This window comes from Ochotona curzoniae, unplaced genomic scaffold (assembly GCF_017591425.1).
Source record: "Ochotona curzoniae isolate NIBS_2020 unplaced genomic scaffold, NIBS_Ocur_1.0 contig_3176, whole genome shotgun sequence".
NCBI classification, from domain to species: Eukaryota; Metazoa; Chordata; class Mammalia; order Lagomorpha; family Ochotonidae; genus Ochotona; species Ochotona curzoniae.
In genome coordinates, this window is record NW_024465746.1 from 1,041,663 (window position 1) to 1,113,204 (window position 71,542).

General features: G+C 49.2%; 1 protein-coding gene across 1 annotated transcript; it reads right to left on the bottom strand.

Annotated features, from left to right (window-relative positions):
• Positions 1–6,671: 6,671 nt before the first annotated feature.
• On the bottom strand, positions 6,672–40,095 carry APCDD1 (APC down-regulated 1). Its single transcript, XM_040979225.1, has 5 exons — positions 39,949–40,095; positions 25,193–25,376; positions 22,642–23,173; positions 9,235–9,556; positions 6,672–7,120 (listed from the first exon to the last, which is right to left on the bottom strand). The coding sequence occupies exons 1-5, from the start codon at positions 40,004–40,006 to the stop codon at positions 6,672–6,674; spliced, it is 1,545 nt and encodes a 514-aa protein (XP_040835159.1). The 5' UTR covers positions 40,007–40,095.
• Between the last annotated feature and the right edge of the window lie 31,447 nt (positions 40,096–71,542).

Genomic DNA, 71,542 nt, shown 5'->3' on the forward strand with positions numbered 1-71,542 from the left:
CACGCATGGGGATCCAATATGGGCATCTGTTCTAATTCTGGCAGCCTCGCTTCCTATCCAACGCACTGCTTGTGATCTGGGAAAGCAGCCGAGGACAGCCCGAAGCCTTGGGACCCTGCACCTGTGTAGGAGACTCAGAAGAGCTCCTGGCTTCGGATCAGCTCAGCTCCGGCTGTTGCGGCTTCTTGGGGAGTGAATCATCAGATGGAAAATCTTTCTCTCCATCTCTCTTCCTCTCTATGTATCTGATTTCACAATAAAATTAAATAAATCTTAAAAGATTTGTGAGCTCCACTTGCTAACCTGGCTTGAGCAAACATGTTAACAATAGGTGAGATTTCATGGGCAATGTGATCTGGAACATGTAGTAGAAAAGAACTGCTTTATGTGTTGGGGGGATAAATGCTGACTGTAACTGACAAACAGCCTCATACGCAAAGTGAATAAAGGCCTAACCTGCAGGCGAGTACCTGCTGCTTCTCTCCCTCCATAAACGGCAGAGAATTCCATAAAAATAGCACTGCTTTGCAGGCGGCGCTCTTGATCTGCTCTGTTCTCATTCGATGTTAAGAAAACAAAGCATCCCATAACCGTCTCTCAAGCCGCACACAGACACTGAAGGCAAACCAAGGCTGTGTTTTACTGTGGCGCTTTTACTGCCACATCCTGCAAGGTAAGAATATTGGAGGGCTGTCCTGGAGCAGTTCTGTCTGACAGATGGCTTACCTGATCTTACCCCCAGTAAGTTGTGTGCTACTAATACCAGTGATCTTCGACAAGTCACTGGAACGGATGTTACGAAAAATGACACGGGGTTTGCAATTTTTTTTGGCACCAAAATAAATGTATCTTTTCATTCTATTCTCCCATAAACTTTCTGAAAATTGCTCCCACATAATGTGATGTATTCTTTTCTTAGAAGCCACAGGGAAGTTTTCAGAGTCTTCAGGACTTTTAATAGTGCCTCACTGGGGCAGGTGTTTGGTCTGGCAACTGGGACACTGCCTGGATTCCGAGTCCCTATTCTTCTAAGCCAGCTGCCTGCTGCTGTGCACCTCAGGAAGCAGCAGTGATAGCTCAAGTGCTTGGTTCTCTATCACCCTTGTGGTCCCTACCCAGACCCAATGGACGTAGGCCTCTGGAAACATAGCAGCAGGTGGAAGAGTGATATCTTTCTCTGCCTTTCAAATAATCATAGTCATAACCTTTAAAAATAAGTGTTCTACTTGGCACCTGTGAATCCAAGCTATTATGACACTAATTGGCTATTTGCCTATAAGTGTTGTGGAATCCACATATAACACAGTTTCATTTCCCAAATCAGTTTATGGCTGAACTTGAAGACACAACAGACAGCCATTTTCTGACTGTGGAGATGGATGCCAGGACAGATGTATCTCCCTGGCCCTAGCCAGTGAGAGCCTCAGCCACTGTCGTCAAGAGACAGCAAGCCAACCTGTGTGTCGGCTCTCTTCTTGCTTGGCCTCAGAAGCCTGAAGTCCTTGAAAACAGCAAGCCTGACTTCCCAGAGGTGCCTCTTGGGCCTTCAGTTCCACTGGAGAGAAATGAAGAGGCTGGAGCAAGTCCTCCGAGGTTGGCCGAGGTGACAGAGCGGTTGCCTGGATGCTGGCTCACCCCTTCGAGGACACACCGCCCACTCTGTCTCCTGGCCAGGCTGGACCTGGGTCAGTGTGAGCCCTGGGGATGAGCCCTGAGGTCATCATTCCCGGGTTCCGTTTTCTCTCTCTCTTTCTTCTTTTAAAGATGTATTTATTTTTATTGAAAAGTCAGATTTACAGAAAGAAGAAGAGACAAAGATCTTCCATCCACTGGTTCATTCCTCAAGTGGCCACAACGGCCAGAGCTGAGCCTGTTCAAAGCCAGGAGCCACGAACTTCTTCTGGGTCTCCCACGCAGGTGCAGGGTCCCAAGGCCCTGGGCCGTCCTCTGGTCCACTTCCCAGACCACAGCTGGATAGGAAGTGGAGCAGTTGGGACATGAACCAGCATCCACGTGGGATCCCAGCGCGTGCAAGGAAAGGACTTTAGCTTCTAGGTTACTGCACTGGGCCCCCTGATTCTGTTTCTAAGGATGGCATTGCTCCTGCCTGTTGAAACAGCAGGGACAGGAGACTGCAAGCTAGCAGGGGTCCATTTGTTTATTCACAGAGGATCTGGCAAGTCAGCAACATTCTTGGGTCCTGGGAGGGATTTGGAGCACTCAGTTTTCAGGATACATGATTCTCTGATGCGCTTTCTCATAGCATGAGCAACACTTAGCCAAATGGCCCCGACTTGTTCCTGATGCAGACCCAACCTCAGGATTCAGACTGCCGGAGCTTGAACCCCCAAGAAGTCCATAGAGGCTGGAGCAGGCTGGGGATGGTCTTGCGACAGAGTGAACCCTTTCTCTCTCCCTACACCCTCCCTGCTTTTCTTTCCTTAGGGGGCAGTATCCTGCAATGTTTATTAGCTGCCATGTTGGTTTCTATACCCCATTGCCATGTAGCCGCATAATGAACCACTTGAACCACTTTCCCAGGGAGGGGCATGTCCCATGGCTGCAATGCCATCTTCCAGAGAATTCACCATGTCTGTCATAATGGCTCCACCAAGACTGCCAAGGGCTGCCAGCCCTCCTCTAACAGGAGGACCTCAGGGCCAGCCAGATCTCCAGCCTCCCTAAGGTCAGGCAAGGGCAGAATGGCATCCAGCCACTACCTAAGGCTCCAAAACATGGTGGGCAGCAACCGGGAAAAGCCAATGGGAGACCTGACTGCTCAGTGCCCCCCTCAAATCTCCTGGGCTGCACAGCTCTCACTTGCAGACCCTGGCAGATGTGTGGGGTGTGGGGGTCCTCAGACCCTGCAGGGTTCTTGGGTGACCAAGTAGAGGGCAGTGAAGTGCCATGGTCTCTTGTGCCTGCAGACAGGGTGTCCCGTGGAGTACTGGTGGGTAGTTTTTGTCTGTTGGCATGCCAGTGAGGTGCCTAGGGTTCACAGGCAGCACCCAGAGACACACCACTGTAACCCCAGCAGGTGTCGGCTGAAAATTCTTCAGCCAAGAGCCTTGCCATAACCATGTCAGATTAAAAGATTAACTTGCAAGTTTTTAATGCCATTTTCCATGCTTCTTCCTGAGTAGTGGTCATTGCGTGCAGTTGGGGATGCTTCAGCTGCCGGGCTGGGTGCTGGCACTCTTCAGAGCCCATGGCTGCCAGCTCTCTTTCCCTTGCTTCTGGGTCATGCGGGCCTGGCTGAGTGGTGGCAACCTCTTAACAGAGGGGCTGTCATTGCACCACGCTGCTGGGTAAAACATTTACTGCCACATACCCCACACAGCCACCTGGCAGTGTGCACACACCCAGCACCATGTCCACACACATGGGAAAACAGGATACACACCTGTGGGGCTCTGGCTTCTCCTTGCACCCCACTTCCGGAGTCTCCCATGGTTTTGGCTCTCCTCCACCCTAACTCTGGAGTCATGTACCCATCCGCTCTCTCCTCCACTCCAGTTTTGTGTAGCTCTCTTGAAATGTAACACTTCCATCTGCCCGCCTCTTAACACTTTGTGTTCAATTACTCAAACTCTTTCTGATGGGTTAGGGAGCACCCACCAAAGATACCACAGGCATGCAATGAAATGGCCCAGTAATAGGAAAGCAAACAAACTGGGTGGACCAGTGCAGGATCAGTGCAGGACCAGTGCAGCACACACCATCTGTTCCCAGCAGAGCTGGCAGATTACGGAGTGCCACTTTGGTTATCACGAAAGTTTTCACTGATGACAAGTCTTACATTCCAAATGTCAAATGGAACATACTCTGGCCTGGCAGCCTCTGCACCAGGTGCCCTTCCTGTTACCCCAGTGGGCTGCTGCAAGCGTGGCTGTGAGAGGGTTGCCAAGAGGTCACAGGCCCTGGGTACAATGTGGTCACGATCCCCTTTCCCTGTTGTTTGAATACACCCAGGAGGAGAGCTGGCTTGTCAGGTTGGATCCCCTGGCCATCGGTTCTGTGCTGGGTACAGCTGGGATTCCAAGAATTTCCTTTGTTCAAAGTCCAGCTTGTACTCCTATTTTACCAATGCCCGAAGAACTTGCTGTTGCCGGAGATCAAGTTCCACAGTGTGGCAGTGTTGGGGCGTGAGGTCAGGTGGGAAGTGTTTGGGGTCTGGGGGGGAAATAAGGCCTTCCCCAGAGAAGTGACTTCTGGCTGCCCTGGATTAACTACCACTCCCGGAACAGGCTGTTACAAAGCAAGGTCACCCGTGATGACTTTCCCCCCTCCTCACCTGCCCACTTCCTGCCCTTGGCTCTCGGCAGGCGTGGACACAGCACGTGGCCCTCACCAGCCGCAGCCGTTGGATCCTGGGCTTCCCTGCCTCCACTGCCACGAGCCTGAAGCAGCCTCTGTTCTTTCTGTTGACAGAGTCTTCGGTATTCTGGCAGAGCAAGAGCACAGACTCTTACCTCCCCACAGCAGCTCAGAGTGGGACTGCCTGCCAGGCACTCCGGGCAGTTTGGGCAGCTGTGGAGTGCACCCGATGCCTATGCTGAGCTTGCTCAATGCCTGTGCTTGTTAATACCTTCTTGAGGTGGTAGCTCGGTCTTGAGTTAGTTTCTGAACCTCAAACCTGCATTTGAGTCTTAGGGAATGTTTGCTGTTTCTTAATGATGACAGGAAGTCACACAGCAGAGGCTCAACAGGGGACTCATTTCAATCTATCTTTAGAAATTGTGATATAGTTATATCATCATAGGCATCAATCTAAGCATATCAATGATGTACGAATAAATCTTGCGTCAAATTATCTTGTGTCAAAATGGTATAATCATGAGCTTCATGTCAGCATGAGGACATATCTCCATACACACACACACACACAGTGAAATGTGAATAGCTATGTGTTTGGATATGTGTGTGTACAGAGGAAGGCATCTGACCCAGGGTTCAAATGTGACCCACACTGGAATATGCGGATCTGACACTCGGCTCCAGCTTTGGCCCCAGCCCGGTCTCAGACGCTGTGAGCTCACGTGTATGTGTGTGTTTGTGCGCCTCAAATAAATGAAAAAGATGTTAGAAACATTTCTTTAAAGTCCAAACACTTATCAGGGTAAGCGGCAGTGGACGGAGTGCTTCATTCTATCATGAGTTTTCTGCTCACTCACTGGGAGGTGTATTTAGCAGGGAACAATTTTCTACATGAAGTTGGTATAACTTTCCAAGACAATTTCCGTGTTCTTTAGTCCCTCAGATAAGACATATTTTGTGACATATTTCAAAACACCTTCTTTATTAAACTGGGCAGACATTAAGTTAGCATTTTCATTTGGAATAAATCCCTCAGTATGCACCACCACTTAAAAGACAATCTAAAGTTAGAGCCCTTTGGTACTCCATGCCCCGTTGTAACTCACAGCACTGAAGGCCACAGTGTTCTGTCACATGGGTTCTGAAGTGCAAGGGCACTCTGAGCCCGGGGGCCGGTCTCCAAGTTTGCTTTCATTTTCTCCAAGGCTTTCATGTACTCACCACTTCCTGCCCTGATTCTGTTAGCAATGACCTTGGGTATTTAGACAGCACCATTCAAAATAATCCAAAGGAAGGGACAGCCAGAACTGCTGCCCCTCTGAGGCCTTCTAAGAGAGGCACGCTTTGTACAAGAGGCAAGCCTACCATTCACTGTAAGAGCAGGGTCAAGTCCACAACCAGAGGGAGACCAAGTTAGGCTGGCCTGCCCAGCGATGCGGTGACTCGGTCCAAGGCCTCATCTGTGGGTGCCGCTGGTATCCTCTGGAATGAGCCCACCGTACCCTCCATGGCAGGCAGCTACAGAGACACTCGGGCTCCGTCTCCATGCGCTCATTTTTGAAGGTGGCAGAGGTGCTGGGATATGAGGCAGATATAGGGCCTTCCAGGAGGACCACTCTTGTCTGTGCGGCCACGGAACTGCTTCTGTTTTGTTTCCCACTGAGGGGGGAAGCCAGCAGCACGCATTCTTCTGCAACACCAGAAGCCAGCACGCGAGTAAGGCGTCTCCCCTCAGCAAGTGAAAGCTACTGATGTAAAGACAGTGTAAATTACCTTGAAGCGCCCGTCAGGGACACTCAGCCAGAGAGCTCAGAGGGCCTCCTGCCTTGCATGAAGGCTGCGGGAACCCTTGCTTTGTCTTTGCCTATGTACATATCTACACACGCGCCTCTGTGGGTTCAAGGTGTGCTGCTTAGAGCCGGCCCTGCCTCGCATTTCAGTACGTACAACTCAGCATGCCAGTCTCAAGGCAGGACAGGAAGCGGCCACCGAACAACGGCAGAAGAAGTTATAGCTGGAGATGTGTTTCTTCTAAGTTCAACTCAGAAAAATAATAATAATTAAGAGGGAGGGAAAAAAAAAAACAATAGGGCCCGGCGCTCACCTTTCTGCTCCCTCCACCAATCGCTAGCCTGGGACTCCCTGCAGTCTTAAAGTGCAATTACTGTGGTGAAGTCGCTCAGGCTGGATGGGGTTCAAAGCAGAAACTTCAAACGCGCAGGGAGGGAGGGCGAGGAATGACAGCTCTCCAGTACTCAAGTGCATCAAAAATAATCAAGGTCCTTTGTGTTTATAAGAAAACTGGTGACTTGTAAGGAATCCGGCTTTGCAAAAACAGAACTCTCTAAACACTTCTATCGGAGGATGTCGCAATGTAACAGAGTCAGGAGGCAGGCAAGGGCAGCGAGCAGCAGGGGCCTGGCTTTCCTCCCGGGCGCCTGGCCATACTGGTGGCCTCGACCATCCTCTGTCAGGTCTTCAGCTCTGGGCAAGGATGAGGCACACTGGACCAGGGGCATCTGGTAGGATGTGGCCCTCTTCTCTGGCCGGTCCGGACTGGACCCATCGCTGGGTCTCTGGCCGTTGAACAACAGATAGCGGCCTCTGGCGTCCTGCTCCATTTTGAAGATCTCATACTCTGTGTGAGGTAGCTTGATGCCCAGGGCCACACAACCGTTGGTATGCGTCACGTCCTGCTGGATGCCCACCTGCCAGGAGCCCTCGGCCCCACACTCATTCCCATTGAAGACATTGAGGAGTGAGGCTGTGGCTGCGTCCATGGGGGTGACCTTCATGTGATTCACTGCAGGGGAGAGAGGAGAATCCTGTGACTTCCTGGAGGAGGCAGGCACAAGGCCCACACCACCGGCAGCAAACGCTACACACATCCTCCCTCGACATCAGGCTCTCTTCTCAAAACACAAGCGGACCCACCCCACCCCGACTGCAGGAAGCCAAAAAGCATTCACAGCTGGGAAGCGTTCAACACACTGATGTTAACAGCAATCACACCAAATGCAGTCTGGCCCCCATGTGGGTGAGGTCCCCTTCTGAGGATTCAACCGACAAGTCAGAAAAAGAGAAGAAAAAAAGTCAACATATAAACATCGGGTTTGTCCTGAACACAGGCTTGACTGAGTAAAGGATGCAGTGAGCCCTGATCTACACAGCCTTTCCCTTGAATTGGGTGTTGCAAGCCATCCAGGGGCCATGTGAACCATAAACATGGGGCAGGCATTTGGCCCAGCAGTGCTGGGATGCCTAATGGGTCTGCATCCCAGAGCTACTCTGCATCCCAGCATCCTGCTAACGCATACCTTGGGATGCTACAGGGGTAGCTCAAGCAGTAAGGGCCTGTTATTTAAGAGGGCAACGCAGACGGAGTTACCAAGTCCCAGAGTCAGCCTTGCCCTGCCCTAGCCCCAGCCCCAGCCCCAGCTACCGTGATCATCTAGGGAATCATTCAACAGATGTGAGATCTGTCTCTGTCTCTACCTCTCTGTCCTTTTGCATTTCAAATAAATAAGAGCTTTTCAAAAAGTCTACCGGATGCATGCAAACACAACGCCATGTTATGAAGGGACTTAGATTTGGATTTGCTAAAGGGATCCTGGAAAATCAATTCCCTACAGATGGAGAGACAACACTACCTGCAGCTTCTACATTTGGGCCAGTAAAATCCTCTAAACATCACTATCTTAAAATTCTCCTTGGAGATGTCTCCTGGCTTGAGAAGAATATGACAGAGCCACTGTGGAATAGTGAATTATCTGGCACCCTGACGGTGTATCCACAGGCCACATGTGGGAATCCAAGCTGAGTCAGGCTGCAGCTGCTGGTGCCTGTGGGTGGACCTGAGATGAAGCGCTCCCTCCATACGGGCTGTCTTGGGTGACACTGGTTCTTGTGCAGAGAGAACGGTGTAACCAGAGCCAGACATATGCTTTCATGATGAGCTTTCCAAAGCTTTGGTGCTACATGCATGCCCACAGCAGTGGGCGTTCTCACAAGCTTGACACAGGCCCATAAATCAGGCAGCCGATGTATGTTAGCGCTGCAAATAGGAAAAATGTGAGCCGGCAATGGAAACCCCACAGCCCTGGCTTTGGAGGGGACTCCCAGGAGGCAACATTCCATCACTAACACACTGAGCTTGGGCTGGAGTCAGGTCACAACTGTTCTCCCTTAGTCAAGGTCACTGGAGGCCGGGTGCTCTGAGCAAGCCATCCTGCCTAAAAGTGGGGGACGGGGAGGGTGAGGGGCTGGAGAACTCATCTGTTATAGAAATGCCTCCCATTCACTGGGCTGAACCACAAAATGCTATCCCAGCATCCCGTCATGCCAGGGGCTGATAGCACTTTACAAAGATGAAAATAAGACGAACACCTCACTGCTATAAACAGTGACCTCAAGACCTGCATGGGGGAACCTGGTACAATGGTTCTTCCCTCGCTGCCTGAGTGGGGGGATCAACACTCAACTGGCACCTTTCTCAAGGCAATTCCATCTGTAGACTTGCAACAGCCTGTCACTGCAGGGCAAGTTCAGGGCAGCACACCGCAGCTCTGAGCATCCAAAGGACAAGCCGGGGGCAGGCAGGCAAGTGTGACGGCATCAGACGGCATGTCAGGATCTGCCACACATGGAAGCACGCAGACACGGGATTTTATGCACAGAAACATCCTCCTTGGACCCTGGTCAACCCAGGCATGAGTGTGCAACTGTGTGGACCCCGCTGCAGCCAGGCTTGTGGGCGGAGGTCAAGCTCAAGCACGGGGTCCTGTTCTGAGCAGGCAGTGATGATCCTCCTCCCTCCTCTCCAGCAGCCCAAGCAGATCAGAGGTCCCACATCCCTTGAGCTCTGCCTCAACCATCACGTTGCAGAACTGCTCCTGAGCTATTATGCTAGACTCCTACCTTTGAACACAAACTCGGTGCCTCCCATGACCCTGGAGGAGAGTACTCCACGGCTGTAGCGGCCCCGGGCGTAGATGGTGAAGGTGGGGTGCTTGCAGACGGGGTCTGAGTAGTGGTAGTAGTGGCCCTCCCAGGTGTTGTTGTTGTCGTGGAAGATGAAGTGGCGGGTGAGGAAGAGGACCTCGGGTCGCACCTCGCAACGCTGGCTCACCCACTCCCCGTGCAGGCCGATGGTCAGCTCAGCTTTTGGGGGCAGGATGGGCGGGTGGTGCTCGTCGGAGCGGTAGATGATGCGGCAGGCTATGCAGGCATGGTCGTGGTTCTGCAAACACACAAGCACGATGCCCTCAGATAGCGGCGTGACTCTGCACTTGGGCTGCCTTCCACAAGGGGTGACACGGATGCAGGGACCCGACACCCAGGTCACCTTCACCTAGAACCTGGGTGGCCAGCAGGCAGCTGAGCTGTGTCCCGGTGCACAGACGGGAGGGCAAGAGGTATGCATGTGCGCCATGTCCCCACTACAGGGCACACATGGGTGCTGACAGCACATCCCCACCCGAGAACCGCAGCGGAGACAGAAGCCCTGAATCACTCAGTGGATGTGCTGCCTGCCTGCATTCAGAGAGGAAAAAACCCAGCCACACCTGACACCCCCTGGAATGCATACTTTGAAACATGCATCAAAGAAGGGTTGCCTGGGTTGCTTCAAGGATGAGGAGAACCTGCTGGTGGGAGTGTAAATGGGGAAGCCGACAGAAGGAAATCTTGCAGTTCCTCAAAAACCAGACAAAGCTCGCCCAGCTCGCGTGGCAATTCCGATCATGGCCCTGGTCCCCCAAGGCCTGGGCACAGGGTTTCACACAGGTATTTGCATACCCATGTTTATAACAGCATTATTCACAGTAGACAAAAGGCGGAAGCAACCCGAGTGTCCATGGACAGATGAAAGGGTAAACAAGACATGGTCTGTATATACAATGGAGTCTGAATCAGCCTTAGACAGGAAGGAAACTGACCCACCTTCCAGCATGGATGAACCGCACAGACTCCGTGCTAGACCAAACAGACTAGTCAGAAAAGGCCCCACCACAGGTGACTGCCCTTACACAGGGCACCCAGAGGACTCAAAACCCCAGGGAGGGAAGTGGAGATGGAGAGCGTGAGCGGCTAGCCAGGGCCAGAGGGGAGGGTGAGGGAGGACCAGGAGCTCCATGATGATCAAGTCCTCCTGGGCAGAGGTGGAGGAGCTGCACAGCAACATGGATTGTGTTTCATGTCAGCGAGCTGCACACCTGGTTGTATGCTGGGTGTTCCACCATGACCCACCTGGACACGTTCAAGGGCGAATCCCAAAGGCTGTGCTTGAAGGGTGCTCTCCAGTGAGGGCAGGATCCCTTTCCAAGGACAAGAAAAGCAGGGGCCCCCTGGGAGGCATCCACATGGGGCCATCTACTTGGGAGCCACCAGCGTTCCTGTGTCCCTAGCTCCCAGCAAGTTAATTCATATACCAGAGCAGTGTGTATTTTGGGAGGTGCCCCTGTCTTCAGAACCAGTCCAGGGACAAGGATGCAACAGCAATGCCAGCTCTCTCCAGAGGGTCTTCATGGCTGACAGAGGAAGCCTGGGTCTGAGAGTGGGCAGCACTGGACAGCTGAACACAGCACTGTTACCCTAAGGTCTGACTCCCAGCTTGAAACATCTAAACCCCAGAGCTGCCTTTACGGGGAACATGGAGCTGACTTTCTGCCACCCTCCTCCCATGGGGGCTGACAAGACACTGCCCACTAAAGGCACAGGCTGTGGCTTGACACTCAGGTGGACACTCAGCCCCAGGACCCTGGGATCTCCCACCTAGGATTGGTCTCAGATCTGCAGACATGACCGGCACAGAGTCATGCTGGCCCAGCACGTGTCTGTTCTCCAGCTCCTGACTGCTCAAACTGCGAGTTCACTCTACACCCGGATCTCTACCCGCCTGGCCATGGCTGTCTTTGGATAAGACATTTGGCTTTCTCTGGGGAATGGGGAGGTGGTAGTAGGGTGGGGAGTGGGCTTCCTAGATGCCCTAGGCCAGGGCCTCCACAGAAAACTGCATAGTCAGTGGCAGGTGCTGATCCGAGTGCCAGCTGAGCTCAGGCTTGCCATCTTGGAGAGTATGTTTCCTCGACTTGGGTTGTAGCCAGCAGATGGTGAGCTGCAGTGATGAAGAGAGATGAAGGCCGAGCCCTCCTCAGCTTGGCATGCAGGTGCTTTCTGCCACTCCTGGGGACACAGGAGAAGTGGGCCTGCCCTGTGGTCAGCTCTGGTGAGCACTGGAGAGAGCTGAGCACTTGCACTTAACCCAGGAAGGTCCTGCTTTGACACACAGTGAAGAAAGATGGCTCTGGCCAGCTTGGGCGGGCCAGGGCTAAGCCCCACGGCTTCACACCTCGTGACCTTGGGCATCTTATTAATTTCTTTCCATCACCCACTTCCTCAGTTTGAACAATGGCCATCATTATACTACTTGCGTAACTGCTGTAAGCAAAGGCACAGTAAATGGTTTCCATTTCAATCCCATGGTATAAAGACTAAAGCAATGGCCTTTCTCTTACGGAAAGGGGCCTCTGCCTTTGCATAGTGACTCTGATTTGCGTAGGGCAGGTTGCAAAAGGTGTGTGATGCCTGGGGCACACTCCTGCATGCAATGGGCAACTCCAGAAGTGCCAGGACCATCATCATCAAAACCTACCTGCTGCCCTAACTTCTGGGTCTCACCTGTACACATACAGACTCCACAGCAGCCCACACCCTAGGTTCAAACCGTTTAGATGCCACACACGAGGTGGTGGTGTTCTTGTGCGGAGTTCTGCTGACAAACACGTCTAGGCTGTGTAGGGCCCAGCATCACCCCCCTCCACACTACACTCCCCGCCCCACTTGCCAACCACCAGTTGGTACCACCTGCAGGCGGACACATCCTGCAAACACAGAGCAGCCCCCAGGAGCACATACCTGGTCAAGGTAAGAGGTGTGGAGGCATCTGGGGAGTGAACCAGCATATGGAAGCTCACTCCCTCTCTCTGTACCTTTATCAAATAAATAGGTCAGTCTTGCCAGAGGCAGGACTGTGGAGCCAGGGGTCTCCAAGGCGCCCGGGAGGTGTTACCAATGTGTGTCACTCCCATGAGGAGATCTGCAGAAAGTGATGCTCGCTCACCACCCCACCTGCTCCTGGGAAGGTCCTGAAAGACCTGCCTGGGCTACCCTGTTCACTCTCAGCAGCCCTGATCTCCACTTCCCTCCTGTACCAGGCTCCACAACCAGGTCTGCCCTCTGTCAGCCAGAAACCTACAAACATCAAACTGTGACTACTTTGTTTCTGGTCTTCCTGAGGGGGATCAGCATTGTACACCGCAGTCTGAGCCTTGGCTGCTCTGCTTCTGGTCCAGCTCCTTGCTGATCAAGGCATCTAGCAAAGCAGCACAAGATGGCTGGAGTACTTGGGCTCCTGCCACCAACACATGGCACCCCTGGATGGAGTTTGAAGCTCCATCCCTTCCTTTTTAAGGCCGATCACCTTGCACAGTCCTTGTGTGTGGTATACTGTAATCCATTCTTCGGGCAGTGGACACTTGGCTGGCTTGCTCCTGTCAGCTATCATGCATGGTGCTGCTGGGAACCACACATGTACAGAAATGCCTAACTTCCTGCTTTCCATTCTTTGGGGTATAGAGCCCCAAAGAGAAATAGGTCAGATCCACGGTGACTCTGCAGTTAATTTTTCAAGGAATTGCCATACTCTTCTTTTATAGAGATGTACCACTTTATAGCACCACCAGCGAAGCCCCAGCGTTCCAGGCTTTCTATCCCTTGAGTTGGTATTTTTTATTTCTTTCAGCAAATGCATTCAAACGTGTGACTCAATACTTCCATGTGATTTGTATTCACATCTCCCCGATGATGAGTGGGATGAGTGCCCTTTCATGGACACACTGGCCAACTGTGTATCTTTACAGAAATGTCTGTTCAAGCCCTTCAGCTTTCTTCTTTTTTTTTTAATTTGGCTCTTGACCAGTTAGTTACTTGTTTTAAACTTTTTAGAAAACTTGTTGAAGGGGCAGAGAAACCAGAGACAGCTCAAGTCTTTAGCCCATTCCTCAAATGCCTGCAGTGTTTGGTACCAGACCAAGCTGGGAGCTAGGGATTCCATCTAGGTTTCCCACATGGGTGTCAAGAACCCAACTAATTGAGCTAAGCTTAGGGATCAGTTAAGGGTTAGGGTTAGATTTATGGCAAGGATTAGAGTTGGGTAAGGTTTAGAATTAGAGTAGGAGTTAGGTTTTGGGTTTGGGTTGTGGTTACAATAGGGTTTGGATTAGTGTCACAACCAGCATTAGGTTTAAAAGTAGAGTTAAGGCTTGGATTAGGTTTAGGGTTAGAGCTAGGGTTAGGGTTGAGGTCAGGGCTAATTTTGGTCTAGGGTTACAGCCAGGTTTAGGGTTAGAGATACTGTTAGTTTTCAAGCTAGGTTACTTAAGATTAGGTTTAGGAGCAAGGCTAGCATTCCAGACCAACATCAGAGCAAGGGTTCGGACCATTGTTGCTGCCTCACAGGTCTGTACCAGCAGGAATCTGGAATCAGGAGCTAGATCCAGGGATCAAACTCCGGCCTTCCGGTGTGGGACATGGACATCCTATGGGCATTTTAACTCCCGGGCCAAACACTCCCCCAAACTAACTGAAACTTCTCTTTAGCTACTATGAAGACATCAGAGCTGCTCCTTGAAAAGTGGTTTTCCTGGCCTCCTTGTGGACCCTGTTAACAGGGACCAGTGTCATACAGGGGGCCTTCTGTTGTTCCACGGGAAGGCTTGAAGATCATTTGTGGCCTAATTTCACAATCTTGGCTTACGTGAAAATTCAATAGCTCTACAGAAAGGTCTAGAAGGACTAAAACCATCAAGCCCATGCAAGAGGTCTTCCAAAAATGCACAGAAAATGCAGATTATGATAAACATTAAGAAGGAACCTCAAAATCCTCTGCATCAAAATAAGCTCATCTGTGAATCCCATACTGTCCATGAACTTCTCCAAGGGTCCAGCTATATTTCTTTGACTCTGTGATGACTTTTGAATGACACGCTTTTCCAGAAGCGTAGGCTGCATGTGGAGGTTTTTACACACAAACAGTGATGTGTACCATGAGAAATAATTTGCCCACGAAGTGACTTGTTTGCTGTGTTTCTGAGCCACATTCTGGTGCAGGAGTCTCATTTGAGGATCATCCTTTCCCAGGCTCACCGACTTGGCTCCTGCCCCTCACCACTTCCCCAAACCTTCGAAAGGGCTATTTAAAGTAGGAATCCGAACAGATGATTTGAAGGTTAAAGCCCAGAGACCAGTGAGTGCTTCCTTGTTGCTATTCTTTATAGCAGCTATTAAAAGCTTTAAAGTCAAAAGAGGGAGGGGAGGGAAAATGATCTTTAGACAATGAATCCTAGAAAAAAGGGCAACTTGGACGTCAAGCCTACCGTTCAATTGAGTGCTAACCCTCAGGGCTTCTTCGTGCTCAGCAGTCCTGTGCCAGCGGGGGGGGGGGGGGGGGGGGAGGGGCAGGGCCGGGACATCACCTCTGCACCTGCCCCATTCCCAGGTTACAGCCTATATCTGCAGGAGATCAGCTTGTGTGGGCTGCCAGCGCATCCAGTGCAGACACGGTGCAGTCTCCCAAGGAGACCATGGGGACACTTTCCTGAGAGGGGACTGAGAGGAAACTACTTGGCTCAGATGACTTTCCAAACCAAAAGGAGCAGGAGGACCCTCATCCGGGGTCAGGGCTTGCTGAGTATCCTTCCGCCCAGGGGCCTCTCAGCTGGGGTCCTGCTGCTCCAACAAGGGCTCCGGCCCCTGTGGCTTTGGACCACTGGTTCTCCCCTTTCTGCAAGCTGGCTTGTCAACATCTGCTGACAGTGTCCACTTGTTTCCACAGTCTCCCCAGAATGGAAGAAATGACTTGTCAGGATCTTGCCATGAATAGATTAACTAGAAGAAGCCCGGATGAGACACACATCTTCAAAAGCAGCATTTCCAGGGCTGGATGTTTTGTTTAGAAGAGGAGGAAAAATGGAACAAGATGACAGAGACTGTTTTTCCTAGGGTTTTGTTCCATGGGATAAACAACGCATTCATGCTTCTATGACGGACACTGATTAAATGTCTGCTATAAATAACACTGCATATATCAGGGATCTTTACCAAGCCTACGGCAATGTGTATCATAAAAAAAAAATAAGCCTGAGTTTCAGACTTTTGTGCACCAAAACAGACTTATCCTTTACAAGTTTATCTATCTATCATCTATCTATCTATCTATCTATCTATCTATCTATCTATCTATCTATCTATCTATCTATCTATCTACCTGTCTTCTATTCCTTTTATTTGTGTGAAAGGCAGAGATTTCCCATCTACTAGTCTGCTCCCAAATGCCTCCAACAGCTACAGGCAGGAGTCCCAGAACCCAATCCAGCTCACTGCGGTAAGTGGCAGGGACTCAAGCACTTGAGCTGCCCACTGCTTCCCGGGGTGTTCCAGAACAGGGTCCTGGAGCAGCAGCAGCAGCCAGGACTAGGCCCAGGCATTGGAGGTGGGGTGTGTGAGCCCTACACCATGGCTTAACTGCTGTACAAAAATACCCTCTCCCAGAGCTTTAATTTTAATCCCAACTTTGGATGTCCCCTGCTCCATCCTTCCCAGAAATTCTCCACCACATTGTACAACATTCCTTCAGGCCAAGGCCATGGCTTTCTCCATCCACACTCCCCGTCCTGCTGTCCAGGACAGAGCCAGGCATGCTCCCAGTGGATGCACTGTGTGGCAGCAGCTGTTGGCGGGCATTTCAAAAGGAACAGAGCTGACAGCATTTGCTGCAGATTGGGGGGCCAACGCACCTTGTGGGAAGGGCCGCGCCAGGTGCTTTCCAGGTGCTTGGGAATCTTTGCTAGCCCAAATGGATCATAATGAAAGCGACTATCTGTGGCCACACAGGGTATGTCCCTTTACTGTAGCTCTGGGCATAGACTGCAGGGCTAGCTGTCCACCTGTTGCAATGAGCTGATCGTTGTGTCCCTTGGAATGCACAGGCTGGAGCCTTGACCTTCACTGGGAGGGTATCTGCAGGTGCCGCCTTGAGGAGGTTGATGAAATTGGAGCCCTTATGAATAGGATTAGTGTCCTTATGAACAGCCTGTGCATGTGCAGGCCTCTCTTGCTGTAGTCTCACCATGTAAGCGTGCTTGGAAACATCAGTATCTACAGTCTAAGGGCAGTCCCACTAGCAACTCCCCCTGTCCCTGCCCCCACCAGCGTCTCCTGCTCCTAGTCACTAGAACAGAGATGAGTCAAGGCCTGGGGGCTCCTCTCCAGCAGCCCTGCTGCACCCCAGCACTGCTCCTGGCAGGTGCATCAGACAGCGGCACACGCATATAGCAATGCACTGGCCCAGAAGCCCAGTCGCCCCTGCAGGTGGTGCTGCTGAGAGAACCTCCCATCGGGAATACTGCCCAGCAACCCTCAACCTTGAATGTACAACCATCCATGATGGGGTCTGGCCCAGGAGCATGGGGGAAGGTAGCATGACAGGTGATTGGTTCATCCTTGGGTCTGCAGAGGCAAACTGAACACTTGCCTGCTTCCTGCAGCCAAGGCATGCAGGTGGACCCTTGGGAGTGATACGGTCTACTTCTCTAAGTGGCATTTCTAAGCTTAGAGTCTAGGACATGGCCTTATATGAACCTTGCTTGTTTTAGAAAACATCAACAGTCCCAAAGGGTGATTTTGCCTTTGCCAGACCCGTGGCTATAAGCACCCACTGTAATCAAAATGGCTCTGGGGAACAGTTACAAACCGTTTCTTCCACTTCTTTGCGTTTTAGTCCATTTAAATAATTAAAGCAGACTAATTGTAATCATTAAATTAAGTCTGCGGTAATTCCTGAAGTCCCTGTGGCTTGGCCCCTCCCCCTCCCGCTCTGTCTCCACCCTGTTCAGCTCACTTCCCCATGTAGTAGGGACTTAAGACATACTTCTTAAATGGCTAATTTCCTGCTGCCCGGGCTTGAATTTGTCCCCGGAGTTTTCTTGCCTTTTAAGGCATGAAATGTTTACCAGTTTCATTGTCCTGAACAACATATCTTTCCTGGTCTGCTAACTCCTTTCAGAGAGCACCCTGGCATGATCTGTTGAGATCCTTTGTCATGGACAAACAGAACGAGTGGCTTCTGCACCCAGGGGAGATGCCAAGAGCCTTGCGGGACAGTCATCATGTGACTCCCCCTCACGAGTAGCGCTTTCACAGCCCAGATGTGCATCCAACCCAGTCACCAGCTCCCTGCTCCCACATCCAGTGAGGCACGGTTTCCTCATGGTGTCACCCTGTGTCAGAGACCGTATCCTGCACCTGTTAGGTCCCGATGCTGTCCTCTCTGCTCCTTCCCCTCCTCCATCTGCAAATTCCTCTCCCTCCCCTACACCAGCACAAGGAGTAGGGGCATGGAATTCTCCCACAAGCACCTGGTTCCTTCCAAGTTCCAGCCATCCCCAACCTCCTCTCACACGGGAGCCAAGCCAGGAGCATGCTCGGTGACAGCCATTCCTACCATACAGCCTTGACTCCTGCCCCTACCCATGAGGGCACCAGGGGTGGCTGCACTCTGGAATGGCTCTGGAAAGCAGCTGACCTCCAGTGCACCTGCTGGATCCCAGCCCAGACGCTCCTCTGAACTCAAAAGTGACAGCAAGCACACCAGGAGCCTCTTCTTCCCTTTCTGAAACCCTGCCACATCCCTTCCTTCCACATCATCAGCACACAGGGATGGGAGCCTTAGGAAACGTGACCTGGGGAAAGCTCCCTCTGACGGCCTTGTGCTTCAATCAGTGCAATATTCCATCTGCTCATGTGCCTAATTCTAAGGCATGGGAGTCTTCCTGCCTTGGCCATGCTCACCATCTGATGCCATCCCATGCTGGCTGCTGGGCTCCAAGACCTGAGGGCACGGCTGCTCTGCTGCTAGACACGATGGGCCCAGCAGCATCGTGTGGGGCTTGACTTTTCTCCATGAAGAACAGCCAGCTGCAACCCAAGAGGGCCTTGCCTGTGCGCCTGGATGTGCAAACACGATTTACTTGCAGGGGGACTCCAACGTCACGGCAGACTAGCACACGGCTTAGAAAAACAAGTCAATCTGAAGTTTCTATTTTTACATAGTGTCCTGTTTCCAGAGGGGCTGAGACTCATGGTTTCAAACTTAATTCAGCATTTAAACTAATTTTCAACCAAGTCTCTACGGACCCGCAATTAGGGAAGTGGATGAGTTCAAAGGTGGAGGCTCGAGCCCTCCCTGACCTGGGCAGGTTTGCACAGGCTTTGAACGGCGTCCTCCACACTCCTGACCATCCCGTGCCAGGCGGCCACAGCTGCTGGTGGAGACAACCTGCTGTCACAGTCAGCCCTCCCACCGTGGGGTCACAGCAGCCAGGGCTCTGGGGTGCCCAGCTTCGGGAAAGACACAGGCGGCCAGGGCCATTCACTGCTTCTCTTAGCTGTCCTGGGGAAGGATCTGAAAACTTCCTGAGGGCTCTGCTGTGCACTGCAGGCCAAGAGGTACAACTGCAAGGATAACATGAGAAGAATGAGCCCTTTCACTTCCCACCACCATACCGTCCCAGCTGGGCAGCTGCGGCCATCCCAGGGCACACGGCAGCCAGGCTCCGGACGCTGCAGCCCCCTCCCAGGGGCCATCCAACTCCGTGGGCAGCCGCCGCTTTCTGCAGGGCCTCGGAGCCCTGCTGTTGGTGACAACGTTCAGCTGCTGTGGAATCACAGCACGAGCTACGGAAGGGAGGACGAGACCCCTCCCCCAAGTCCTGCACACCATTTCCAGAAACACCTCATTCCCCTGCCTGCTCGCCTGTCCTCCTCCATTCAGTTGTATGCAAACAGAATTGTGTTCTGTATGCTTTGCAGCCCTCTGTCCTAAATAGCATCTAAGGTTCTCTAGGTTCTAGAATGTGGGAGCCAGGTCTAACAGACCCTGTTAAGAATCTGGCTCAGTGTTCCCACCACTGCCCCAACAGTGTAGGGAGGAGAAAAAGGGAGGAAGTGTTTTATAGCCAGGCTCATAAAACACTTTGATGTCCCCTGGTCAGCAGTCTGTCCTCTTCCTCCCGGCATGAGCCACAGGCCAGGCAGCAGGGAAGCCAGACAGCATTCCGGACGTGAACCCCCCTCGGCGCGTATGTGGTTCCCATTTTACAGGAATCAAAGACTCTGACTCTAAGACTTGGAAAAGTACCAGTGCCCAGGGCAGCAGAGGGTGGAGGAGCAGAGTCTGGGGTTGGCCATCACTTCCCAAGTCCATGTTCCTGCCAGTTGATCCAGACGGTGTTAAAGACAACAAAAATAAACTCTTCAGCTTTTATGATTGGGAAAAGTCCCAGAAGATCCACCGTACAGCAGCCATCCTCAATTTCCTGATGAGTTTTAATCATTTCCACTTTGAATTCACTTGCCCTTGGCGAAACACACACGTGGGTGCTCTCCCAACAGACAGGCCCCGGCTAGTGAGAGGCACTGACCACAAGGTAGGGTCTCCCAGGGTCACAGGCCACCAGCAGGAGAGGCCTGGTAGGCCCCTGCTGAGCGAGCCACCCGGCAGGAAGAACACGAGTGAGTTGAAGGGCAAAAGGAGAGAGGTAAGGAAAGAAAGTGAGGTGTAGCATGCTAAGCCCCTGATTGCATGCTGTCATCCCACAGGTGTGCAAGTTCAAGTCCCGGCTGCTCCACTTCTGATCCAGCTCTCTGTTAATGACCTGGGAAATGAGCAGAGTACAACCCAAGAGTTGGGCCCCCTGTGCTCACATGGCAGCCCCAGAAGATGATCCTGGCTCCAGATTGGCCAGGTTCCTGCCATTGCAGCCATCTAGGGGAGTGAATCAACATACAGAAGATCTCTCTGTCTCTCCTCTTTCTGTAACTCTGACTTTCAAATAAAAACAAAATTTCTAAAATGAAAAATTGTAAAGAAAGTTACTGATGCTTCCCCTCTCCTACCACCCCCGCCCTGCCAGTGCCAACATGAGTAGTTCCAGGATGTGGTTAAGAGCTTGCATATCCTAACATATTGGTCACTCAATACCATGTCAATTAACTTCACGATGTTGTAAATTGTTGCTGAAGTTGTGTGGTGGCTTTTCATTAGAGGGGATGGTGCTCTGCCAGCTCTACTTTCGGACCGGGGATGGTTTCCCAATGAAACTGTTGAATATGTCCGGACAATGAGATGCTGGACTCTCTGCATGGTCCATGCCCACAATGAAGGAATCATGACTGGTTATGATCTGTACTAACAATATGGCGGAATTCAGTATGGGAGGAGGGTTTGGGGAGGGGTCCAGGGAATCCCAGAGCCTATGAAACTGTATCATAAAATGAAATAATAATAATAAAAATAGAAAGTTATCGATGCTTCCCCTTTCCTACCACCCCTGCCCTGCCGGTGCTAACGTGAGCTTATGAGACCAGAGAGTCTATACGCAAGTGAGGAAACCAACCCTGAACCCAGCTGAGTGGCAACTACCAGCTTCAGGGGCAGTTAGCTCAGAGGCAGGCCCTGACTGCAGCCCCATGGGCTCTGTGGCTGCACCTGCTTCCCCCAGGAGCAAGCCAGCAGCCCTGCTTCCCGGCTACTCCACTGTTCTCATTTGCATCTCCAATGACAAAAGAAGGGCAAGGAACGCGAAGGCCTCAGCCTGCTTAGCTGCTCACCACAAAGGTTCAAAGTGAGATGGGCTCCTGTGAGGTTACCCGTGACCAGAGATCACTTGGACTCAGAGGAAAACATGTACACGATGAAAATTCATCTGTCCCCGCTCTCTCTCTAACTGCAGGTTTTGAGAGAAGTGCTCTGTAGCCACGGTGTTCAATGCTACCATTATCCAGGCAAGGGAGGTCCCAGCGTGGAAGTGAAGAATACCCATGACTCCTATGCCATGTCCCCAAGAGCTTCAATAACACCCGGCCCAGAACACACACTCTGGTCCAGGCACCACCCAGGGGAGCGGATTCTCCTCAAGGTCATTGCTGGAGAAGCCGCCGGCTGCAAGGACACAGCTGGCTCCCAGGCAGCAGCAGCACCCTCCCCTGCCCTAACTCACCCCTGCTTCTTCAGCACCTTGGAAACACCAAGGCGCAAGACAGCAGACCTGGCACCCAGCCTATGTTGTAACCAAATGCAGGGGCACTGTGGGCTGGGTTGGCAAGCCATTCCAGGGCAGCTGAGCGGCCCTGGGGCTCAGGCAGGGGTCCCTTTTGGGCTTCACCTTGCACCTGGGAAGGCAGCCCCCCTGAGAGGCATCCAGAGGGGGCATCCTGTCAGCACCCTTTCTCAGTGGTCACAAAGAACGGGATGCTGAGCAGGTGCCGCCAGAGGAGGTTTTCCATGATCTTCCTGCTGGCTACCAGGGAGCTCAGAGAGCTTCCGAGCAAGGCGAGTGTTAGGAGATGAATACGACACTGAATTCAGATGCAGCTCTGTAGCTGGACAACCTGGGATGCAAAGAGCTCCCCCTGCCAGCCAATCACAGTGGTAGGGAAGATGTCCAATAGAAATCACATGGTCCCCTCCAGGCGGCCAATGCCCCTCGCTGCCTGGGATGGCACAAGGTTACCTATGTTTGGGTTACCTATGCACATGAGTTCTTGGCTTCACGGAGGAAGATGCTTCATGGATTCCTGGTGTATCCCAAGAAAAACACCCCCAGGTTTGACTTGTTTCTTGCCCTCCCCACACCTTCCTAATGCTTCCAGTGACTGCCCACACTGGGTACAATGGAAAGGACACGGGATCAAGAGCAGAGAGGTTTGGGGTCAAGTTCTCTCCTGAAACTCACTTACCCTGTGACCTTGAAGCTGCACCCACAAGGGACAGCATGTCGGACTTTGTGAGAGTGTTGTGGACATGCAGCAAATTGCGTCTGCCCCTGCCATGCTCATTGCCCACACCCTCCCTCAGGGCTGGGGTCTGTGTCTGGTCTTTCACAAGTGCGGCTTACAGCACCACCATTTGTCCTTTCTGCTTCCCTCCTAGAATCCTGCAAGAGGTGCCTAGGATGCTAGAGCTGAAGGAATCTTTCCTCGAACAGCCCCACTTTGAAAAGGAAAATTACCAGCCTCACATTCCAAAGCGAGCAGGAAGCCGACCTGGGTCTCCAGCTGCATACAAGTCCTCCCATGTCCCCAGCCTTCCATTCTTTCTCTCCCGGGGTCCCTGAGCCCCCCAAAGAGAACGCCCTCATGAAGGGTAAACTGCTTTTATAGAATACACAGAGTGTGGCAAGGCTCTGCGGGCAGCCCCTGGAATGGTACCTTAGCATTCTGCAGCGGAGGCTGGTAACTGGAGGGCCGGTAGAACATCCGCTGGGCAGCGTCGGTGTGAATGTCTCCCAGGAAGAGCTCCTCCACCAGGTGGTCGAGGTTGTGGTGAAGGTACTGCTTCTCCACGCGGACCAGCTGCAGCTCGTGCATGGCAAAGTTCACGGCCCTCGTACACTCACAGCCATTCTCCTCTCGCCACAGGTCGTAGGCCACGTCCTGCACCCAGGGGTCCCCGGAAGCCAGGAAACCTGGGCATGTGTGGTTCACCCGCTGGCTGAGCTGCTCGGCCACTGCCTCCGAATGGCAGATGACCTGGACACTGTGCAGCTGGTAATCGGCTTCCGTGCCTCCGCGGATGATCCAGGATGCCTGGCGGAGACGGATCTTGCCCCGGATGATGAGGGTGTAGGTGGGGTTGGTGCACCTGTTGCTGCCGTAGTAGAACTGGTAGGCCTGGAAGGTGTTGTTGTGGTAGAACCTGTATGACCTTGTGATGAACTCTGGGCCTGACCTGACTTCACAGCTGGGAAAGGAAGGCAAGACCTCGTGAGTCCAACAGCACTTGCAAGAGGCTCAGTATCTTGTTGTGGAATTACAGTAGTGACAACAAAGGCCTGTTGCAGCCCACACTCTGCCCTGAGCCCGCTGTATGCAGCAGCAAGTTACTGAACCTTTCCAGCAGCCAGGGAGCTAGGTGTGGTTGGCACTGGTAGCTTACAAATGGGGAAACCGAAGCACAAAGTTAGGGGACATTGTTCAATGTCACATAACCAGGGCCTGACCATGAATCCAAGGCATGTGTTTCCAGAAGATGCTCCTAAATTACTCTATCCCGCGAAGTCTTTCTGGGCCTAACACCAGCAGCAATTTGTTTGTGAAAGCAAGAAGGATGCTGACCCAGGGCCCTTCTGCTGACTTCCTGAGCGCTTTGCTTAGAAGAGGCACATGTCAGAGGACTACCTCCCGACATGGAATCTTGTCACTTTCTGTCCATTCAAGATGAATTCTCCCTCTAGCAGTAAAGGGGACAGGGCAACTGGAAAAAGGAAAGCCGGCACAGTGAAGGAAAAGAGATTCTTTTGGTTCGCACTGGGCAACGAGACAATGTCCTTCTCTGGGCATTACGGAAAGGCTGGGTCCCTGTCCGAGAACCGGCAGACAACACCAAGCAAGTGCATGGGCGTTGGCTCAAGGACCTTCCATGGCCAGTTCACGCACATGCAGCTTCGCCTGCCCTGCAGAGGGCGCTGTGCTGGTCCTGACAGCACCATCTGAAGACTCCATCCCTGCTTCTGTCACAAGGCTCAGCTCATCACCTCTGGCCTTGCAAGTCTGCTCGCATCTACAACTTTTAACAGAGAATGTGGGCAGTGCTAAGTCAAGCAGCCAGGCTGGAACGCCAAACCCAGTGGCTCTCAAAATCAGCAATATTTAAATGTTCTAGCCAGTGGGTAGATTTTGTTAGTCAATCCCAACTTAGAAGCAGAAACCCTTGCCATCTAAAGTGTCAGTTGCAGCCCAGCACCCCTGGGTGAAACAGCATGAGAGGACCTCAAAAACTCACGCAAAGGATTGTGAAAAGACTGCATGGATTTCAAAGACTTTAGCATCAAAGCATACTAATGTTTGGGTTCTATTTTCCCAGAATTTTTGAAAGTATCCTCATTTACACAAAACATCTATAAAAGCATCTGGCAAGCCATCAATTTCTGTTCAATAAGATGAGAAATAATTTTAAAAAATACATCACAGTAAGAGAATTGATGCAAGCAACATATCCTCTCCATCATATCAACACACTCCCTTTTCAGGGGGAAAAAACGAAAACTCTGAATTTTCCTCATCTTGGGAGATTTTTTTTTTTCTCTTCTCCATCATTCATTTGATTCCCCTGCAGGCTCCCTGGGGACCACTACCCGTACCCCAAGCACAATGCGAAGGACCACGTGATTAGACCCCCACCATCAGTCTGCTTAATTCGCAACAATTTAATGGGTGGGGAAAGAAAGGGAAAAAAAAAATCGTAGATCTGTCTCTTGGTTATTTCTAAAAGCTCTAATGGGAGATAAGCCAGAGCTCAAACTGAGACAAATCTCAGCTTCCCAGCGCAGAAAAAGAATCCAAGAGGTAGGCCCTGGCTGGTGGAGGTAGCTTTCAGCTTGCTCTCAGAACTCGGCAGTCATATATTAAGTTACGGGAATATGGCTAGAATATTCAGGCCCTAAGAGGCTTGCAAGTCATGTTTCAGCATGGGTGAAACACAGACTCTTCGTTTCACTTGCTAATGGTTTCTTTTTATACACTAGTGGACCTGAGGAGTTGAGTAAACAAGGATCTTTTCACTCGTATCCTGTGGCCAGCAGTCACGTACAATATAATCTCTGCTCTGGCACGAGACTGCTGGAATACTGGCTCGGTTCTTCTTGGCTAAACAGAATTCCAAAGAGCAAATGAGGATCCTACACCACTGTGGATGACCTCGAGTTTCCCAAGAGGACCTTCCCTCTTGCAGCCCGGTCCCTCCAGGGCCCTTCGTCCTTACCCCGTGGAGACCCAGTGGCCCTCGATGGTGGGCGGCATCTGTACCGTGATGCGTGCGCCATTGTGGAGGTGCTTGAGCATGTGATGGCACTGCGATTCCTTGAAAGCCCTCCAGGCGCTCTTCTCCAAGGACCTAGGATGCGATCTGCTGTCTGGGTGCAGGAGGGCAGAACCCTCTCCCAGCCCTGAAAAAGGTTAAGCATCAAGTTAGCCCAAAGGAGACCCAGCAACAGCCGTGGAGGCATGACCACCGCGTCTGCAGCAGGCAGTGGCTGCAGGTGGCAGAAGCATGCTCCCTCAACAATGCTCGTCCCCTGTCTACATCCTTGCAGGATTCCCGTTCCGAAGTGTCAAGGGGGGATCGGAGATCATTTCCTGATTGGGAAAAATGAGGTGCCTAGATGCAACGAAGGTGGCCTGTTTGACGCCACCAAGGTAACTTCTGGCCAACCAGAGTTGGAGTCCACGCATCTATGAAATAGCATCTAGGGGACTAATTGCACAGGGTGGAAGGCACTGCAATGGAGGCTGCACAAGAGAGAAATGGACCTGTTCTAGAGTCCTTAGAGAGGAGATGGGGTTGAGGCAGAGGTGAGAAGAGATGGTCAAAAGGGTGGATACATGAGCAGCCTCTGTGAAAACACAACCTGGGTGGAGATGGAAGGAGAAAGACACAGGTGACAGCCTGGAAACTTGCAGTTGGGATGTGTTCCCAGGCCTGGCTCCCACCTGCTCACATCACGTTAGCATCTCCAGGTATCAAATGGGTGCCCTGGCTGTGGTCTGAGACTGTCTCCCGAAGGATCTCATGTGCAAACTTGGTCCCAGAGCAGCAACAGCAAGAGGTGGTGGGGTCCTAGTGGGAGGCCGTTAGGCTGTCGGGGGCACTGCCCTGGGAAGAGGCTAAGGAAGGTTAAAGAAGATCTTATGAGCCCATGGATAGTTCTCAGAGGGAGGTGTTGTCAGAGAACAAGCCTGGCTCGCTGCAGCCTCTCTGACTTCCAGCCTCCTCCTGCACATGCCCTCTTGCCACCCACTGTGCGCTGGTGCAACTTGTGGGGGCTCAGGGAGCAATGGCCAGAGCTGGCACCTTCTAAGTGGAGAGCTAAGCAACCCCTTGTGTTTTATAAAGTATTTCATGACAGTAATGGAAAATGGACTCATGGAGCCCTCAAAAGAGCTGTTCACCATCACATGGACGAGGTGTGAGCCAGCCTCTACCATAGGGAAAAGGCGGCTCTTTCCCTCCAGTTATCTTCCAGGTGCAGCCTCTCACCACCACAAAGCGAGAGACAAGTCCAACACCCAATAGAGGGCTTTTAATTAAGAACATTTACAAGGAAAGTTCACATTCCCATGTCTCTAGGGCAAAGGACCAAGTTTATCCTCAGTACAAATAGTTTAGGTTGGCGGAAAGTCACCCATGCAGAACTATCCCTGGCCTAATAAAGCAAAGCAAACAAATGGAGTTCGAATGTGAAATCTCACTGCCAACCTCCGAGGTTCTCTCCTGGACATGTCAGCTACCTTCAGGGTATCCCTTCTGTGACTGTGTTAACAAAAAAGGTACTAGTCAGACGAACCTTCAGACATCAAATCAAAATGCAAGCAAAACAAAGAAAATGTACCTGTTAGAATGTCACTTATGAGGGGGCAATTACACAGATCTTAATCTACACTTGAGTATCTTCATAGGCAATCATAGTTTAGGAGAGATCAGCTGAAATGAAGTTAGACCGAGTCATTCACAGCAGGGTCATGAGCACCTGTCAGGATACACACAAACCTGCAGGCCGATAGCAATCCAGACATCTGCAGAATAGCCAGCGCTGCCAACAGGTGGCCGAGCATTCAGAGAGCTTCTGCAGTTACTTGTGCCATGAAGGGCATCGAGCAAAGACACAAGGAGTAAAATATAATCAGCTCCAGGAAAATCAGAAGACACCTGGCATCCACGAACGGTTGTGCTATGTTTGTTAAACACCATCTCACCATCAGCGTTGTTAGTCAAGTCCAGAAACCCTGGCTTTAGCTGGAAGGAGGGGAACTCTACACAGAAGCCATCTTGTCTGGTGCTGTCATTAGTCATACTGCTGGTTAGTTATGAGGCAAGGGCTTCCTCTCCTGTGGCCTGGGTTTCCACAGATGGGGACCTTTCCATGAGAGTGAAATTGCTGGATCCCCTCCCCAGATGGAGTGGATTCTGCTGTGGAGGGCAAACCAAGATTGATCGACTTGGCTGTTTCGCTTTCTGGTCTCAAAACTAGCCTGTTTACAAAACACGGGCATTTTAATGAGCTCCCCCACGCAGGAAGGATGCTGCCCCTTCATGTGTCCACCAGTGGCACTGAGCCAAGGAGGGACCTGAGAAACTGTGCTGGAAGCAGTAGCTCTCCACAGACTCCGTTCTGCAGGAGTACTTAGCTCTGTTCCGAGGTCTGAGTCCTCATTGAAGACCTGCATTGATCTCTGTTGAGTTGCGGACTAGAGCAGAGGAGAGAAGGGTACTGTCCAACATCACTTCTAGCAACCTCAATAGCTGTGATTACTTTGAACATTGCCAAAGGTCCCTGTCAGGCAATCAAGAAATAAAACAATAGTTCAGCCTTTGTGGAAAGCACTACAGAGGTTTCTCAATCAATGAAAATCAGAACTACCCCCCATGATCCAACAATCCTGTCACAAGGGTTTATACACAGAGGAAATGAAAGCATTTTGTTGGGGCCAACACAGTGGCATAACAGGTTAATCTTTTGCCTGTGGTGCTGACATCACACATGAGTGCTGGTTTGATTCCTGGCTGCTCCACTTCTGCTCCAGCTCCTTGCTTACGACCTAGAGAAGCAGCAAAGGATGGCCCAGGTCCTTGGGCTCCTACACCCACGTGGGAGACCTGGAAAGAAGCTCCGGGCTCCTGACTTCTGATCGCCTCAGCTCTGCCTGTTGTGGCCATTTAAGGAGTAAACCAGCAGATGGAAGCTCCTTCTGTAAGTCTGCTTTTCAAATAAAGACAAATCAATCTTTTTGTTAAAAAAAAAAACAGTATGTGTAAGAGATATGTGGACTCCCATGCTCAGGTTAATACAGTTCCCAGCAGTTCAGAAATGAAAGCAAGCCTAGTGTCTATCAACTGACGCACGGCAGCAGAGAATGTGGCACACACACACACACACACGGAATACTGCTCAGCCACACGAGCACGAAACTGCCATCTGGGGTCACACGGGTGGGAGATGAGTCAGGCACAGAATGACAAAATATTACACCATCTCACTTGAATGTGACATTTCTGCAGGCTGACCTATAGGAACGAAGAACAGGGCACTGGTTCCCAGAGGCTGGGACTCGTAAGGGGTGAGAAAATGTTGGCCACCATGTCCTAGGTTACAAGAAGCTAAGAGAAACAAGCTCTGCTGTCCCACTGCACAGAAGTGGGGGGACTACTGATAAAAAAAAACTGGAAGAAAGGATTTTTTTCCTGTTTTAACCACAAAGAAGGGATGAAATTTTAAAGAGACAGATATGGTTACCTGGATTTGGAGACTGCACAATGTACACCTCCAGTGAAACATCTCAAATAGCCCATAGATACATACATTTTCTATGCACCAACTGAAAATCGAAACAAACAAAAAAACACATACAGTATAACCCGCTATCTGGTGCATCGGTGGTGGGACAAGTTATCATGTAGCTGAACTTAAAATAGATTGTAACTAAAGGCACAAAGTTCTGGGAACCAGGGAAGATTCTGCCTGAAACAGGAGCCTGCACATTCAGGAGATGCCACCATGTCACTACCAACCAAGCTATGCTCTACAATTTCATCTGCAAGTCCCTGAACATGCTACAGTGCTTTCCCCGAAAGATAATAAGAGGCGGAAGCAAAATATAGTCGAAACTCTATCTGCCACTGAAGGGTTGCATCAAAGCCAAGACCCTGTCATTATTTTATTGCCAGCAACAAGTCACTTGTGTTCCAACAGTGACACAGTGTCTTCACCAAGCTGCCTGTGACTCGCAGCACCCCTAGGTGGCTCTGACATCTCTTTGACCTATTCAAAAGGATGTGGTCCTTTCTCCTGCCGGCCACAGCACCATTGCATACATGACAGATCCTCTGCTGGCTGTGCACATAGCTCAGTAACAAAACACAAACACAGCCCCAGCTTTCCCCGGGTCTCCTGCCCTCCAAGGCATTTATGATGACTGTGTGGACAGAATAGGGGATTGGGGTTATTCTTCCTGTGGCAAATATTGGCTTCATCCAGGATCCAATGAACACTTCCCTGCTCTGTTACAAACCCTGCCTTTCACAGTGATGTCAGAGCTCGGAGAGTAATTTTTCAGCGTGCTACGGAGGGAATCCCAGGCATATATATTCAAACATTTCTTCTCCATTTTCAAATGTTGCCAGTGTGCAACTGAACTCAGGATCCGATACCCAGGATGCATGTAAAGAGAGCAATGTGAGGACAACACAAGTGTCTGTGTGCAGGTGCACCCAGAGGCAAGGTCCCCCCTCCTGACTGGGTCAGCAGGCACTGCGACTTCCTTAGGCTGTGAGATGAAGTCATGTTACCTGATGTCTTTAATGCAAAGTGGCGAGGTTTGCAATCAACCAAATAGACCACTAGTACTGTGACCTCTAACAAATTACTACTATGCTGTAAACTCTGCAAACTTCGATCCACTCATCTGTAATGAGACATAAGAGCATCCGTAACATCAGTATATCAAGTGCCTTTCAATCAATGTTAGCAGTTATTAATCATTATGAATAATGATCAGGCTTTGAAACAACATTGTGGGGGCCAGTGCCATGGCCTTGCGGCTAAAGTCCTCGCCTTGAACGTGCCAGGATACCATATGGGCGCCGGTTCTAACCCCGGCAGCTCCACTTCCCATCCAGCTCCCTGCTTGTGGCCTGGGAAAGCAGTCAAAGATGGCCCAAAGCTTTGGGATCCTGCACCCATGTGGGTTACTTGGAAGAAGTTCCTGGATCCTGGCTTCGGATCGGCATAGCATCGGCCGTTGCTCTCACTTGGGGAGTGAATCATCAGATGGAAGATCTTCCTCTCTGTCTCTCCTCCTCTCTGTATATCTGACTTTCCAATAAATAAATAAATCTTTCAAAAAAAAAAGAATTAAAAAAAAGAAAAGAAAAGAAACCACATTGTGAAAGGCCCTTCAAATTCACAGAGCAGTAACACAGCAGCCCATGTCACTCCCGCAGCCAGGCCCAGCTGAGCAGAAACAAGTGCTCCGAGCAAGGACACTGGGAGTACCAGGCAATACTTTAGGCTGATAGAGGAGGTGGGACCCAAGGCACCCAGGCCCTGGGGACATCGGGGAGTTCTACTCCACTCACAAAACACCTCATGTATGTCAGGCACCAGAAGCATAAGGAAAAGTTAACCTAAGTTTTTTGACCTAGTGGCTTTGAAGGTCTCATTTGCCCATCTGCCTGGGTGTCGAGGAATAAGGTTAAACATGATGGAGGAGGTCTCTGGGGAGGAAGTTGGAGTTGCAAGGCCCAGGAAGAGGGTGTGGTGGTTTGCATTTGCATGGGTCATTCATTCACTCAGGAGTCACCCCACGAAGGGATCCTCCTGTGCTGCTTTTTAACCAGTGGTGGCAAAACTGAAATGCAGGAGCTACCGATAAGCAGGTCTCCCTGCAAAGCAAGGTGCCTACAACAGATCTCCATGTTTACATCTGCTCCTGTTTGACAGTAAGCAAAATTCAGGAACTTGGCAAGGCTATCATGCCAGCAAGAGCGTCCTGGCATGTGGGCAGAGGTGAGCTCCAGTCAGCAAGCTCACCGTGGGCATGCCAGGGGCCCGATGCAGGGCAAACTGTGTTTTCAAGGTGGGAGCATGGGTTTGGCATTTATTTCCTTTTTATCTTTTCCCTTCAAAATAACCACCACCTAAATTACTCTTTGGGACCAAAATTGAGTGAGTCAAGTGAAAGGAGCCGCTGTGAGAGGGGAGAAGCTGTCTCCACAGTCTCTGGTCAACCATGACAAGTGGTCTCCAGCGTTTACTTAGCTGGTCAGATGTGGAAAATGTGGATGACCTTTGTATGAGGACTACTTCTATCAAATGGCTGGGAATGAAAAAGTCATTTGAAGCACCAATTTCAAGTGCAGGAGCAGCCAAGTGTAACAGCTACAACCTTACACCCCACAGCTTCCTTCTCAAGAAGTAGCCCTGTTGTGCCTCCCAGCAGACCAACCTCAGACTTTTGGTCAACCAGGGGCCCCTGCTGTTGGCTGCATTGTTAACTCCAAACTTGGGACTGGAAATAGCAAGTCATTCATTTCATTCAATCTGTAGGACTTCAAGCTGGCAGCTACAAATATCACACTCCCAGGAGGCAGCTGGGCTAGAAAGCTGGCTGCACGCGGGCTTGGAGAAGACTCATGTATGCAGAGGTGGTGAGCTCTAAGCTCTTTGCTTCATGGACAGGAATCCTTGCTTTGTACACTGAACAGAAATGGTGTAGGCAGAGAACATAGCACATTAAAATACAGGGTGGTGGGAGTGAGAGTCCTGCAGAAAGACCTGGAAAGGGCTTGGGAGAAGTGAGAGGAAGGGCAGGACCAGGGGCAGAAGGGGGACAGAGCCATGGTCAAGGTGCTGTATGTACATGTGCATCCCCAGAAGGTGGAGAGGTGAGAGTACCAATTTGGGAAGATGACTTTCCATGTGTTGGAGCGATGCTGGGGGGCAGTGGCGGGGGTGGGGCAGACTGGAAGCAGGAAGATCTACAAAAATCTACTGGAATACTTCATCTTGTATTGTTCTTTGAATAAACAGCAGATGGGAACATAGGCTCTTGTAGTCTTGGAAAGGCACTGCCATCTTTTGCATCTTGTGGTGTTACGGGGTGTAGCCAGTGACAGCCAGCACCCAATGACAGTGGACAAACGAAATGTGGCTGCGTCCCCTACCCTCTGTCCTGAAGGTAGGTTCTAACATCAACGGGAGTGTTAATTCCATCCTCAGCCATTTGCCCACCTCCCCCATCCTAAATTAGCCAGGATATTGGAAGTTCAATTAGTCCAGGTGTTTTCAGCTACAAGCCCAGTTCCTGTTCCTGCCCATCCGAAGAACACTAATCAACTCCTTAACTCACAACACTTAGGTATTCGCTCCTGCCCACCTGTGACTCACCTATCAACTGAGAGGGGATGGTATTGCATTGTTGTAACCACTCCCCTCACAAGCCCGTTTAAAGGGCCCTTGAAGCAGGGGCTCGCTCTCTTTCTGGTCAGGTGCTTCTGTTACTCTGGCGCTTGGACTCTTGGATGACCCAAGACAGAAGATCCCCTGACCATGGTCCCCGTGTACTGTTTAGATGGGACAATGGATATAGCAATGCTGTTTCTGGTTTGTGTACTATAAGGAGTTCCAGGAGAGGTGAGGCCTAGCAGTGATGGAATGTGGGCAGAGAAGCCAGGGAAAGATGAATGTCTGCAGCTTTGTAAGTGTGTCCCAGTTACTCGTTGCACGTCTCTTAGGATAACTTACATTGCTGGGGAAGCTGGGACATAGGTCTTCAGCTTAACGGATGGACTGCAGGGTAATGACCATTTGTTCCTCTTGGGGTTATGTTTGATCGGACTGTGATTGGTACTTGTGCTTTGTTGTTTCTAGTGTGCTCTATTATCACCAAGCTTGATTAATAAAGACTCCTTAATAAACCTTAGACATATCTGTTGTGATCTTGCTCGCACCCTGTAACAGTGGGGCAACCTGAAAAGTTAGGCTTTCCAAACAGTTGAGGACAGGAGTTGTGGAGCTCTCCCACAACCAACACTGGAGTGCTTGGCTTCTAGTTCCAGCTGCTCCGCCTTCCACGCCATCTCCCTGCTGTGTGTCCTGGGAGTCCACACAAGACAGTCCAGTACGTGGGCCTGGCGTGGGAGACCAGGGCCACTCTGGATGTCTGCCTCCAGCCAGGCCCTGATTGGCTGTTCGAGGCATTTGGGAAGTGAACAAGCAGGTAGGAAATCTTCCTTTCTTTTTTCTCCTTCCTTTTTCTTTTACTCTTTGACTCTTGCTTTTCCAGTAGGCAGAAAAATAGGTAAACATTTGAAAAACTAAGAAAGGAAGGGAAAGGGAAGGGCAGGAAGGAATGAGGAAGGAAGCGAGCAAGTTACACAAGTTTAGCACTACATCTGAAAATAGCAGACTGTTGTATATTTCAGATTGCACTCATCAATCATTCCGGTGCTTAGTAACGCAGAACTCACGGATGGCAGCTAATAACAATAATAGTTTCTGTCTGGGTACACCTAGTATTTATAATAATATATGTGCTTATTATATATAATAATCATTTTTAAAACCATCCACTTAATTTGTGTAATTGGAAGTGCTGGTTAACCACAATATCAGGTTGCTGAAGCTTTTGTCGCTGTTATGCTGGAGGCAGCTGACACCAAGGTCTTTCTCTTGATGACGTAGCACTTCAAGAGGCTCGGGTCATTCTGGGGAACCTCTGTGCCCGCAGGTGGGCGCTGCAGACAGTGGGCTATTGGGATGAAGACGTAACTCACCTGTGTAGGACACCAAGGGTCCCTCCACTGCCACACTCACAAAGCAAGAGTGAGGAAGCCTTGGGTGTGAGCGGACGTGAAGAGAATACCAGCATTTTGATTAACAAAGGATTCTGGCTGTATTGGTTCATCGAGAAATCTAGGAAACGGTGTTTCCATTCAGTATGACTTTACTGTGAACTAATGTAGGCAAGAGACTCTCCAACTAAACCAACCGCATGGGAGATTCCAGTCTTTCCGACGGCTTCGCGGATGCCATCTGGCATGCGCCTCTCATTTTTTCTGTATAAACTAAGAATTATGGATCACTGCTAATGTTGGAGTAAGGCTTGACCATTTACAAGCCTATCATCTCATTTGCACAAGCACTGCTGACTATACAAGTAGACACTCTTCAATGGAAACACATCAACCGTCGGTGGCTGGTAGCAACCCAAGGCACAATTCTGTCACAGCTCTGTCCCCACCAGGAGAAGTCTGCACAGGTTACCAGATGACACTGCTACAAACCGGTCTCCATCATCAGAAGCTCCACGGCCTGGGCCCAGACAAAATCATTATGGTAATGGGGGTCATTTCTTTCAAGGGGATGTGGGAGGAACAAAAAGTGGATTCTGGAAGGAAATTGCTCACCTGCTGCAAGCAAATTGCATCCTATGGGCTTTGAGGTATAATTTATAGATTACCACTTCCAGAGCATTAAATGAGATCCTGGAGCTCTGATGGGCCTATTCATGTGGTGTGTGTGTGTGTGTGTGTGTGTGTGTGTGTGTGTGTGACAGTGAGTTATTCCTAAGGTAATAAATTATGCCACAACAATAACCCCAAGTGACTGTACAAAAATCTTAACTATAATCATAACCACAATGGGCCACTGTTCAGAGAGTAAAAATTCCCAATGAAATCAATAAAAACCAGATTGCCCTGAACAAAAGGAAGCAGCAGGGTGACCATTTGCGCAGAGGTTTATGCATCAAATAAAAAACTTCTGTGTCCAGGTTAAACTGTTGATAGCGTTTGATTTGATTAGATTATACACTCAGCTGTTCTGGGCGTGGTTTTTATAGGAAACAAGTCGAGTGGCACTCATTGACAGCAGGTCCCTCCTAAACTGGCAGCGGGCGCAGCTGGGAAGCCCAGCCCTCCTGCAGCAAGTCAGGGAAACAAGAGAGGCTGTGCCTGCTCACCCTCTGAGAGCCAGCACTCATTCATTCATTCATTCATTCATTCATTCCTGCAACAGAGGAGGGCTTATCACATGCTGGGTTCTTCTCTCAGATAAAATACTGTTGGCATCTGAAATGAAGCCTGAAAGGGGAAACGGTTTCCAAGCTCCTGCCTTGTCGACAGTATTTTTTTTTAAAAAAAAAAATCTAAAGTATCCAGGTTGGTATACTCCATAAATCCTCATACACTTATTAAGATCGAGAAATCAAAAGCTGCAGATCATCTTGCATGGAATGAAATGTAAAATCCATTGTGAGGGCAATGGTGATATTCAAGCACACCTGGAATAACCAATCTTTGGTCAATCTTTGCACCCTAATGCTGTAAACAAAAAAGTTTAATTTAAAAGGATCTCATATAAGTACAATGTCAAAATGCAAATAATAGTTGCTTCTGGGATGAAGGTTCTGCTGGTTCTTAAGTGTTCTGCGTGTCTCAGTGGTTTATATATAAGGCACCATCTGCACTCCCAACAATCAAAAAAGTCCTCAAGTTAGAACTAGTGCGATACATAAAATGGGGCTGATTAGATTAAATGCAGATAATTACTTAGCCATGAAATTGCCCTGTCCAATTAAAGAAGCAGTCATTACTGTAAATGGGGACTTTGAAGTGGGTGCTGGTGGATAAACTCCAGCACAAAGTTTTCCACGATGGGAATAAAAGTGTGCAGGTACCACTCTCAACACGAGTTGGCTACTGTCTGCGGCCCACACCTACCAGGTTCTTGGTGTTTTTATTTTCAGGTTTTTTTTTTAAGAGTGTGATGCACAAAAGCAGAGAGCTGCTTTCACCAATCTGTAAACCCCCCCCATATTTAAAAGTATTTTCCCTTCATGAGAAATATAATGAAAGCAAGATCTCAAAGTCCTGGCTCCATTTAACTTGAATCGAAAGCAAGTTACTCTTCCATGCCATCTCCTTCCATGTACCCGGGTTGACATTCAGCCTGACTGCAGAGCCTGCACGCTGGGGCTGCAGCTGGCTACCGCTGCCACACCTGCCGTGCTCAGCACAGTCCAGTGTGGGTTGTGTAAGCGCATGCGCATGTGCAGACCCACCCGTGTCTGCCTCTCATCAGGAGAACATCCATCTCAGCCGTGGGCCAGCCCCCCAGCCATGGGCTCCCCGATCCACTTCCTGTAGACACACTCCCGGAACTGAGGGAGAAGGGAGAAATTCCTCTCCAGGCACAGCCCCAAGAAGCAGTGGCTCTCAAGCCAGCACGTGACAGGCCCTTACACCCGATGGTGTTGAATGGCACACCGAGAAAATGAAAGTGGCAAACGCTTACAGGACTAAGTGTAGGTGTGTGCTACACGCCTTCTCAGACTTAAGACACCTTCTTGCGCCATCGAGCCAGACTTCAGCATCATTGAGAAAGCGGAGCCATTGACCCACAGGTATAAAAGCTGGACACGGAAGGAAGCGACTGTTGGGTGACAGTCACAGATCGTTTTCATGCAGGTTTTGCTGGAAGCACTCCAAAGCTAGACGTGGAGGCGACAGCAGACCTGCCCCGCCAGGAATGCTTTCAGTCCATGCTGTGGACAACACTCACAATGGCATTTTCTATTTCTAGACTTATACGCTGTAGGCTTCACTTTGATTGATTATATCAAGTTGTCATCAGGCCGTGCCTAAACGGGAGATAATTCCCCAGCCATATCGCCCGCCTATTTTTAGTTCTTTCCTCATCGAACACAGCTATTACAGAACTCTTCAGCTGCACGTTCAAAGCAGGTCAATGCATTTAACGTGAAGATATTTAACACCTGTATGAGAGCCCCTCCCCCACTGTGTACAATCCAGTCATCCCCCTCACGCCCCCCAGATCCCAGCTGCCTTTATGACTTAGAAGGAAGAAGGTAAAAGGAAGGCAAGGTTTTTTTTTCGGGGGGGGGGGGGAAGCGGGTACCTAAACCATCTTGAGTAAAATGGGTTATTTCAAAGACTTCTTACAAGTTCCCTCACTTTATGGGAATCTATATAGTTCTTAAAAGCCCTGACTAAGTAAACTCGAGCGAAGGGGGGCAGAGCAGAATGACTCTTCAACCTCTTGCAAGATGCAATGAGTTCTGCACAACAAATAGTTCTGGGGGAATTGAACACCCTTTCCAGCATCAGCCCCAAGCCTTCCGGTATCAAAAGGAGCTGGCCTTTCGCTCTGCACTCAAGCACCACTTACCGTGGTTACCTCATGCTAATCCATGTTTCGGGAGCAGAGTGATTTTAGACCCTGACATTTGAAACTTTTGTGGCTTTTCATCTAAGCAGAGCAAGCAGCCCGAGTGGACATCGTCCAGCTGCATACCACATGCAACAAGGGTTTATTTGGATTAAGAAACGCAATTGTTCCAGGAGAGAAATAAAATTGACATGTATACTTTTATGCCATCACATTTTGAACTTGGGTCTTGAGCTACATTTGTAGTTTTATACATATTAAAAAAAAACAGCAAAAATAAACAATGGGCTCGAGTCTTGCCAGAGCCTAATTTAGTCACTGATAGGATTTAGGGTGATTTATGACTCGTAATGAATTGAAACACAAGTAGCCAAAGAAACAGAATCAAGAATGGATCCTGCCCATTAATGGCACGCATAGCGTGCACACACAGGACTGTCACGATGATGCCACAGCCTGGCTCCATGGCACAAGAAGTCACCCATCAATGACATCTGACACCCATCGCGTTAAGGTTTGTCAAGGGTACCTTGCCAACCAAGGAACTTTCATTGTTAACCTCTTACATTCTCTGAGACTTAGTAAGAGGCAGGCGGGACCCTGACGAACAAAATCAAATGTCTAAAGCCATTCTAAGATTTCAGGTGATTTCCTTCAGACTTCGGACTTTTTTTTTCAGACGATCCAGCTCCATCGGTTGCTGCAGAATTTTGACATCCCTTAGAACTCTAACTGCTGAGCAGCACATAGCAACATCACCCTTGAGGGGTGAGCAAACCAGGGCGGAGAGGCGGGAAGGGCCCGTGCTTCTCTGGCTTGTTCTTCTCCCAAGTTTGGCAAACCTTCCATCAACCCCAAAGCTCTGCACCTTGACCAGCTACTGCTTTATCTGCTGTGTCCAACAGCCCTCGCCACATCTTAGCACATTTCATCTCGAAATCACTAACTTCCACAGGGCTCCCGCCATGCCACCCAATCCCACCTTGCCAGCATCCTGTTTTCCTTCTTTCTTTTTTCTTGCATTCTCACACACACCTGGGCACAGCGTCTCACTCTGCGGGGCTCCCCCCATAGCCCTGTCAGTCACTGCCTGTCCCTCCTCCCCGCCGTGCCTGGTTCCAGTACTGCTGGTTCCAGGAAGACCCCTCAGTCCCTAAAGGGCTGTTACTACAGAGTTCAGACTCCAAGTTGGGAATTCTTAGCTACACTAGCATCTCCACAAGCATCGCTGGCCACCTACTCTGAGGATGCCAGTGTGGACTGGCGCTATTGACAGCCCCTCCTCTGCACAGGGAGCAATGCCCCACAGTGCCAGGCCAGGTGGCATCTTTGAGATAGCTTTTTCAGTTCAAAAGGCAGCAGCAACTTTATGCCACAAAAATTAGTGTGCTTCTGCCAAATTTTCCAGCAATTTTTTTTTTTAATCTTAGAGTCCTCCGACAACATCCGTCTCTTCCTGCATTATTTTTTTTTAAAGGGGACGTTTTCTCGTTTCATCTCTCTCTACTCGTGTGTGTGGCAGCTGCTGTTTGATCTGCTCATCGGCTCTGATCTGTTTCATGTTTCAGCCAAAGATTAAAACTGCTCTGTAATTCTAAGCAGATGGGTCCAGGAGTGCAACCCTATCATTATACCTTCTCTCTTCTGCCCTCGATCGGCATAGCCTTCCATCGGGACTTTTTCAAACACTAGGAGCTCCGTGGAGCTCCGGGTACCCCGTGGTAAAGCGGCAGGTCTGGCCCAGCAGACACTTCCCAAGGCCGGGCAAGCTCTGTGAGCCGCCCATCCGGGCAGGACTACAAAGCGAGCACAGAGCAAGCAGCAGCAGCCCCGGAATGGGGGATGGGGATAACTTGCCCCTTCCACCCCCAAGCCTGTTTCTTGATTCTCCTGCGTGGGGGTTGTTTTGAAAACAGCCTAATTTTCTGTCTGATCTCCAAAGAAGTCGGTGGATGTTTCTGAAAGAGTACCAAGACATCACTCTGTTGTTACGTCAAGTGTGGGGCTACTGGGGACAGTCTGCCCACGGCACCTGCATTGGTAGGAATGATGTGTTCTGCCAGGCCCCTCGTTCTCCACCGCAGCCTGCCAGGAAACCTGCCTCGGCCACCCCGGCGCAATTGTGTGTTACTTTCCCCAGTGCGCCAGGAATGGGGAGGTGGTGGCAAGGAGCTGTGTTCGGTTGAATCTCAAGAGGCTAATTTTAGGCATCACAACTTGGCTACTTGGGGTCCCCCAGAACCTAACAGCCGCCCTTCACCAGGGAGACTCGCTGAGTCTACACCTGGGTCCCCTCCTCCCTCCAGGGCAGGCGCACAGCCAGATGCTCTCGCACCCCTAAACCATCAAAGTTTCTCTTTGCAGTCTCGTAAAAGGGCGGACCGCATCAAGCGCCGGCAGCACTCAACTCTGAAACAGGATCGGGCTGCCCGGATTACACGACAGGCTGCAGTCTGAGAAGCCCGGGGAGTACAGCAGGAAAAGTTTTCCCTCGGACTCCAGGCTGCGGAGTCTAAGATCAAAGGCGTCTGTGTGAGCGAGCTCAGCGCCCTCCCAGAAAGCGCGCCCCGGCAGCAAAACAGCTCTAGGCGCCGCCGGGCACTGGGGCCCCGCGCCAGTTCCCTCTCGCAAGGCTCAACAGGAGGGCGCAGGGCACTCTCGGACCCGCCGAGGGGGCAGTGTAGGATGCGCTGCCATCCTCCCCGGTTCCCCGGGCGGGGACCACCCTCTCACTCCTGCCCGGGCGCAGCGAGCCTTCCAAGGGCAAACTCACCATGCAGCAAGAGGGCCGGGAACAGGTATCTGAACAGGAGGCGGCACGGCCAGGACATCTCCAAGTCTCCTAGGGGCGCGCCCGCTCGCCGCGCTCGGAAGCCGTCCCCGGGCAGCCCCGCGGCCCGCGCGCACTGCTCTCCGCTTCGGGCCGAGCCGGGCGAACTCCTGGGCGCTGGACGCGTGCAGAGGACGCAGTGTCTCGGCCGCAGCCCGTGGGGCGACCGGGCCAGGCCCGGGGCCTCAGGAGGCGGCGGCAGCGGGGGCGGCCGCCGATCGCCCCATGCCCGGTGGGCACGGCGCGGGGCTGCGAGGCGCGCGCTCGCTCGGCGCCGTCGGCCCGACGGGGTCCGCGCCCTGCCGGCGTCCGCGTTGGCGTCGCGGCCTCTCGGTGAGCCTCCCCGGCCTCTCCGCTCCCGGCCGCCGCGCGCGCCGCTCCGAGCTGCAGTGGCCGCCACCGGCGCCGCAGCTGCAGCGTCTCTTCATATTTCCCGAGAGCCGCCGGCGGGCGGCCGGGCCGCGGCTGGGAGGAGGGGCCGGGGGAGGGGTCGGGCGGCGACGCCGCGCCACCGCCCCCGGGCCGCCGGCTAGCGAGCGAGCGAGCGGGGGCGCACACTTGAAAGGGCCGGGCCGACGGGGCTCCGCCTCCCGCCCCTCGCCTGCCTCCAGGCGCTCTATCCTCACTCTGGCTCTGCGCCCCTGCCCTCCCACCCCCCCAGTTCTCCTCCTCCTCCCTGCCCGCTCCGTGCCAGCTTCCTCCGGAGAGGGGCATCCTGTCCCCTCTCCCATCAGCAGAGAAAAACTCTGCCCTTCGGCCCTCCTGCCTCCCACCAATTCTCCTCCTGCCCCCCCGTGCAAGGTCTCCAGTGTGCCTGTGGAGTTGGGGGGCACGCGTTAGCAAGTGCATGGAGGAGAGGGGACGAGCTGAGAGCGGGGATTCTTGGAGGATCTCCCGGCAGCGGGGATGTTGTGGCCCTGGTCGCTATCCCGGGTGCAGAGCCTCCCTGAGCTGCACGATCCCTCCTGCCTCTGGGGAGCACGGGGCGCCAGGTGGCAGCCCCAGCCTGTGGAGGGCGTGGGTTCTCCTTCCATCTCCGGCTCAGCAAGCAAGTGGCTTGTTGGAACACGGGCATGGTGGAGGCCGGGGGCGCGGGAATCTCATGAGAGGTTTTTCCATGTCAGGCTGGGGCGGGTGTCTGTGCTCCTCACTGGGTGCTGAGTTTAGCCTTTGTTGGGCGCTGGCCGATTGACGCCCTGTATCACAGAGTCCTTTAAAGATCCCGAAGGCCCGAGCTGTTGCTGCTGCCTGCTGCACACCGCCTGGCAGGTTGCTGGGCTCCAGAACCTGGGAGGTCGCCCCTGCAGGGGGTCGGTCCGCCTGCTTCTCCCTCACCGGAGGCAGCCTGCTCTCTTAACAGCAGACAGGACCGCCAGTGGGGGAACACTTCCAGGCTTCCCTGTGCCAGTGTTGTGGTAAATCAACCATTTTCTCTAGATGTCTGTCTTGAGAGCGCTCTGCCCCGGTGCTTAAGGCACTAATTCGGCTCCTTGTAACTTCCAAAGCTAAGTGGGACCTTAGCGGGGAGGCATCATACAACGTATGCAAATGCGCAAGACAGCTTCCACTTGCCAGCCCCACGCCCTGGCAGGAAGGTCAGGGGCCCTGGGGTGATGCTGCTGTTTGAAGTCTTCCTCTGTCACCACCCGTTGTTTTGCATGGTTCACACCTGAGATCGTGGTCTGTACCAGCTGCTGAGCTCCCACACACATTGTAAAGACTAGCCTGCCGCTGTTTGCAAACCTTGCAGGTATGCGAGTTCCTGGGTGGGCAAAGAGGAAGGCCCGCCAGAGGGGAGCAGTGCGTGCCCCGGTGGCGTTTCGGGTCAGTTTCTCTGTGCAGAGACCTGGGAAACAGATCTTTCCAGAATTTTAAAACAAGAGCTTGGAGTTCTTCATGTGTGCCAGGCCCTTGGAAGTGATTAGAGCTGTGTCCTTGGCTGCTGAAGCCACTGGCCTTGTTCTCCAACACCACATGCGAGGCAGCGTTTCATTTTTCTATCACTTCATCATTTGATGTGTTTGAATCTATCGGGGACTATTTGAAACAAGCAAATAACCCAAGAGGCGGGGGGCACGGTGTCTTTTTATATAAGCAATTTGGTGGCTAATCATTGAAAAAGTCAAAGCCATTCATCACACAATAGCAGACCAATTAGGTCATGTATCTGCTTGACTATCTGATTCTGCTATTTAAGTAAAAAAGAATGAAACAAACAAACCAGCTGTAATTTGGTGTCATTTTTGCAGTTGTTTCATTTTTTTTCCCCCTTTCCAACTGGTTTTACTGGGGTGGTACAAACACAGCGGGAATGATGTCAGCGCTGTGAAATTTGTTTTGCCAGTTTATTTTCCACACACAGTGTCCCAGACGTCAGTGCTGGACCCTCAACTTGCCCCAGAAATGTTCCTGTGGAACTCTGCCGTCTGAGGATGTCTTGTTTGTCCACCTCCAAGGCTCATTGTGTGCATGTGGTTTTTTGACACGGGCCCTTAGGACACCTGTCTGTAATGATGAAGAATGAAACACGTGCACACTCACTCACATACAATATGATCTAAATTTGTTTTCTGGTCCTGGAGGAATAAGTGATTAGAGTTGTGGGATTGGGAAGCTAATGAAGCATAGTGAATGGAGCTCAGGATCTGGACCCCCCTGGAAAAAAAAAATACAGGAATTTCCCAAATAACTTGGAAGGACCCCAACCTAGAGACTGAGCACACACAGCTCAAGATCCCCAGTTTTGGAATATTCAAAGTTCTTTACAAACATTTTGTGCTGATGGGGAGGGAGAAGCTCAAAGAAACCAAGAGTCCCGGGACACAGCAGCAGCTTGCAGGACCGAAACAGCCAGCAGCACAGGTTCCCAGAACACCATGGGCCTCCTACAAGCCTTGTGATTGGCTTGGTCTGGGGAGTTCCGAGTCAAGCACCAAGGTCCTGGGACACTTGTGTTGGGCTTCTGGAACTGCTGTGACCATAGGGCTTGGCTTTCTCACAAGGCTCTCTCTGAAGTTGTAAGAAACACAGAGAGTTCACTGTCCTGTTCTCCTAGAAGGATGACCCTCTCCCTTAAAACCACACCACAGCTTGGTTTTGTAATGAATCCTTGGTTAAAAAAAAAAAAATGGACTTGACGTTTTGCCTCGTGCAGGCCACATGAAATTTCAGATATTCTGAGCCTTTTAGTTCTCGAAGGCCATGATATTTCCAGGAAGGGTCAGAGTAATGAAAACCTGCTATTGCTGACTGTATTCCACAGTGACTTTGGTTGAAAGCACTTTACGACCTCCGTGACCCCAGAGGACAGTAAATGTCCTCAGGAACAGACTTTTCTCAAAACACACTGGTGTTAGTGACAGGCCCGTGACATCAGGCTGAATTCCTGCAGACTGGCAGCCTCTGAAGTCCGGGGATGGCGGGGTCTCCTCTGCCCTTCAGCACCCGAGCCCCTGTTTCCAGTCTTCCAGCCACAGCCAGATTTCCATCCATGGTCAAGACATGCACCTCGGAGAAGACTCTCTGGCTTCCTTGGAGGTAGAGCGTGTCATGTCAACTTGAGGAGCCTTGAGAGGGAGAGATTCATGAACTAAAGAGCTGTGCGTCTTACTGTGAGTTACAACAGGCTCTGTTCTGAAAAGATGTGGTTCAGATGTGCTTCTTAGCACATCACACGCCGGTGAGCTTCAGAATGAAGTGTTGCATTCCATTTTCTACTCCTGGTACCCATCAGAGAGAAAAAATGATGTGTTTGTAAGCGGACCACTCCTTCCTGTCTCCACTGCTTCGCTTGGTCATTGCTGCAGCGTGCCTGTATCCTTGATGGAATACCATCCCCATATGTAAAATCATGTAAACATTGGAGCAGGTGCAAACAGGCTGTCCGGGCTTCGTCTTCCATTCACTCACGAGTCTGGGGGCTGCTGATGGGCAGGCTGAGAAGAGCGATCGTGGGAAGCAGATGTGAGACCACTCAGGGCCAGGCAGAGTGAAGGACCTCAGGACCTTTCTATCTGTATCTACCTGGGACTCCTAGAATATTCTTTGTTGTTGGTTCGTGGTCTTGCCTACCCAGCATCTTTCTTTATCTGCTCAATTAGATGACTTGCCTCTTTGAAGGAACTAAGAGGACTGTTTTATGTTTGTGTTCCCCCAGCCCACCCCCACACACCTTCTCAAGGCCTTCGTTAATGAGCACCTGCTGGACTGGTACATGAGGTGGGATAAGATCAGACCACCCACAGAGAGGCCACATCCCCAGAACCCCCTAGGCCCACCGCTCCAGGAACACAAGGCAACACCTACGAAGCTTCTCGGCCCACAGCTCCAGCAACAGCGAGACATAAGAATGTGGCTGTTCTCGGGCCTGGCGCAGTGGTGCAAGTGGTTAAGGTCCTCGCCTTGCACGCCCGGGATCCCATAGGGACACCGGTTCTAATCCCGGCAGCCCCGCTTCCCATCTAGCTCCCTGCCTGTGACCCAGTAAAGCAGTCGAGGACGGCTCAAGGCTTTGGGACCCTGCACCTGCGTGGGAGACCCAGAAGAGGCTCCTGGCTTCGGATCGGCATAGTATCGGCCGTTGTGCTCACTTGGGGAGTGAATCATCGGATGGAAGATCTTCCTCTCTGTCTCTCTCTGTATATCTGCCTTTCCAATAATAAAAAAATAAATAAATAAAAAGAATGTGGCCGTTCTCTGTCCATCTGCCCGTGGGTACTAGGACAAATGGAGCAGTGCTCACCCATGGGAGAGATGAGAAGAGGACCATTCTGGCAGTCTTGAGAAAGAATCAAGTCACTGGGCTGCTGCTTCTGAGCTATGTGACCTCAGGCAACTTGCTTGTCCAGGCTGTGCCCAGCCTCCTTAAAACTAGGGCTAGTAGAGGCACATGCCTACACATATAAGCACATGCGAAAAAGTGCCTCAGTGATCATGAGGTTAGACCAGACAATAATAACCCCCAACAACGATTACCCCTGGGGGGGGGGTAACAATCGATTTATTTAACAGTGTATATGCGAGAAACTTACATATTATGACTTGTGGCCTTCCAAAGGGACCTAGTTCTTAAACAGCTGTCAACACACTCATGGTGGTGGACAATTAGGAAAAACAAAATGTTGTAAAAGTCTTCTTGGGGAGAAGTAAGGAAATAGGGGGTGAGAAACACCGTACCAGATTGTGAGACTGGTCCTCTTACAATTAATCATGTATCAAACACGTATACGTTTTATTTCAATTCACTGGAAAATGTTTTGATACCATGAAACCACATTTCTTTTCCTTCCGCTGTGTGGAGTAGCAGCCTACCCTCCGGTGACATCACGGTAACGTCACATTGGATGTCTGCTTGAGTAGTTTCAGTTATTCCTGGCATCTCTTTGCAGGTGAGGCAACTGAGCCCCACACGAGTGAGTGCACCTGCTGGGCATCAGGGCTGGGGAGCGGTGTGCCCAGCTCAGCCAGGTGTTTCTTCCAGTTCTAGGGTTGTGCTTCTCATAAGAAAGTTTAGGTGTGCTTGGAGAGAGTCAAGCTAGAGTAGAAATGATACAGGGCTGCTTTTGGCAGTCGGAAAAAAAAAAAAAGCCCACTGTTTTCTGTATCAAATACCCAAACATCTGAGGTTTTGGTAACCCATGAGATAGGCAGGTGAAGCAGACGGTCTCGAAGTTACACCCGCAGTATGGGGACTGACCTGGCACAGTGTGAGTGTCTGTGGCAGAGCTTTCTTGGGTGTCTGTGGAGATGTGGACCATACAGGAATGGCTGCACACATTTCCTCAAGATTATCAAAGAGAGTTGAGCCATATGAAACAGTGCTGCGGGCCACTGTGTTTCAATATCATTACCAAGTGCATAGTGATACCTGATCTCCAGACCTGTGGGACACTTTGTGGAGTTCCAGAGACTTTTGAACACAGGCCTCTGCATCTGAAAGCTTTTGGGGGAAACCAGGAGGACAGTGCATGCTTTGGGGGAAGCCAGGAGGACAGTGCAAGCTTTGGGGGAAGCCAGGAGGACAGTGCAAGCTTTTCTGACATGGAGACGTGAACACAGCTCAGACAGATTGACAATGCATTTCCAGGCACTGAGAAGAACTTCAACCTACAGAAGCACATCAGGCCCTACGTTTGCCTCTGCTCTTAGTTCTTCACACTGACCACCGACACTCTGTTCTTGGTATGCTTACCCAGAGAGCAAGAGGGCAGTCTGCACACAGGAGCACTGAAAATGCACCATTCAGTGTATACAGTCAGGGGGACCTTCCATGATTACACAGCTTATTTTCTCACCCTTTGGATGGATGTAAGCTTTTTGTCATAAGATTCCCTTTTATTAGACAGACAGGTTTACAGAGAGAAGAGACAGAGAGAAAGGTTTTCCATCTGCTGGTTACCCCCCCAAGTGGCTGCAATGGTCAGAGCTGAGCCAATTCGAAACCAGGAGCTAGAGCTTCATTCGGGTCTCCCACATGGGTGTAGGGTCCCAAGGCTTTGGGCTGTCCTTGACTGCTCTCCCAGGCCATAGGCAGGGAGCTGGATGGGAAGTGGAGCAGCCGGGATACAAGCTGGATCCCGGTGCATGCCAGATGGAGGATTTAGCCACAGAGCCATTGCACTGGGCCCAGGATAGGCTTTCTTAAGCTCTTAGTCCTTGCCCCACATTAGTCTTTGTCCACAGATTCTCAGTTAGATGAACGCATGTGTTGGACACATACAAGTCAGAGGAAAGACAGCAATAGAAGAGAGAGTCAACAGGTTGAAACTGGGTCAAGTTCACTGACCAGGCTCTTAGGCGTTTTGTAGAACAAGAGATGAGCTGAAGCAAGACAAACTCACCCAGGATAGGTTGAAAGGCCAGATCACACCAGCTGTCTGATCTCACATCAGTGGGGACAGCCACTGAGGGGAATAACCTCGCAGTGATGGCCATGCAGAAGGCTGAGCTCAGATGCCATTGGATGTGGTGTGGTGTCTGCAGAAGCTGCAGGGACACAGCTGGTCACACCATAGAGGGGCGTGCAGTGCACTTCCTTCATTCTGAAATTTAAGCGGTATCAAGCAACTCTGGCCATCAACAGAAACCAATACAACCAATGCCATGACAGTGCTCTTCCATGTGGGAAGGGAAAGTCTGCCCTGTGATGACACCAAAGCACCCCGGGCTCAGCCAGGGAGTTAACAGAAATGTGGACACAAAGTCCCCTTGTGTCACAGTGCTGGGAGCTGGGGCTGGACTCCAGGTCTGCCTATGCCTCCTTATTTTCTTTCTTAGAATAATTACCAATTGGGGAAGCAGAGCTCTCACGAGGCTTTATGTGTGTTTCCTAAACTTTTTATTTATTTATTTCAAAGTCAGAGAGAGAAAGGCAGAGACAGAGACAACAAGACAGATCTTTCATCGGATGATTCACTTCTTAACATCATGAGCTGGACCAGAGCAAAATCAGGATCTCAGAACTCAAGTCCAGGTCTCCCAGCAGGTGTCAGGGACCCCAACATTCAGTCCATCATCTGCTGCCTCCCGGGGTGTGCATGAACAGGAAGCTGAAATTGGATGCACAGTTGGGACTTGAATCCAAGCACTCCGATATGGGGTCGGGCATCCCAACGAACACCTGAACCACTGCACTAAACTCCTTCCCCTTTGTGTTAAACCAATTGTATCTTGGATTTCCCATGAAATGTGTACAGTGAATTCTCCATATTCCTGAGTTTCATATCCATAATACAACCAGCCTGGAAATACACAATATATGTCATTGCTCCCTAAGCAGTACAGTGTAACAGCTATTTCCACAGTGTTTACCTTGTGTCGGGTGTTTAAGCAAGTCCATGGTGTCAGCCCAGACTATAAGATTTTTAACATTGTAAACCAAGCAACTCCATTTTATCTGTGGTGTTCATGATGTTTCGTTTTTGTTATTGTAGCTTGGTGGCTCTCTCCTTGACTTTCTGCCCCCTGTGCGGTGGGGTGAAGGTAAGCTGAGGGGAGAACCACTGCAGAGGAGTTAAGCTGTGTTGTAGATGAAGCCTGGATGGTCAGGGGAGAGTTGGTCCAAGGGAGAAATGAGGGGCTACGTTCCTTCACACACTGTGCTTATCCCTGTCTTTCAGGTTCTTTGATGTAAGATGAAGTATGGAGCACATGTTGGAAATAAGGTCAAGACATTCCCAGCCTAAACTGAATTGAGCCTTGTGCCAATTAACTATTTGATGCTAATTTATTAATTTATTCACTAATCAATTTAGCATCAATTGCATGAAAGCCACCAGGACTGATAAACTTCATGACTTTGACAATTTTAAGAGAGATAACCCATTATATTTTACTGAAGCACTAACTCTTAAACTTTGTTTAACATTTTTATTTATTCAAGAGACAGATCAGGAGAGAGAGAGAGACAGAGAGACAGAGAGACAGAGAGAGAGCAGTGGATCCCGATGCCTGCACAGCTAGGATGGAGCCAGGCTGAGCCCGGGATCCAAGGACTCAATCCAGCCAGGTCTCCCACCTGGACAGCCAGGCTTCAGCTGCTCTAGCCATCACCTGTGCCTCTCAGAGTGTACACCTGTAGCAAGCTGGGCCTTGTACCCAGGCACTTGGATACAGGATTCCAGCATCCCAGAAGGCATCTTAACTTCTGTGCCAGCTGCCTGCCCCAGGTTTAAAGTCTAGAGCCAGACATTTGTGCAAGATTTTGCATTGAAAAACCCGCTTTAGTCCCCTCCCACACATGCAGACACACACATACACACCTCCCTTCCGTAGGGAAACGCCCTGGTCACAGAACCCCATCACTGTGGGAACCTGAGCCCTATGGGGTACTAGAGTGGGGTGTCATGAAGCGCTTTCCAGAAAGAAGTAGTTACTGCAACCACCACGGCAACAGGTCCATCCGAGTGTCCAGCTCTAAGATTTTAAATCTGCCCATTCAGTAATAAGCACATCCATGCAGGTACTCCGCTCTACCTGATACTGATCTGAGATTGAGTGTGTTGGAAAAGAGACTTCTACATAGCCATAAGTGAAATCCTATTGCCATAGAACACTTTGAAGCTAAGTATTAGCTCTCTCTGACAAGCCAAAGAACAGAAAACAACATTTGATAATTTAAAAAAATATATGTATTATAGAACAATCTTTAAAGCTATCATGCACAGAAAGCCAAATATAGAAAGACATTTAACATCTTTTTTTCCTTTTTCAACAGGTATGTATTGAGACCAAGTCTTATTTCTGCATCCATGCACCTATATTCTTTTTTATTATTATTATTAATTGTATTGCATTATGTGACACAGTGTTATGGGCACTGGGATTCCCCTCACCTCTCCCCGAACCCTCTCCCAATGGTGGATTTCTCCACCTTGTTGCATTACCACAGTTCAAATTCAGTTGTGGTTCTTTCATTGGAAATATTTACCAAGCATAAAGTCCAGTGTCTTATTATCCTAGTGGGTCAACGATTTCTTGGTGAGACCATCTCTGGTCTGAAGGTAAGTCCAGCTAAGCTTCATCCCAAATGATTAAAGGCCTCGATATGCCCTTAACAGCCATTTACAACCTGATGGCATCAATTGACATGACATTGATTAATAGTATGTTGATGGGAAGATGTGGTTTCTTAACTACATCCTGTGACTTCTTCATAGACATTTCAATTTTGGTTTGTATTCAACCTGTTTCCATATGGTTATCGGTTTAGGTACAATACATTTTTTTTTTTTTTATTTAGGATGGGTGTGCAGAGAAATTCCCAATACCCCAGTGAGGCATTACTAATCTTTGTGTCCCACCTAGTAAGGCCTGTTTGGGTCCACGCTGGGCGTTTCCTGTCTGATTCTAAGCTTTCCCTGTTGTTGTCTGTCCATTCTAGATTTTATGTTTGTTTGTTTGTTTTAAGGGGTTACTGGAGCGATCCTAATGGTCACCGAGAGGGAGGGTGGGGACCCAGAGCCAGAGCCAGGCTAGGACCAGAGAGAGCTCGCCTCCTTATTCCCAGAGGGAGTTTATTATTCTTCTGTTTCTGCAGATCGCTCAGGGCTCCTGGCCATCGTTCCGATGGTGCTGGTTTCTGCACTGCAGAGTTTGGACTTCTACCATCCCCTGTGGAGGCTCCAGATGGGGGTGGGTGACCTCAGAGTTCTTGGCCTCCGAAGGCACTCCTATTCCCCGCATACGCCTATATTCTTTTTTTTTTTCCCCATTGGAAAGGCAGATATACAGAGAGGAGAGACAGAGAGGAAGATCTTCCGTCCGATGATTCACTCCCCAAGTGAGCACAACGCCGATACTATGCCGATCCAAGCCAGGAGCCTCTTCCTGGTCTCCCGCGCGGGTGCAGGGTCCCAAAGCTTTGGGCCGTCCTCTACTGCTTTCCCGGGTCACAGGCAGGGAGCTGGAAGGGAAGCGGGGCTGCTGGGATAGAACCGGAATCCCGTATGGGATCCCGGGCGTGCAAGGCGAGGACCTTAACCACTGCGCCACGGCGTCGGGCCCCGCCTATATTCTTGAAAATGAATGTCTCGCCCATGACGAGTGTAGTCCAGTATGTGAGGGAAGTGCTGGTGGCAGCTGCATGCCTCGTGTGAAAACCAGTGACCTTCCAAAATTCCCTGTGAGAACCTACGAGGTTCCATCCAGGACCTTTCTGCACACGTGGGATGCAGTATGGAGACCCACAGTGACACACCGGAGAATGCCTTTTGACTTTCTCAATCGCGAGGCATCATTGCTTGTGGTTAGCAGGGCAGACCTCAGAGGCTATGTGGACTGCATTGAATCCTGGCTCTACTGCCGACCATCTGGGAGCCCCGGTGCAAATCGGGGTGCTAACAGTGCTGAGGGCCACTTCTCAGACCTGGTGTCAGGGGGTTCGCGGTGCGGGTCTAGGAAACAGTACACAGTATGTCATGGCAGGGTGGATTCAAGGGCTGTTACTCAGCTTTCTTCCTTTTAATTCCTCCTAGAACCTGGGCTACCTGGTGCAACTATTGCTGGAACCTCAGAGCCTCCCCTGTCCACGTCAAGTCGTTCAGTAAATATGTACTGGACACCCACTTTTCAGACACTGTTTACACAACTGTACCAGCAGTTTCCTTAGAAAAGCCAAGGCGAGCATCACAATTCTGAAGGGGCTCTTCTCCCTGGAGCTGCCATGCCTCGGCTTTGCTAGGCCTACTGTTCATCTCCTTGGGTTCTTTTCTTTGCCTCAGCTTCTCAAAATATATGCGAGTGTCCTCCTGGCATCTTGCCTTTTTCCTTAACTAAACAGAAATTGATCTCATAGACTCATGGGGGAATATTAATTGTACATTCTAATGTGTGAGCCTTCATCTAAGTTCTTGCATTTAGGCTGCAGAGGAAGCCCTGAGCGACAGCAGACCCAACAAAGTGGAATTGCACAACGCCGGTAATGTGGCACCTTCTAGAATAACCCCACGATGCCATGTATCTCACCCTTCCCTACTGCGGGTACCGGGATAGGAGGCTGCTTACCCCTCCTCCCAGAGGCAGGAGAAGCAGGGAGGGTTCCAGTCTCGGCTCAGCTTTGTTTATGTTGCGCTTTGGCGATTTCTCTCTTACATTTGCTTTACAGCGCTGGTCCCTTTATTTATTATTTTTAGCTGGGGTGGAGAATTTGGTAACCCGGTGTTGTCTTTTGGTTCTGTTCTAACTTGTAGATGTTTCTAGTTCTATTCTGTTTTCCATCTTACGTAATATAGATCCAGGATCTCAATTATCTGAGCTGCTAATCAGGTTGCAAAACCTTTTCCTTTCCCACGTGAAAGGAAAGAGGAAGAGGGGGCTCATTACAGGCAGTCACCTAACACGAGTGGGTATTTCTAAAAACTCATGAAACGTGCAACTAACTGGTAAGTTTATAGTGGTACAAACTGTTTGAAATCCAAGCATAGTTTGTTTTTTTTTTTTTTTTGTCATAGTACCCAGCTTTATAAGCGTTGCAGACTTTTCATATACATGGATTTAATTTTTTTTGCATCAAAATTAGCTTCTATTTTATTCCATTTTCCATGATGTTTTTAAAAGTACCGTTATATTTAAGTACATTTTCAAAGTTTTTCTTTCCTTGCTTCTCTTATATTATTGTCCCTCCCCCACTCTCCCATTTATTCTCTCCCTTTTCCTTCTCCCTCTTTTCCCATTATTTTTGGCCAACAATCATATCTTTTGTAAGGTATTATTGGAGAGCATTTCTCTTACAGGGCAATAGCTAAAGACTCCTCTTAACTTTCCACTCTGCACTTTGCTCTAATTTTCTTATTTTCCATTCCCTGGTGTCGGTTTCTCCAACATCAGCAAGCTGGGATCTGAGAGTCCTGGAGCCTGTCCCTTCCTGGCCCACGGCCTCACCCTGAGGCTTTTTGCAGTAACTGGGCCATTGATGCACTCAAGAGCTGGCCAGTATGCCCAGGATGCCATCATGGAAGATGCTGATGGCCCTTCACAGGCTCCAGGGACTCAACGAAGTGGGAAGAAGCTAAAAACGCCAGCAAGTGCCACTCTGTGTCACGGTGGACTTTGGAGACTCAAGACGGGTCATGCTGGTCTCAAGACAGGTCGAAGTGCTGAGAAAAGATGCAGCAGCTCTCTGCTGGAGGAGGTGTGGCCCAAGACCTAAGCAAATTATTCTAATGTTTCAGGATTACCTAGGGAAAAGATACCTAGTCTATCATTACATGTGAGCCGTTGGTCTCTTAAATGTCAGTGGTAACAAGTTTATTCATAACTCATTATGCAAATTAGTGTAGCTAGTTTAACTCAAGAAGTAAACAGAACACACTTTGCCAGCCCACTCGGGATGACTCCCTTCACTGTGGAAGGAGGTGTGCCAGTCCTGCAGGTAGAAGCAAGACATTTTCTTACCAAGCTTCCCCAAACGATTTTCCTATTTTGCTATTCCGTTTAGGCCTAAAATTCTTTGAAGCTAAAATAAGTAGAAAACAAACAGCAAATGCATCTCGGGTAGTGCTAAGCCCAATGACTTTCTAAAAGTCACGGAATGCAAAGAAAAGTTTCTCTTAGTCCTATGGAGAGGGGCACTGCCCGTGTTTCTATAAAATGTTCCCTTTGTTTTCTTTGAAAGTAGAGCAGCTTTTTCTAGATCCACGCAAATGTGGCATCACCAATCCCACTAGCTTCATTCCAAGTGGAGACAGAAATGGTTGTGCAAAGCAGAAATGAGATGGTTCAGTTTTAACTGGTTTGTTTTGGGAGGTTGCAATTTAGCTCACAGTTCAGAGACAACAAAGAATGCCAAAAAGAAAACCTGAATTTATACACAGGCAAAGAAAACTAATAATAATGTTAAATTCTGTCTTATTATCCAAATAAAGCCATTTTTAAGTGTCTGTGAAGCGATCAAGGTGTGTGTGTGTTTGGTGTCTGCTTCATACAATTATAAAATGTATGCTTTAATATGGATAAACTGGAAGCCAGAGATAATGGCAGCAGTCAGTTTATCATTGTCTTCGAGCATTTTAACAAACATTCACAGAAAGAAGCAAAATCTGAAAACCGTAAAGTGCCAGGACCAACGCTTTCTGTGTATAAAGCGTGGATGGTGTCACTAGATTAGACAGCATAGCTTTGTCAAGTTCAAACAAAGCACCTGTCTAAGAAGACAGGTGTGAGGAGTGGTGTTACCTGGGCCGTGTGCATTCAAGGAGCATCCGATGCAGTGACTCCATGATGGCTTGGCCCAGCCTCAACAAAGCCGGCAGAAGACACACTGAATTATGTCCCACTAGCCTGGTGGGGACAGACAGGACCAAGGCAGGGAGGCAGCCGGTCAGCGACTGGGGAGGATGCCAAGCTAGTTTCTTTATGACAGGGTGCCGGCTTCCAAGACAGGGTGTTGCCGTGGGCTCCTTGGAGAGAGCACCGCACGGTAGAACAGTTTGTATTCTTTCCCTTCAAGCCACAGATTCCAACATGTTTCATACAATTGCTCACTTTTTTTTTCCACTGACACTGTAGCTCATAGCCATGTGGTGTGACATGAATTGGCCACTGTGACAGACATTTATTTCTCTCCCTGGGCCTCGAACAGCAGACGGTTGGATGTTTAGCTTGAAACATTCTCCCTCTACGAATGTCAGCTCATGTTGGATCGGATGGTAAGAGCTGGGCTCGAAATGATCTGTTCATTTGCATGTATGTTGCGGGGGTGGGGGAGGGGAAAGAGCAGAGCTGCAGTATTTCTCCCATCACAAGGAAGGATTCTGGTCCCCAACAGGCTTCGTCTCAGATGGCCACGACTCAGCTCCACCGTGAATCGGAGTATAGCAGGTGCCAGGTGGGAGCGTTCCTGGAGGTAAAGCTGCAGTGACTCACTGTGGCCAATTTAAGGACAGAGCACAGGACTGGTCAAACGCACGACCAGACAGTGCAGATGACCCCAAGAACTCCACCTAGAAGGGGCCCGGGGACAGTCGCAGAATGGATGCAGCTGTGCCTGCTGTCCCCACCCCCACCCAAAGAGGCTCCTGGAATAACCTTTATCTTCTGACTAAAAGTTTCTGATCCACACAGAGGGTTTAGATTGGCAGCGCATGTGATGCAGGAGTCGCCCCAAGCCGGCCAAGAGAGGTGGGCATTTGCAGCTTCTGTATGGAAAGTGGGTTCCACACGAATCCCTTGAACCTTAGAGTTCTCCTTCTGGGACTGGCCTTGTTCTTCTGAGCAGCCCTGAGGAACCTGGAGCTCCATGGCTTGGGCATCCTGTCTCAAACAAGAATCTAGCTGAGGGTGGATCATAGAATATGGGGCTCCTGAGCCGGGGAACGAGCCGAGGACAAAAGCAAAAGGCAGGGAAGGCTGTGAGGCTCAGCTACTGCAGTGTGAGCCCCGATGGGAGCGGGGGTAGGGGGATGTGTGCTGAGCCACCTCACATGATGCTCAGGTGACACCTGCCTTCTTACCAGTCTGCTGTGTGAGAACTCACGTTCTGCCCCTGTGTCTTGGGGTGCTTGAAATGGCTCAAGCTACCTGTGCTGTGGCCCTGTGGAAGCTGTCCGCTCCTGTCGCTGGAGCTCTGGAGTTGGTTGATCCTCATCCCTCAGAGCCGTGGGCCAAGAAGCAACAGCACTCAAGGACAGCTGGGCTCCTGGACTCGGGATGCAACACAAGATCACCTAGATCTCCTGCCTACACCTGCCAGGTTCTCCGAATGTCAGAAGGAGGTACTGGTTGACTCCTAGAAGACAACTAGGAGTTGACAGGGGAAAGACAAATTGGGCACAGGAAATAGAGTCTCCGGATGGTAGCCGAGAGGTCAACTAAGAGAGTTGATTGAAGTCATCAGCTCTTTGTACTTGCCATTGGAGAAGGTGCATCCGGGTCACTGTGAGATCAGGTCAAGGTGTCCTGTTCACTGTCATGGGCTGCAGCCTGGACTCTGAATTTCAACCCTGTGCTCTGATGAGAGCAGGGTGGCTCCTTATGCACTGCCCGTGGCTCAGGCGGCTGACTCGTAGTTAAGCCGCAGCAGCAGAGTTCATAGAAAACCATCAAAGCTGCTTCTACTGCCAGGTCTCTTTGTAGGAGCAGACACAGTGGGCAGCGTCCTCTCTGGGCATATTTTACATTGTCCTTTGTGGTTGTGCTCCTGGTACCTCTCCCCTGCCCACAGTTTGGAGACAGGATGCTAAGAACAGCTGGGGAGAGCAGGAAGGATGCTCTTCCAGCATCGCTGAAGGGCAGGAAAAAACGCTACAAGTTCTACGTATTGAAACTCGTAGGTTCTAAATAAGAACGTGTGAGGATTTCCCAGTGTTTCATGTGTGGGTTGGCGCTCCACCTCATTGGATTTGCAAAGTGACAGGCCAGTGAGCTTCATACACAATCATTTGATAATGGCCCTGCCAAGGCAACTGCAGGTAGCATTTGAAATTCAGTAAATCTGTAGCAGGCTTTTATTTAGTTTAGTAGTTGTGTGTGGCTTACCAATGAGAACTACCCAAAGGCTGATTCACAGAAACAAGATTTCCCCAGCCCCACATCAACTGACTAACGAGGCAGCCACCCTCTTCGCTGTCCCCACCCATTCAGCCCATAGCAGGTGGCATGTCATGTACCTAGGATGTCACCCATGGCTTTTTGTCACAGGTAAGCACATGAAATGGGAAGTACTGACAACATCTTGTAATAACATGGAACTCTTTTGTACCACGCTGGGGATGATTCCAACCTTAAGGTTAAGTGTTTGGGAGAGTGGTCTGCCATACAAATAAGTAGCAATTTTTTTCTTCTTCTTAAGAGGCAATGTATTTCAACAAACCCTGACCTTTATTGAAACAAGTGCATCTCATTGGAAAGCTGCCTAGCAGGAATGGTTTGAGGAGATGGTGATGGGAGAGGGCTATGCTCATCAAGAAGCCATTGCAGTTATTTATTGTAATATTCTCAAGGCAAAGGTGACTTAAACAAGCAGTGAATAAAGAAGAAACTTGTTTTCAAAAGAAATTCACCGTGGAGACAAATGGAAGATAGATGTTATCAATCATTTCAATCGTGATATGATTGTGTTACCAAAGTAACATAAACCCCTCTAGGATTCCAACTCCAAGAATATCGAGAGAGAAAATTTTCTACAATGTCCAATTTAATGTCAAGACACTAGAGGGCAAAACCTGATACGTTAGCAAAGAAATGGACCCATATAAAAACCTCGAGTGACACATGGAAACGGATGTCTTTAAAGCAAGTCTCTGTGGAAACTACCAATAAACGGGATTGAAAATAAATGCTCTGACCTGGGCCTGCAAGCTAACATGGTTCCTTCCATACAGAGTCACGTGGCCTGCGTCATTTTTAATTTTTTTATTTATTTCATGTGAAAGGCCCTCTTTAGTCACCAGAGCTAAGAACCAAGAGAAATTGAACTTAGAGCCAGACATTTGTGTCCGTCAAAAAGTAAAAGGGTTTTCAAGCTGTTCAGCAGAAGAGAGCCAATCTTGGTGAAAATAAATAAATAAATAAAAAGGCCCGTACCATGGACTTTTGAAGACATTGCCCAGCTCATCTCTATCATCTCATTCTTTTCTCCTCTTAAGGACGTGGTCGGGGTTTTCCTTAGGCAATAGGACACCATGCTCCCACATGTAAGGCAACCTCAATCCAAGGAACTGGCTCTGTCCCTGCAGATAAAGCAGGTGGAAGCTGACCCCTCCAAGAGGTGGGAGGGGGGCTTCCTTGGGCCAGGTAGGGAGATGACTGACATTTGCTCATTTTGTGTCTGAAATACAGAGTTAGAAAGTATTGACACAGAAAGATTGTGCAATGATACACGCTGAATTATTTTCAATTAGCTGCGTGACTTTTGAATCTTACCCTAGTAAGAATGGATCGATAGAACTAGCATCGAATTTGGTATTATCGATCGTAAAGGAAGCTGCGGCCTGTTCTACTTCCCATTTGTCTTAAATGACTTGGTGTTAGCCTCCAATTTTGATAAATTTCAAGCTAACTAGAGAATATAAAGGTATTTTTTTCCTCAAGTGCTTTCACAAGCGATATGCTGTACAAGTGGAAACTTGGGGAATATTTATGCCACACTCACTGTTTCTTGCAGAGACATATATGGTCAGTGAAATCTAATTCTTTTAACTCCTTATGGTTATCATTTTCTTGAATTTTGGTGATGGAATCCTGTGGACATAGCAATTTGGGGGTGTTGGGTCTGTTGCTTTATTTACTTGTGATTGATCTGTGTCGTGTCACCTCCCACCATTTTCTCGGTTATCATCATTGCAAGATCTGTACACTCCTCACACAGTTTATGTCTGAACAGAGCCAAATTGGATGATCCTGAAATATTTCTTCTATTCAAATGTGAGGTGTAAAGTTAAGCAAAAGGAGCCAGCGTGGTGGCATAACAGACCAATCCTCCCTATGCAGTATCAGCATTCCATTTGAGTGCCGGTTTGTGTTCTGGCTGCTCCATTTTCACCCAGCTCCCTGATTATGGCCTGAGAAAGTAACGGGGGATGCCTAAGTTCTTGGGACCCTGCACCCACTTGGAAGAACAAGAATGCAGCTCCTAGCTTCAGATCGGCTCAGCTCCAGCTGTTGCGGCCATTTGGAGAAGGAACCAACAGATGAAAGTTCTCTCTCTCTCTCAATCTCTCTCTCTTTGTGCTCTGTAAATCTGCCTTTCAAACAAATGATAAAAAAATCTTAAAAAAAAAAGTAAAGTCATGTTTTAATACAGGTAATATCTATAAGCAAAATAGAACAATGATTAAAACATCCTATTTATCAAGTGTCTGTAATGACTCGCCACTGTTCTAATAATACACAAATAAGCTCATCATAAGCATTACATTATCTTTAATATCATGATTAGATCTGAATTACTTTTGGCCTACACAACAGAGTGGGACAACTCAGCTACTTCAGCAAATCTGATCCACGAAGCATGCCCAACAGAACAGGTTTGCATCAAAAACTCAAGCAGCAGTAAGTCACGACTTGACGTTAACCTTCCTTAGTTTTTCAAGGCATTACCTTAAAAATGGCTTACGGAAGTTAGACCCTAAAATCCCTGATTCCTCAGAGATCGCAGGCTGTGGTGTGGGACTTGCTTCATAAGGGACAGCGGGGAAGCCTGTCCTTGATGGCTAGCAGGTGTGTGTTCCTGCTTCCAGCCCTTCCAGAACACTCGCATTTGTCTAAGGGGGGCCATGAGCCTCCTGCATCAGAATCCATTTGTCAGATGTTCAGGACATGGAACTGGTCTGTTACAGCTCGGGTATGTGATGTGGTCAGATCCCACATCTTTTTCTTCCAGGCTTGGGAAATGGCAATTAGTTGTTTTAGGTTTTCTCCTAATAATTTACTTTAAAAATTTCCCAATTGTATGGTCTTCCGAGACAATACATGTATCTGAAATGTCACATGTGGTTTACTGAAAACAATTATGTTGCTTCATTGCAAGTTTTTTTTTTAAACTTTTTTTCCCATTAGTTTCACTGACTTAAAATGCCAAGTCAAATTGCTAGAAAAAAAAATAGTCAAATTATATTCACATGAACAATAACAAGTTAACTCAGAAGACAGACCTATTTGTTCAACCATGACACATAAATACCAACATGCACACATAGGGATTCACATACATGTGCATGTTTAGATCTCTATCTTCAGACACCAAATGGCAATCATAAACTTTGAAGATTATAAAACAAAAAGAAAACCCTGAAGGACGAGAAAGCTTTGAAATAGCCTGTACACCATGTGAAATGCATTTAGGTTTTTCAAAGCGAACCGACGGCTTTCAATTTCAGCAGAAGTAAATTGCTGTCATTATTAACAGCAGACATGTGGCAGTGTTTTTTAATTGAGACCAAAAGTGTGGATCCTTCCCGGCACAAAGACAGCACAAAGTCCGAAGCTGTAGCATGTGCCAAAGCATGTTGAGACCCACAGAGTCTTCAGTTTTCCTTTTTGATGCTCAACGATTCAGTGGGCAGTGTTGGAGTTCAAGGAATGGGAGAGTTTGAAAACTAGTGAGCGTCCTTAGGGCAGGAAACTGAAGGCAGATGAGATGTGTGAGTTGGAAGCAGAGTTCACCCAAGGCTGCCTGTGGCACCTGTTCTTTTTCATCTTCAGATGTGCTTTGTCCCAGCATCACACCTTTTCTCTCCAGTGGGTCTTGACCCAGGAAACCGAGTGCAGCTTCACCAATCTGGCCCCTTCACAAACGAGCAAAGGAAACTTCCGTGGTTCTACAACTGTAGACAAAAGTTACCTGGAAAGCAACAGAAGGGGACAGTTCTAACTTCAAAGCATGTGCAGTCAGATGGCTAGAAGGTGGGGCCAGCGAGGAGGCACGGTGGGAGATGATGGCCAGAACAGGAGCGGGGTGTGGAGGGGAACCAGCAGTCTTGCTGACGGGAGGCCCCTGGCCCCGGGGAGGGTCCCTTCTCCTCCATGCATGGTTCTCACACTCGTATCCAAAGCTTCCAGGGGGCTCTTGAAACACGGAGTGCTGGGCTTACCTCCAGAGCTCCTGATATGCTTGATTTGGAGGTAGTTTCTAGCAACTTCCCCTGCATGTAGATCCTGTTGGGTGGAAGTCTATTTTTTTTTCCTGGATATGCTTGACTGAATTTTGGAGCAAGAGGGGGAAAAAAAAGACAGAAGGAGAATGGGAGGTTGGTATCGTGGTACAGTGAATTAAGCTGCCACTTGCAACGCTGATAACTCATACTGGGGTGTAGGTTCGAGACCTGGTTCCTCTGCTCTCAAGCCAGCTCCCTAAGAATGTCTCTGGAAAGGCAGTGGAAGGTTTCCTGAGTGCTAGGGCTTCTGCCACTCATGTGGGAGACCTGATCTTGGCTTTGGCCTGGCCCCAGTCCCTGCTAATTACCAATGAATGGAAAATCCCTCTGATATTTGGCCTTTCAAATCAATCCATCAATCAATTTTAAAAGAGAGATATCCTTCTAGACTGATAAAATGTTAAGGAGTAGCCCAGCTATAAGCAATTCCTGGTTGCCTTATGTCTAGGTGAGTGTCACATTGCTGGGAGAAAAACAGCCAATAGCTGATAGGCATTCTGGGCCTGATCAATACCACGTCTGTGTTAGCTATACCAGGGTGACAACATAGTTGCCTATTCTATTTTTTCATAAAGATATTTGGGGAGCTCCAAGAGTGAGGGTAGGGGGCAGGAACACTGGGATAGGACTTGGCGCCCTGGCCTCCATGCACACCACGGGCTGCTGCATTGTGGACTCACTGTGGATTGCCTGGGGAGGAGGGACCTGGGGCCATAGAGTATGGCCCACCGAGGGCATGTTTGATAAGTAAGGAATGACCTCTGGGGACTTCCATGGACCAGGCCACTGCACACGCAGCTAGGTGAGGGAGCTGAGATGGGATGGTTTCCTGAGCAGAAACTGGATGGCGTGTCTGGAATACGTGAGCTGGATTGTGTAGCATTGCCCACTGCCCACCAGTGCATGCAAAAGCTGAAGGAGAGGGACATTCCTGGTAGGGCTGAATCACAGTATCCACCTGTGAGTGTTGGGGCAGGAGGTGAACCACGTCAGACTGGGCCAATGCACCCATGGGAACACAAGATAATTGAATCTGAGAGCAGAGTGGGCAATATGTGGGTTCGTTCCTGTGGGACTATAGCACCTGTCGGTTCTTACTTGAGAATTGGGGTTGGTGGCAGGCTTGCCTGGACTGGACTGTAGCACCCGCTAGTAAAGAGCTGGGACTGAGGGTGGGCTGCACCTGGCCAGACTGCAGCATCCACTGGTAAGTGCCAAGACTGGAGGTGGCCAATGCCAGGCTGAATAGAAGCACCAGCCAGTACATAGAAGAGCAGGGGCTGGGAGCTGACCTGGTAGGGGAACTGTGGGGGATTCCCTTGCTAGGCTGCAGCTCCCTCCGGTGCTCATGAGAGCCAGAATGGGTGTGGGCTTATTGGGCTAGGCTGCAGAACCCACTGGATCACCTGAGACACAGAGCTGCATGTGGGCCTGGTAAGGAAACTTTGGGAACTTCCTTGCTTGGCTGCTGCTTCCACTGGTGAGTGTGAAAATTGGGACTGGGGACAGGCCAGGCTGAGCTAGGCTGCTCCACCCTCTAGCATGCATGAAAGCCATGATCGGTGCCGGCCAGCTGGGCTAGGCCAAGTGACAGGACTGGGTATGGGCCACATCAGAGCACCACATCTCCCTCTGGAGGCACAAGATGCAGAACTGGGAACATTCCTTGCAGGGGAACTTGTGGACAAGCTGGCAGCACTTATTGGCATACATGAGAGGTTGGGCTGAGATGAGCTGTAGCAGTCATAGGTGTACATGTGAGTCAAATGGAATATGAGCTGGGCCAGGCTTGGCTGCAACAGAGGCCGGAAGAGAGCTGTTGAGGGTTATTAGGGGTGGCCCCAACTAGGCTGTAGCACCTGCTGGTATGCATGAAGGCAGGATCTATGGTGGGCTGGCTGGGCTGGGCTGGGCTGGGCTGGGCTGCAACACCTGTCAGTTTGTGTGAGAGGCGGGGCTGGATTAAAATTATCCAGGTAGCTATATCCACCAGTGTTTATGGTGGCTGGTGCAGAGAACAGACTGAACCTGGCCCTGCACTGGCTGGCACACAGAGGAATGAAGTCTGAGCTCACTCCAAGTGAAGTTTCTTAGGAGACTTCCTGACTAGATCACTGGATTAAGACCCTGGCCACAGGGAAAATCACAGAATGTGTGGTCTAATCTTGGAGCATGTGTAGTGGAACTGGGTCTTGGTTGCTGATGGCTGTCTAGTGGCCAACATGCCCAGATACATACAGGCCACATAATGGCCAGCTCCTCTAGGGCAGCAGGGGACATCAACTGCCTCATCAGAAGATGGAAAGCAGAACAGGTTGGACAGTTCTCCTGGCCAAGCTTTGCAGCATGCTCTGGGTCTGTGGATGCTCTAAGGTAGACTTTGTAAACCAACAGACCTTGGTACAATATCTCAGAACTATAAAACCACTCAAATAACATCCTCAGATCATTCTTCCTCTCACTGGGGTCTCTGGGTCATCATCGAATGGCTGTCCCCCATCCCCAGGTGCTGTTGTAGTTTGACAGCAAGAAGTGGCTTCCTCTCCTGCCTCCCCTCTGAACAGGAGGGAACAAAACTGAAACATTTATCCCACCCACCTTCCCCCATACCTAAACTTCCCCACCCTAATTAGGGGCCCACCCTAATTAGGGGCATGCATCGCTTTCAGTTCTGTAAATATATTTAAAGGAAAATAAGGGATTGGAAGAAAAAGAACACATGACTCAAACCAGGACAGTAAAAGCTGGCACATGCAGACATACAGAATAGCAGAATGATGTGGCTTGACTGGTGACTCTCCCTGTGCCAAACCAAGGGTCTTTGAGCATTGCTGAAAAAGCACAGGAGTCACACGGATCTTCAGCAGAGGAAAACCCTAGGGAGTTGTATGTTTTGGGAATCTGGGTATGACAGTTCCATGGATGAACCATGGGAAGACAAGGAGGCTCGGACATGGAGGAATCCTGAGACAGGACAGCAGGCATGGCCACAAGCTGGGATAGATGTGTGGGGTCAGGAGAGAAAGAGGAAAAGCACAATGAGGCACAGAGTTCACCTAGCTTGGTAACCTATGAGAGAGCTTGGATGTTGGAAAGAAGTAGGATGGCTCAAGGTATATGATCTGAAACTGAGCAGGTGGTACCCACCAACGGTGCACAACTTCATGGCAAGGGAGCCAAGCCCCTGGAAGTTTGTGGTCCGTCAGGGGCAGGTCAGGGAGTAGAGGAGCTGGACTAGGCTGCCCAACAGCACATACGGCTGAGCCACTCAATCTGACCTCTTTCACCCACTCACGACCACTATTTCTGTGGCGCTTTTGCAGCGTGTGGGCTCCTGGGCAGGTACAGTGTTACAACGGTGGTCCTCAGTGGATGACAGGGAGTTGGTTCCAGCAGCATTGCTCAGAACATCCCTAGTCCTCCATCATGCCTCTTTGCAGAGCAAGAACATCCTTTCTCAGGTCTGGTTCATGGCTCTTAGTTCTACCCTTTGCACATCCCTGTTTTTCTTTCTTTTTTTTTTTTTCCCTGGCTTTTGTTCTGATTTTTGTATGAGTGAGACAGTGTATGCTTGGCCTTTGTCAGTCTCTGGGTGTATGCAAAAGTGACTAACATAGGTTTTTCTATTAATTTCTATCGCTCAAAATTAATCCCTTCTTCACTCTTGGCCCACTGATTAATGGTGCTGCTGATGCAATCTTTGTGAGCACTGTTGACACAGAGGGAGTGTATCAAGGCCGCCTGAGGAGTAACGTCTAGCAAACGTCATTACTAATTGGAAATAAATCCCAGGTTTCAGTGTGAGTCAGCTAATTCGATGGAGCTCAGGGCAACTTACGCTATTTGCCCTGTAAACATAGCCAAAAAGACTTTTTGCCTTTGGCCAGAGTTACTCAGTTTAAAATTCCAAAATGGGTGGAGATTTTGGAAATGATTATATCCCTAGAGTGACCAGCATGGATGTAGCTGCTCACCCTGCTTATCTGCTTGTTCTCTGGGTGTGCCTTTGTCATTGGCTCATAGGGTTTGTTTTGTTTTGTTTTGTTTTGTTTTGTTTTGTTTTGTTTTTGGCCAGACCAGCTAGATATGGGGGGAACTGAGGTGTGAAGTTAAGCTTGGGGATTCACCACCCCTCTTTATACACTTTCCCCAAGGTTATGGTTTTGCTGTTCCAATGGTCCCAGGCTACATACGCAATCTCATGTAAACCAGTCCATCTTAGATCGGGCCAAGTACCCCAACCTCATCACTTCACTTCTCACGTGATAACATGATCCGTTGAGACTGTCATGTGAACCGGGGCCTTTCCTAAGCATAGGAAAGCAGCTCTTACTCACAGGACACCTACCTCAAGTGACACCATTTGAACCCTGTTTTCTTAGTACATTTTCCTTGGTTTTTGGTTGACTTTGCTTCTTGGGTACACTGTGCTGGTTTCAGTCTTTGAGCTCTTTCTGTTGCTTTTCCATGGCCAGTTTTAGTTTTTCTATACCATAGTCTCCCTCCCTTTCCCCCTCCTTCTGTGCTCCAGGCCTCTGACTGCCTACTGACCCTGGACAGGACTTTCTCGCTCAGTGTAGGTATCATTTCTCCTTTGTCTCCCAACGATAACAGGTTGGAAGGGGATCTGACCAATGAGCTCACATCAACAGCACCATAAGTCGATCACCTGAAGGACTGAGGATGTGTCTTTCATAGCACTCAGAAGAAAGTAACACCTCCCTTGTGTGTTGTGTCTGTGGGAGATCAAATTAGAATGGCGATTGGTGTCCACAGCCCTCTCCCTCCCATGCACCAGATTCACAGCTCTCCAAGACCAAGTTATTTTAAGAATGATTACTTTATTCTTCTATCAAAAATGACTCATAATTATAAAATGAAGTAATGGAGAAAACACATATAAAGAGGAAAAATCAGCATAAGCCTCATCATGAAGAATAAAGTATCATTAGCATTATCTGAACACATTTTCAGCCATTTTTTCAAAGATTCATATATGTATTTGAAGGTCAGAATTACAGAGAGAGAGAGAGAGAGAGACAGAGCGTTCTTCCCTTTATTCAGTCTCCAGATGACCACAGTGGCCAGTGTTGAGCCAGGAGCCAGGAACTTCACCTGGGTGTTGCACATGGTTGACAGGAGGAAAGCCCAAACACCTGGGACATGTTCTGCTCCTTTCCCTCGGTGCATCAGCAAGGAGCTGGATGGAAAGTGGAGCAGCTGGGACATGAACAGGTGCCCAAATGTGAGCCCATGTTGCAGGAGGTAGCTTGACCTGCTACACTACAATGTCAACCCCTTTCAGCCAACCAATTTTCCAAGATGCCAAAAAAAAAAAAAAAAGCATTTCATAGACTTGAAATAACCCTGAAATTCAGTGTTAGGTAAAAATAATAATATGGCCTGATTTTTAAAATATTGAGTAGAAACTTAAAAATAAAAGCTTTTCAGGACTTCAAATCATGATTTTTTTTCCCCCACTACAAAATAGCCTTTTTTTTTTTTTCAAGTAGTTACTCTTTTCAATTCCAGATGGGACAGATTCACTCCTATACTGAAAAAGAGAGGACATCTTGGTTCTTTCACACTTTTCCCAGCCCACTTTCATCAAGTTTTATGGCATCCATTTAATTTTGCAGCCATAGGGTGTTCCGCCTTGGTTATTCGTAAATGAATGCTTCCTTGCTGTGAGTTCTGTTTCTGTGACTATTCTATTGCCTGTTTCTTTATTTCGATTTATCACTTGGTTGGCTGGGTTTCATTCTTAAATGCCTGAAAGGAAAACTTGGCTCAATAGCAAATTCTTGGATCATTTTCCTTTAAAGTGTTGTAAATATCACTTGTGCGTCTTGCAGGATGGAAGGTGCGTCCTCAGTTTCTCCATGGAAACCTGGTAAGCTCGATCCCATCAAGCTTTGCCAGAAGGACTCCAGGATGATGTGCTTCTCAAGTTTCTTCATGTTTGGACCTTCTGACCTGTTGTCTTGGTATTTGCGTGACATCCTGGTTGGGTGTAACATTCTTGGATCAGATTTCCTTTCCCTTATAACATTACTCCGACGTCCTCTGGCTGAGACTCTTATTGTGGACATTCCGAGGTCAGCCAACTAAGCTGCAGGAGCCGCTCTGTTTTGTTTGCCTGGAGAATTCTGGAAGGCCAATAGCAACCAGGACATCCACCGTTATCATCACAGAGCTGTCTCTAGGATTTGGAAGGGCCCTTCTGGCTGCACTCAGCAAGGGTTTGTCCTTGCTTCTCGCGTACCCTTCAATACTTTCAGGATCTTGCCTGCTGGCTTTCTATCCTTAAGGACACTAACTTTACACCTGTTAAGCTCCCCTTGGTGTGAGGGATTTGTTCTTGTGTTTTACATGGACTCGTTGACTCCATTACCTATTTTCTTTCCTGCTCTTTTCAGTCTATGTATGGGTTCTACAATGGCATTCTTTCGATGCTCAATTTATTTCTTGGCTCTACTGTTTATTTCAATCTACTATCTCCCCCCCCCAACACACACAATTCTATTTTGCCTATGGTTTATGGAGTTTTTAATGGTAGACAAGTGATTTTTATATGCGGAAAGGATTACTTATGAATTAGCTGGCTTAAAATGAATAATTGGCTAATTTTGTTAGAGTTCAAATTTAAACACAAATTTCATTGTTTTAATCTATAAATGCAAATTTGACATAACGAATCTTAAAGCTTGAATCACTTTATCTCCATGTTCATTTTTGAATGTGCAGGTAGTTATACACTTGCATATCCAATCATGTGGTGTAGTTTTGCTTTCTAGGGCGGACTAAGATTTGTGTTAGACCAATGACTGTAGGCATCAGGACACTTTCTATCAAACAGGGATTAAAACCTGGGATACTGGGGTTAGGTACCACACACTTTCAGATTGGCTCTAGGTGACTGAACAGATCAGGTGCAAGTATGCAGGATGTAGCCTGCCTATGGCATCTTAAAGAAGGCATCACAGGAACTGGGATGCAGCCAGGACTCTGCCAAGAAATGGCCCCAGAAAGGATGTGCACCACGCTGGAAGGATGCTTGTACCAGTTGCTCTGTCTAGCATGGTTGCATTGACTTATCCATGCAGAAGGACAGCTCTGAATTTACCATCTTTTTCTCAAAAAGTGGACACCTGTTTGTACTTTGTTCAAAGGCACCCTACTGAGGTTAGGGGTTAGCTCAGTAGCTCAGTTAGGCATGACTGTGCTCCACCTTTCTGATCACCACTGTCGGAGGAGAAGACAAGCTCAATGTCTCATATTAGGGGAGGGATAATTTTCAAAGCCAGCCTACCCCATGTCCAGCGTTGATGTTTGTAGTTCTATTCTTCTCCAGGTGCTAATGTGGACAGAAAGAATTCTGCACTAAGCTCACACAGCTGCAAATTTCTTTTGTGACATGTTAGGTTGTTTGCTCTCTCCACTTCATTCTTGGATTCTGCATTATTTTACATTTTTCTTGGCCAGATCTAAGTTACATTATATTAGCAAATGTTCCCAGAATCCTAGAGTACACAGCACTGGGGAAGTTTCATTTCTTTCTTCAGATGCATTCCAATTCCCTGTATCTCCTAAGCTAAATCTTTTTATTGAGTTCTTTGTCATGCAATGCTTCTCTTAACAAATATCTAGCAAAAAAAAAATAGCTATTTTTATTGGAAAATCAAATTTACAGAGAGAGGAGAGACAGAAAAAAAAAAAAAAGAATTTCCATCCACTGGTTCACTCCCCAAGTGGCTGCAAAGGCCAGAGCTGAGCTGATCTGAAGCCAGGAATCAGGAGTCTCTTCCAAGTCTCCCACATGGGTACAGGGTCCCAAGGTTTTGGGACGTCCTTGACTGCTTTTCCCAGGCCATAGGCAGGGAGCTGGATGGGAAGTGGAGCTGCTGGGATGTGAATTGGTGCCCCATATGGGATCCTGGTACATGCATGCAAGGCATGAACTTGAGCCACTAGGTTATCATGCCAGGCCTGATGTAATGCTTCTTTTTCCCACCACCTCCTTCCTTCCATTATTTCGTTCTTGGAGATGTGTATGCTACATAAGAAGAGGGTTCATCTTCTTTGGATTAGTGGACTGGTTAGACACACAGGACAGAAAGGACTGGGCACCTGTGTCCCAAAGGCATCCTTGATATGAAGACAGAGGCAGAGGGCAGAACGCTTTCTCTCAGAGATCTCTGTATTTGGTTCCTGCAGAGGAACATCTCACCCAACTCAGCCTTCATTTTTTCCTTCTTATAACTTCATGCAAGGATAAATGTTTCCCAGATCTATTCCCTGAAGGGGCACAATGTGCTTATGTCCTCATTAATATGACAAAATCGCACATGCAGAGACCACTTGCCGAGTCAGCGAAGGGAAGCACTCTGAGATGCGTGACTGTCCGCTATGGCCACCACCCCGAGAGAAGATCCTCATCAAGGTATCTGCCATGAGGACAGATGCAGCTTGCATTTGTGGTCTGTCTGCACAGAACGCATTGTAATTGTGCACAGAAGTGGCTATTAGTGTTAGGGCTGCCTAACACGGGCGGCCTCTGTCCCCATTCTCCTGGCTGCAAAACGTAATCATTGGCATCAACGCTTCCCAATTTGGAAAGAAAGTGTGTCTAATATAAGACGCTCAATCCTGTACTTTCTGAGCATCTGAGGGGTTCATTGTTTGAGACACAGGAGCGGTGGGGCCATCAGCATCAGAGGGCAGCTTCCAGGAGGCCTGTGGCCCAGCTATCGTTATGTTTTGTTGACCTACATTCTCATCAATTTGATATTTGGAAAGAAGAATCATTTCAGCTTCTTAAGCTGGTGCTTGTTAGGTCTGTGTTTGTAAAGGTATGTTGCATTTGCAGCTCATTTTCAGGCTACAATCCAAAAACAAAAGAGGTCAGAGAAATCGCAGCTGTAATGGTTTGGTTAAGTGCCTGGCCCGACATTGCCGTGAGTTCATGTGTTTGCAAACCTCGAAGTTGGGTGTGAGGAGTTCTGGTAGAGATTGCAACTGAGGAAGGAAGAAATCCAAAGAACAGTGTGAAGCAAGCTGGTGTGGAAAGGCTGCCAAGACAGGTCCTTCCAACGGCGTCAAAGCTCAAACACACCAGTCCATTCACCGTGCACTGCCTCGGAAGCTGATCTTGCTGGAACATTTATGAATGCTGAACTTGTGTGTTCATGTGTGGGTTTTCCGATCAAGAGTAGGTCGCTCCCTGGCCCGTGTGGTTGTGCCTGTGGTTGCCTGTGTGCTTCCGGATCTCGAGTGGAATGGGCTGTTTCACGAGGCTCAAGGACAAGGCTTGGGTTGCCCCATTGCCCACTATCTTCCCCCTTGCATCATGTACCCATGGAGTTATCTCTGAGCATCTTGGGGCTGAGAAGCTTACATTTCTCTAAAACGAAACTTTAATTTGAGGTTTGCCCCAAATCTGACCTTCGTGTTCCCCTCTTCCTAGAAGCAAAACAAGTGAATACAACACTCTCATTTCACTACTCAGCAGAGCTCCTTTATCATGGGGTGTTTTGAGATTAAAAAAAAATAATAAAATATTAGGAGTCTGACTAGTGTTTTTCTTTTCCAGAAAATTAAGGACTGATTGTGTGCTGGGCAACTTGACAGCCCTTGGAATAAGGCCACCAAGGAGGATTTAAAGCAAGATTAAAGTTAAGATCCAGTGGCCATCCTCCTTAGCAGGGCTGGTTTGGGTGGTTACAAGGCTCTGGAAAAAAAAAATGTCTGTAGCTACTCATTTCTTTCTGCAAAATTTTATCCAAAAAAGATATTTAAAAATCATAGGTCTAAATGAGGTAGAGTAATTTGTCAATAAAGACTTAGTACGATGACTTCACAGTTAAGTCCTTACCTTGCTGGTGTCACAATCCCATACGGGAACTGGTTCATGTCCCAATTGCTACACTTTCCACAAAACTCCCTGCTTGTGGCCTGGGAAAGCAGCAGACGATGGTCCAAAGCCATGGGACCCTGAACCCATGTGGGAGACCCTGAAGAAGCTCCTGGCTCCTGGCATCAGGTTGGCTCAACTCTAGCCTTTGCAGCCATTTGGGAAGTAAACTAGCAGATGAAAGTTCTTTCTCTTTCTCCTTTCTGTAATACTGATATACTTTTTCAATAAAAATAAATAAATCTTAAAAAAAAAAAAAAAGAAAAAGACTTATAACCATGGGGAGAGAAGAGAGATGTGGCTGTGTTTGGCTACCATACAGTCAGTGATTGCAGAGTCTCTTCATATTCTTTATTGCTAAGGGCAATAATTCTTGTCCAAGGTCATACCTCATGGGGAAAAGGGAGCCAGGCTATCCTCCCTCGCCATGCCAACAACGCTCACACCTGTTTGTAATGAAAGAGTGGAGGCCTTTCCATCTCTGCAGCTCTTGAAGCTGTAACCTACACCTGCTGCCATGAATACTGGTTTCCACTGATGCTTTCAAAATATTGCTGTTTTGCTGGTGCAAACTGCTAACTCCCAGAATACTCAGAGTATTCAGAGCAGCACAAACAAAGCCTGAGTTATATACAGTAAGGCTGGAACACAGACAGAAGGGCTGGCACTTGCATTTGCACATTAGCTGTGATCCAATAATTGGGGTTACTCTTTAGAGTACATCAGCACAATTCTGGTGGCCAGATCCCCCCAAATTCAGCTGTGCTGTGTCAGGCTGCTCCAGAACTTGCCAGGCCAGACGGCAGTTCCTGAGCACTCTGGGGCACATGCAGGTGGAAGGGTGAGATGAGGGTGGTCAGGGAGACTGTTGGAAGAATGGATCCCCAAACAGGGCCTCTTGCTGGGCCAATGAGCAATACTGTTCCTTTGCTACTCTTCCGTCACCATATCCCAGAGGTAAAGACTGGGTGAGCCCCAGGGCGCATCAAAAAATGCTGAGAAAGACTGACTGTGGTGTTCTAAGTCTGTAAGATTGTGCTCACTTGTAACAGTGGGCAGATGATGCAAATCATTTGCTTTTCGATGGAAACTGGCAACAGCATGAACAAGCAGTCAATCCTAAATCTGCAAAATGCATAGCAGCAAGTTCACCCAAAAGTGGATTACAAAGACTTACAACAAAAACAGCATCTATACCAGACTGCACATGGTCTTTTCTGTTGTGATTGCTCACTGAACAATAGTATATCTTTAACATTTTGGGGGTATTAAAAACCTAATATATAGGAAAGGATTGCATAGGTGTATGCAATTGACTTATCATTCTATAGAAGGGATTTGAGTATCTTTGGATTTTGGTATCTTCAAGGAATCAAGAGAGGCAGAGAACATGAGGTGTATGAGGCACAACACATTGCTGTACAGTAAACTTTTAAAAATCTTTTCAATATATTTGAAAGAGAGAGAGAAAACAAAACATCGCTTCCCCATATGCTGATTTTCTTCCAGCCCATGATAGCTGGAGTCAGACCAG

Excerpts from the sequence above, each read along its gene's own strand:
- APCDD1 (XM_040979225.1), bottom strand. The coding sequence starts at position 40,006 with ATGTCCTGGCCGTGCCGCCTCCTGTTCAGATACCTGTTCCCGGCCCTC. Across the intron at positions 25,377-39,948 it reads CCCGGCCCTCTTGCTGCATG|GGCTGGGAGAGGGTTCTGCC; the intron begins GTGAGTTTGCCC and ends AACCTTTTTCAG. Across the intron at positions 23,174-25,192 it reads GGCCACTGGGTCTCCACGGG|CTGTGAAGTCAGGTCAGGCC; the intron begins GTAAGGACGAAG and ends TTCCTTTCCCAG.